Genomic DNA, 72,089 nt, shown 5'->3' with positions numbered 1-72,089 from the left:
GGAGACATCTGCTCGCTGTGCAGCAGCAGTCAGAAGAATGAATGAGATATAATAGGCTGTATTAACTTTGAGAATGGGATAAAGAAGAATGCAGAAAATAATATAGTGCACATAATTTGGCATTGACTATTTCTGTAATTACAATAAAACATTTTAATGATATACATTGATGTTATGACTTTACCTTAAAATCAGAATTCAGCATTGGGTCCTTTCATTTCAAAGAAAACAAGGCATAAATACAAAGGATCCAGAGAAAAACAACAGACAGTCCCAAAGACATAGAAGGGATTTGCCTGTACTGAGAAACTGAAAAGACAAGGACATTTTAATTTGGGTAAAGAAAAAAATGACATTGTATAAATTTATTTAAAAGTAATGAAAGTTTCAGAAAATTGCTAGAGCTAGCTTTGGTTTATCCTTGGTAATGGAGGTCAGAGATAGGCAGGATAATTGAAATCCCTGATAATCTCTAACCTTCATTTTAGCTATTAGTCGCAGCATCCTGTCCTACCAAAAGTTTTAACAAATGAATATAGGCAAGACACAACATCTCAGGGTTTGTGAACAGAACAGCTAATGAGAAAGGCAGTGTCGGGTTTTGGAAAGCACACAGAATTTGGAATCAGGTGACCTCGGTTCTAGTCTCTGCTACCTGTTTATCATCTGTACGACCTTGAATGATGTGCTTAACTTCTGTGAGACCCAGGTCCTACATCTGTAAAAGGGAGATTATGGAAATACTTATTTTACAGGCTTGTTGGGAGAACAGAATGAGCTAACTGGCAGTGGGGGTAGGGGTTGTGCTACATGATGTTGAGTGTTGGTTGTTAAGAGAGACTGCTTTCCCATTCGGCATAGCTCCCAGTGTCTAGGTCTTTCAACCCACCTTCTCTTCTCTTCTATTTCCTATTTTTTTGTTCTTAGCAGGAGATTTTAAAAGAAGTATAAAACATTTCCTTATCTCCAGAATCATCCTCAGCAATCCTATTCCCTTGCTCCCAGAAAGCTTTAAAATAATTTTGCATACATTTTTATTAATGCATGATTAATTAGAGGTCATCTCACATAATCTTCACAGTAGCCCATTGAGATGAGTACTACTATTATCCTCATCTTCTAGATGCAGACACTGAGGCCTAGACGACTTGTTTAAGAACACACAGTAATGGCAGAATAAAGAGTCAAATCTAGGCTATCTTGTCTCTGAGTTAATTTACAAAGTCTAGAAAACTGAGTTATGTGACTATAATTCCTCCTCTGGGAAGTGACTGGCCTTTCCTTGCTTCCCTAGGAACTCCTACTCTATCATTTGGCTCCCAAATCAGGACTCACCTCTCCCCCATGGAGGCTGTCCTAAGCCCTCTCTCTGCCTTAGCACCATGTACTGTAGCTCTTAACATGTTATTTCGTTAACCACAATAGAAACCCTTATACCCAATTCAATTAATAGTTAGTGATTTAGTTGAACAAGTTAGTTAAAGCAGGAATGATATGAAATGATTGGATCTTTCCTTAAGCCTTAATTTTAACTTGAAACATCCCTCAAGTTTTTGATGTAGGGTCAAGGCCTCATCTTTGGAGTTTAGGGCCCCCTGTTAGAATTCTGCATCTTGTTTCTTATAGAAACCACTCCTCTGAAGCTTTCTCAATCATTTTTTGTCTTGATTTCTTTAAAGTGGAGCAAGATCTTAAAGACATTTTTGAGGCAATCAGATTTTGCCAGATTTAATGTTTTATAGTTGACTCTCCCATGCCTAAGTTGACAGCACTTTGTTTTAGTAACTCACTTTTATGCCTTTCCCAAGCGTTCAACTTGGATCTGTAGAAAAGACTTATCTCTTCTGCACTCATATTTCATTATATTAAGTTTAATTAAATCATGTGATTATAATAATAAGAACTAGCATAAATAGGTTTGGGAACAAGCACTCACTCTTGGTGGGCTAACAGCCCCACTGGTGGGAGCAGCAGAGTTCAGGTGTCCTAGAGTAGCCCACTACTAGCAGCAATGGCTCAGCATGTCATGGGCCTTACATCTTCACATTTAAAGAGTGAATGGAGGCCACAGATTAATCAGTTACGGGTCAGTCACTTGCGAAAGCCCCTGTTCAATATGGCTTCTGTTCCATGTCTTTGCCCTAGACGATGAATGCCTTGAAGGTCTTGCTTTTATCCTTCTTAGTTAGTTAGTCCCAGAATGGAGCACAGTGATAGGTATATTGTGGGCCCTCTGTGAACATTGACTCATTAGCTAACTGACCATACTAACAAAAACAAAACTCAGTTTTGCCACCGTACTCCTTCTTGTGGGGTTACCAAGCAGCAATCCACTGGCTAGAAGTTGGACCAGGGAGAAAGAGACAGAGCTAGCAAGTGAATTTCTAATATTGCTGCAAGATAAGATGATATATCCCATTAAATAGTTAAAAATGTAAGGCAGCCATAACGAGGAGGACTTTGTATAATATGTAATTAACCTGGATAACTCACCAACACAAAATAACAGTGAGACAACGTGCTTGATAACATTTTATAAAGGATTAGATATGTTCTTACATGAGGAAAAATCCACACTTACAACCACAGTATCTGACTACAAAAAGCCTCTCTGATGATTATGTTCAGGGCCAGCCAGGTCAAGAAAAAATTTCCCCTACTGATATATCTTGCAGCATCGAGTTTATTATATGCTTCTTGTGACAAAGTAAAACATCTTGAATTGAGCACCGGGAGAGGAAAGAAGTCAGATCTGAAGGATATTAAACTTGACAAAGACATTCTGTGGTAGCTGATTGGTTTGGAAGATGGGGGTAGAGGGTTGGAGATGGCAGGGACACCCTCTTTCCTAAGATAAAACAGGCGAACACTTTTAGCCTTGTGCTCAAGAAATGAATTTCACTTTGAACCAAAATACACTGAGCAAGCAGAGTTGGAAAGTTACAGAATGTTTACATCACCACAGGAAATAGGATGACAAATAATATATATACACACATACGTGTGTGTGTGTGTGTGTGTGTGTGTAGTATAGAAATAATCCTCCATAGGATCTGATGAGTGTGAACTTTCTCATTAATTTTCCATATTGGGAATCTGTAGGCCCATTCCAATTATTAATTCTTGAGGACCTCTCTATTCCTCCAGAGGTTGTGAAGCAGTTGTCTAGAAAAGGAAAAATGGAATTAACATTGTATTTAGTGCTCATCGTGTGCCAACCATTATGCTAAGTGTTTAATACATATTAGCATATTCATTTGAATATAAGTTGTCATTGATTTTTGTAGGATCCGCATTACTTTATATGTCACTATGAAAGAAAAAGAAACCTCTCAGCTGAACTGTATGTATGCCGTACATACCATCAATGTTAAAATGCATCTTGATTTCAGAGCTATTAAAATGTGAAAAAATATGCATCTTAGAATCATTGCGATGTGGTATCTTATTTGATCCTCCCAACAACTCTTAAACTAAGCATTCGTATGGATAGATGAAGAAAGTGAAGCTCAAAGAAGTCAAGTCATTTGTTTAAAATCAAATAATGGGTAAGTGACGGAGCTGGAGTTTGGCCCAAATTTGTCTTTGTCCAAATACAACGTCCTTTCCACAGTATCATACTGTGGATTGAAATCAGCACTTGCCCAGAACTCAGAGATTTTTAAAAAGAAATAAAAGCATTTTATTCCACTAAAGGCATTTATAATACATTTGGGCCTCTTTCCAAAAGACCTTTCCTCAGAGAAAAACTGTGGGTGACGCTGGAGTCGATAGCAGCCATAGATTTCTAAGGGCAGGAGGAAATTTTGAGTTCCTCTGGTCTGGTCTCCTGTCTAGCGTCTGATGATGCTCCCCAAGGGGCCACGCAGACTCTGGAAGTACCAGCGGGGACAGGGTCACTCAGGCAGCGTCCCTTTCATGAGCTTTGCTTTTTCATCGATTCACTGGTCCTGGTTCTGTCTGTGGAGACATACAGAGTCAGCCCTACCCATCTTAACATGACGTGGCCTTACTATATTTGAAAACAGGTATGAGGTCTCCTAAGACTTCTTTTTTCTAGGTGGAATATTCTGAGTTGCTTATAGGATGTGGCACAGAAATCTTTCTCTCTAGCTACTATACTGAACGCACTTCAGTTTGTTTGTATTTCTTTTAGAGAGAGACATCCAAAATTGATCACTTGGCTCCATATGGAGTAGAGAACTATCACCCCCTGGCTTTAGGTACCACGGTTCTTCTGGTGCAGTCTGAGAGTACATTTGATTTTTCCAGCACCTCATCACACAACTGTAAACTCCTGCTCCCCCTGCTCCTTCCTTGCTCCCCTCTTTTCTAAGTCATGCTGCTATGTAGGCAACCTGGACCTTTGAAATTTATATGCTGGACTTAAGTTGTTTCTGCTTTTATTACTTTTGAAATTCATCTTGTTAGAATTGACATTTCGGGGGGTTTGTCTTTTGTTTTTGGTTTTTTTGCATTTGATGGCTGTCTCTCCCAATTTTGTAATATGTTCAAATGAGATTTTTAAAAATGTTTTCTGTAACTTCAACCAAGTCATTGCTCTACAAATTGAGCAGCTCAAAGACAGAACCCTTGGGAGGTCGTACGAAATCTTTCAATTGTTCAGTTACCAATCCACCAGATTCTTCTGTTATCCCCTTGTATTTCTCTATTTTGTCTATAAGAATAGCTTACACATGCCATTCCACTTGATTTGTGCAAAACCTTCACGTATCAGGTATTTTTGTTCCTGTTTTACAGTTAGGGAAACCAAACCTTAGTTGGATGAAGTAGTTTCCCCACAATTACTCTGTTTGTTAAAAGCAGAAGCAGGATTGGCACCCAAATTTTCACGTCCCTCTACTCTACTGTGGCCCCACCCATTGTGTATTACCTTGATGAAATGCAAAGACGGTATTTTTACCTCATTTTCCTGAACTGCCGGGAGAGCACTTTTGACCACAAGGAGCCAAATATCATAATAGAAATGCACTCTCTTCCTTCTTCCCTCAGAGAACCACAGGTGAGAGAGCGGCTACCTCCTTCTTCTTGGAGGATAGGACTCACAGCCTTACCTTCCCATTGACCCCTCTTAGAAACAGATACAAAAATAGTATTTAAAAAAAGAAGATCATTTTCTGGACTATCTGGGCAATGGAACAGTGTTTGGGTCCTGAGAGCCAGGAATTGGACCCAGAGAAAACAGCTTTTAAGAAGCTGGTAGAAAGCTGGTTACCTAAACTCTTGATAATAAAGTCACACACACACACACACACACACACTCACACACTCTAGAAACCAGAGTTAGAAAGTCTGGCTTTTTCCTTCTCTCCCTCTGGGACATGCTAAGAGGACTTCATATTTCAGAATAAATACAGACTGTTGTAAAGTGAAAAGAAAAGAAAAAGAACATAGCGATGCAGGGAACCACCCTGCTGTTCATACACAACTGGTGTCAAGCCTGTTTGCAGGCGAAGGGTATTGGCAGCAGCCAAGGTGGGGTGAGTCGTACACTCAGGACGTATCGACTGCTGTGTTTCTCTCTCACTGACAGACTGATCTTTGGTAGATTCCTTAATCTTCCAGGAAGAGCCTTTTAACTATTAAAAGGGAATGAAAACAAGGCACCCTTGTTTTCATGGGATGTTTATGATTCTCAGATATAATAACAGATGGTTTGCAATGTACTAACAATATGTGCAATTTAAATAACAACAGGGACATCAAGGTACCCTCTTGTTCATAAAGAAAGTCAAGGTCAGTGCGTGAAACAAAGATACTGAGTGGGAAAGGTTGCCTTGTTGCTTCCCAAGCAAATGTTATACCCATTGTCTACATAAATAGAAGTCTTCACTCCATGAGGAAGTTCATTCAGTATCTTTCTTCCAAAGCAAAGTCACTTAAGATAAATGAACTCACCAATGCAATTGATTGAGGTAAACCCCAACACACTAATTTAGTCTTTCTGGAATGCTAATATAGTACAGTGAAGAATTAGGGAATTAGCTGAAACTTTTATCTTTTTTTCTGAAAAGGAACTGCACAACTCAAAATTAATTGCTAAGGGAAATGGTTTTACATTATTTCCCATAAACCTACCATGGGGATTGAAGGACTGTGGGTAGTGGGGAGCCACAGACACGGAATCTATGTCCTAGAGCACTCTAACACAGAGCATAATTTTCAGCAACTCCCAAGTGACTTTTTCTGACATCCATTCCATGTGAAACAATGGAAACCTATTTCCATGCTTATTTGTATTTCCCAGGAGCCCTTAAATGCCATCGTAAAGATTAAAGGGCTAGATCCTTCTTATTCCCTCTTAAGATTATTCATAATTTTCTAAAATCATCTTTTTGAGCAATGCAGCCCAAAGAGGAATTTTAGGGTTTATTTGTCTATTCATTTGTTCATTCATTCATTCAACAAATATTTATCAAGTGCCTCCTGCATGCCATGTTCTCCGCGAGGAACTAATAGGCATAAAAAATGAAGAAGATTAAGTCCTCATCCTCAAGGAGCTACTAATTTAATAGGGGAGTCAGACATGTACACAGATAACTATAATACAAGGAAGACTATAATAAATGCTTTTAAAAGGTTCAGACAAAATCCTGTGGAAGGTTCATATCTAGTCAGAAAAAGGAGAGAAAATGTCATAGAGATGGTATCATTTGACTGCAGGGATTGAATAGGATAGGATCTCAACAGATTCTATTGGGGGAAGTGTCAGTTCAGACGCAGGAAATGGCATAAATAAAAGCAATCCATGTTCCAAGAACAGCAAGTAGACCAGTTGGGCCAGAACATGGATGAATACAGGCAAGTGTAGAGAGAAGAGAAGAGCAGTTCAGGATACATGGTGGAGGATCTTAAACAGTGGGACAAGAATTACAATTTAGTTTCTTGGGCACTGAAACTTGAAAGTTCTTGAGCAGGAACGTGACGTAAGCACTTTGTTTTTGGAAGACATATCTGGTTGTAGTATGTGGAAGGGGTGCAGAAGGGTCAGACAAGAGTCTGGAAGACCAGTTTAAGAGCTACTGAAGTGATTCTGGGGAGAATTGATGAGAACTTGAATTGCAGTGATGACAGTAGAAATACAAAGGCGAGGTGGACAGTTGAGCTTCATAAACTCTACAGAGGCAGACTTGATGGGATTTGGCAATAGATTGAATGGAGGCAGAGAGAGGCACACGACTAGGTAACTGGCAAAATGATGAGGCTCTTAAGAGAAACTGGGTGCATGCACTTGCGCATTTACACTGAAGAGTTTGGGCAGGGGTGGTGGCAGGATTAGTAGTAATCTTTTGAAAAGGCAAATCAGATCTCATTGCTGCCCTGCTTAATATCGAAATGGCTTTCCACTGCATTTAGAATAAAATCCAAACCCCTTACTGTGGCCTAGTGTAAGCCCTACGTGATCTGGCCCCTGCTTTTCTCTGACCTCATGTCTGAACACTCCTCTGCTTCAGCTTCAGCCACACTTGTCTTCTTTCAGGTCCTCAAACGCACTGAGTTCTTTCTGCCGCAGGGTCTTTGCATTTGCTGTACCCTCTGCCTAGAACACTGTACCCCCAGATCTTCACATGGCTGGCCCCATCTTGTCCTTCAGGTCTCGGCTTAAATGCTACCTCTACAGAGAGGATTCCCTAGCCAATCAGTTATCGTGCCCTTGGTCCACAGCCACTCTTTGTCACATCATCCTGCTTTTGATTCTTCACAGCACTTACCAAAATCTGAAATGATCTTATTTGTTTATTTTGTTTGTGTCAGTTCCTCTGCACCAGAAGCAAGCTCCAAGAGTGTGCCTTGGTCATTGCCGTGCCCTGGTTAGTAGAACAGAGCCTAGCATATACGAGGTGCTTCATAAGTAGTTAGCGAATGGATGAATGAATGGGCTTTCTTTAGGAAATATTGGCTTTTCATGCAGGTATAAAATTCAACGAGGCGTGGGCAACAGGGACCTGGATATGTGGGATTAGAACTCAGGAGAAGGCTAGGCTTGGCACCTGCTTACAGGAGATGGAAAGTCAGGAGAAACTATGACAATTCATGGGCCTTTCTGAGCAAAGGCATCACTTCACTGCTTCTGCCTCAGTCACCAATCCTATCAATGACTGTTTTAAAACCTGCTGTACCCATCCAACTTAACCTTCTGTGTCAGGTGAGTATGCTTTGTTCTCCAAAGATCATCTACTTGGTAGACTTTAGCAAAAATGCTACCTCATCTGAAGTCATTTTTGGAATGCCTTTCCACTGCATTTAGAATAAAATTCAGTGCATTTAGAATTGCCTGTAGCATCTGCAGCACTTTAATAATAATGTAAAATATTAACAACTATTGTTCACTACACACTGTGCCAGGCATTGTGCTAAGTGTTTTCACACATTATCTCATTTAATACACCCCATAACCCTAATAAGTAGGTAAAATGATTCTCTAATGTTGCAGTTGAGGAAACTGAGACTCAGAAATGTTAAATCCTTTGAACACTGTCAGGTCTGAGGTTCAAATTCAGTTCTGATGACTCCAAAGCCTGCCTGTTAACCACTTTGCAGCATCCTAGGCAAAGTGGGGGATGCGGAAAGGAACTTTCACTTCCTTTGAACGTGGATGTGACTTTTGGGAACAGCCAGAAGCTATAGATTGGAATCCCAGGTGTGCCACTTACCAGGTGTGTGATCTCAGACTAGTAACTTTTCTCAGCAATAAAATGGTGCTGAGAATGCCCTCTCGTTGGATTGTTCTGTCAACTACAATCTGTAAAACACCCAGCACATTGTGGGAAATTAATTTTTCACTGATTTCCGTTTCTCATAAGTGACACAACTAACTCTTGATTCATTCAGGGTTTGATCATCTACCTGGTGGAGTACTGAGTGCCTTGCATTTCCTCATCTTTCTTATTTTATTTTATTATATTTACAAGTATTTTATAATTTGTTATCATTTCCATGTTGAAGTTAGGCAAGGGGAGGTATTAGAGGTTGTACTGTCTCCGAAAGGAACTGGAAAAATAAAGTCTGAAGTGATTGGCTCAAATTACTGCTTTATTACTGTTTGAAGTCTGTGGCCTTGGGCAAACATCCGGGTCTCAATTTCCTCCTCATTTGTAGAATGAGAAAATATTACTTGTCTTCGACATCACAGAGTTGGTTTGAGGATCAAACTGTAGCCATGAAAGACCTCTGGAGAATATAAAGTTGCATACAACTGTAAGGTACTATTATCACTGCCTGCATTGCAAAATGAGAGTCCATCCCTCTTTTTAGAAGGTGTAAACAATAATTGTGCTCTATTTGTAAATCGTCTAAATTAAACCCATGCCCTCTTTATTCTTCCATTGAAACAGTTTTCAAACCACTCTCTTGTTCTTTTATCTTTCTACCTGAAGTCTGGCTTAAATAAGGTTGATATCTGCCCTGCCCAATATGATAACCACTATCCACATGTGGCCTTTTAAAGGTAAATTAATTAAAATTAAATAAAGTTTAAAATTCAGTTCTTCAGTCACACTAGGCTCATTTCAAGTACTCAGTAGCCACATATAGCTAATGGCTACCATTTTGGACAGGGCAAACAGAGAACATTTCTATCTTTGCCGAAAGTTCTAATGGGCAAACACTGTTCTTGATTTTCTTGAATTACATTTGTCCATGTTTTCTCCCACCCCTTTAGCCATGATAAAACCAAGCTCATGGGATTTTTTTTTTGTTTGTTTGTTTGTTATTTTAGATTTTTGTTGTTGTTGTTTTGTTTTTTGAGACAAGGTTTCAATCTGTCACCCAGGCTGGAGTGCTGTGGTGTGATCATAGATCATAACTTGCTGCAGCCTTGAACTCCTGGGCTTCAGTGATCCTCCGCCTCAGCCTCCCAAGTCGCTAGGATTACAGGTGTGAGCCACCGCACCCAGCTTGTTATTTTTTAGTTGATAACCCAATGTACTTGCCAATGACTAAATCATGGACTATTAAGAGTTGAAGGGATGTTAGCCATCATCTATTCCAACCTCCTAATTTTATACATGAGAAAATTCAAGCCTAAAGAGGTGAAATCACTTGCTCAAGCCCATACAACTGTTCAATGGATTTCTACTGCTATTTTCACAGTGTAACTATAAATACGTGAGTACTAGAGTAGGCTTATATTCTTTTTGGAAGACTGCTAGTACCATCCATCTCAGAAGAAAATATACCTGAGACAGAATTTACAAATTGCTTGCTATTGTCAGTGGGCATTCCTTCTGCCCGGCCAAGTGCCGCTGGTGAGTCCTCACTAGGTCACAGTGAAGACGTGAGGAAAGTTGGATAGCACACCTTTCTACCACTATCTCTGTTAAATTACAAGTGCCCTAGAAAGTTGGCTGCTTTGGAAACTAGAGTATTCTGTGATTCAGAATTCCCCAGACTTAGTTCAAATCCCCTGGGATAGACCTTACTTCCTTTTTACACATTCATTTAAATCAATGAAATATTGCATCTGTAAGTAAACTGCTAGAGAATTTGGAATGGGGATGGTTGTCTCCCAGGATTACATGCAACACAGATGTAACGTGCTCTTGTTCATAGCTCTTGCTTGGCACATAGTAGGTACCTGGTAAACGTTTAATTCCCTTCCCTCTAGATCCAACCATTTCAGCTCCTATCCTCTCACCAGTGGCTAGCCCTTTTCTAGATAACCAACATAATACTTGCAATTCCCATCTTCTAGTCTGTAGAATCCCAAACCAGTTTCTTAAAACTCTTATCCCTTTGATTAATCTTCATTGAGAGCCCACAATCAAGGGCACAGTGCACTCACAGTTGTAAAGATATGGGAGGGGGTGTATATTTTAAAAATTTATCTTCGAGTGCGATGCGTACTGCCTGGGGAATGGACACGCTTGAAGTTCTGACTGGGGGGCATGGGGTGGGGAGAGGGGATGGGTGCACACCTACATGATGAGTGCGATGTGCACTGTCTAGGGAATGGACACAATTGAAGCTCAGACTCGGGGGGATGGGGAGGCATGGGCAATATATATAGCCTGAACTTTTGTACCCCCAAAATGAGCTGAAAAACAAAAAAAAAATTATCTTCAAGACATTTAGCATCAAGACAAAGGATCTGGTTGGCATAAAAACATTTCTTAAGATAGCAGGGCACAACAGTTGAATAGGAGTATGCCAGAAACTTCACTGTGTGGTCGCTCTATCCCTCCAATATATGTTGGTATGTGTCAGGTGAAATGATGTTGGGGCCTTACTGGGAAAGAGGTTAGAACAAAATATATGTGTAGGCAGGGGTGGCTGTAGGGTTTGGGTCTGACGCTTATTCAATTTGGGGGACCCTCCTGAAAAAAGAATATTCAAAATTACTTAGGTGCAAGGCCTTCAAAGGAGACTATGAAAGTGATGTGCCCTAAAGCTAAGGTTTCATTGGCTTTTTGGCTTTTATGTATAGGCCAAACTGCGAGTGTTTCTTATGTTTAAGATACCCCATATTTATTTAGGACGAAGGGAATGCTAAGAGGAAGCTAATCATAGCAGGATTCTGGATATGTGAGTTATTACACCAAGCACCTTTTATTAACTAATCTCATATAGAAGCTGGGGGGGGAAAAGGGTTAAATTGGGCCCTGTGGGAAATAGAGTCTGAGTAGTCAGGAAGCCTAAGAGGAGGACAAGAACCTCTTCCAGTGTGCAGTAGGGACATCACTCCAGTACTGATATTATCTGTTTGCAGTTTTATTTTTCTTAATGAAGGGATATTGTATTCTTTTATTCCTTTCTTGTTTTTTAAAAAAAATCCAATCCTTTCCCAACCCTCCCTCTCCTGACATATATGCACATACAATTCCAACAAGTGGACTTTAAAAAACCCATTGGCTTTGGTAATGACTTCTTGTAAGGATGAATTCATAGATTGTACAGAATTAGGGAAATCAAGTGAAGTTTTTCAGAAGAGAGTTTTGGTTTTTTTAATCTCCTTAATAGAGATTATTGATACTATTGCAATAGTAATATCATCAGTAAGTTTAGGAAGAGAATTCTGCTCTGGCTTGCTTTTCACAATCATAGATAAATTATTTCCAAAATATCCTATTTGAGTTGACATTTCATACATACCTGGTATATGCCTAAGGGAAATTTAGGAGGAAAAGACAAAATGGAACCCATTCATTTTTTTAATTTTATTTTTTATTTTTAATTATTATGGGTACATAATAGTTGTCTATCTTTATAGGGTACAGGTGATGTTTTGATACAGGCATACAATGTGAATTAATCAAATCAGGGTAACTGGGGCATCCATCACCTTAGGCATTTAACACTTGTGTTAGGAACGTTCCTAAAATGACTTCTAGTTATTTTAAAGTATACCTTATTGTTGATTATAGTTACTTTGTTGTGCTATCAAATATTGTTCATTCTCTCTAACTATCTGACTATATTTTTCACCCATTAATCATCCCCACTTTATCGCCCCCTCCCCACTACCCTTCCAAGCCTCTGGTAACTGTCATTCCACTGTCTCCATGATATCAATTATTTTTAATATTTTGCTCCCACATATGAGTGAGAACATGTGAGATTTGTCTTTCTGTGCTTGGCTTATTTCACTTACCGTAATATTCTCCAATTCATCCATGTTGTTGCAAATGGCAGGATTTTATTCTCTTTTTGTGGCTATGTAATATTCCATTGTGTATATGTACCACAATTTCTTTATCTATTCATCCTTTATAGACACTTACGTTGATTCCATATCTTGGCTATGTGAATAATGCTGCAATAAACATGGGAGTGCAGATATCTTTTCGATATACTGAATTCCCATCGTTTGGATATATACCCAGCAGTGGGATTGCTGGGTCATCTGGTGGTTCTATTTTCAGTTTTGTCAGGAACCATCATACTGTTCTCCATAGTGGTTGCACTAATTTACATCCGCACCAGCAGGGTACAAGTTTTCCCTTTCTCACCTCGCCAGCATTTGTTATTGCCTGTCTTTTTGATAAAAACTGTTTTAACTGGGGTGAGGTGATACCTCGTAATTTTGATTTTCATTTCTCTGATGACTAGTGATGTTCAGCATTTTTTCATATACCTGTTGGCCATTTGTGTGTCTTCTTTTGAGAAATGTCTACTCAGATCCTTTTCCCATTTTTTAATTGTATTATTTGATTTTTTCTATCAAGTTGTTTGATCTCCTTAAATATTCTAGTTATTAATCTCTTGTAGTTTGCAAATATTTTCTCCCATTCTGTGGGTTGTCTCTTCACTTTGTTGATTGTTTCTTTTGCTGCACAGAAGCTTTTTAGCTTGATGTGATCCGATTTGTCCAATTTCGCTTTGGTTACCTGTGCTTTGGGGGTGTTACTCAAGAAATCCTTGCCCAGATCAATGTCCTGAAGCATTTCCCCAATGTTTTCTTTTAGTAGTTTCATAGTTTCAGGTCTTAGATTTAAGTCTTTAATCCATTTTGATTTGAGTTTTGTATATGATGAGAGATAAGGGTCTAGTTTCATTCTTTTGCATATGGATATCCAGTTTTCCCCGCACCATTTATTGAAGAGACTGTCCTTTCCCCACTGTATATTCTTGGCACCTTTATTGAAGATAAGTTCACTAAAGATGTGTGGATTTATTTCTTGGTTCTCTATTCTGTGGAACCCATTTATTTATTTTTGATTCAGCAAAAGCAAGGAGAAATATAAAAGATATGCTCAACAATTAATGGCACAAAAATCAATACTCTTTAAAATATAACATTTCGCAGGTAACTGACCCTCAATAGGAGTAATGCCTGACTCTGTTGAAGGAAAATATGTAGGGAAATAACGAGACCATGCAACGTGAAAGCAAATAGTGTCCCTGCACAGTGAAGCTTAAATCCGTTCTTGTCCTAGGAACCCTCCCCCACCTTCCAATCTCAGGAACCAATCTATCCCTCCTTCTAATGAGGAGACCCCCTTATCTACTTCCAGGGTGGCATTGCTAGTGACCCAGCAGGTCTGACTGCCTTTCTGCTCAAGTTTTATATTCCATTGCAGCTCCAACAATTCAGACTTTCAAATTGCATGCCATACCTCTGCAACTCACATGCACGCACAAACATTAGCAAACCTCATACAACAGCACTCTATCTGTGACAAAGCATGCTACCTCCTTTCTTATGGAAGCCCTTGCATATCAAGTATCTCTGTAATCAATGCCTCATCTTTTTAGAAACGTCCAGGATACTCTCTTATTCTCAGGAAGGCCCTAGTCTTGTTACTTCTCCCAATAGGGTTCTGTCATAGGACTGAAGTACTTTAGGGTGAAGCACTGTGGTCAAATCATTTCCTAAGACATGTAGTTCCACAGCCTTGAGGGGCTTTAAAACCTCACAGAGCAAATCCTTCCTAACAAATGCCCTGTTGACTGATAAAACCTAGAATGTTTCACTTCATGGAATCCCAAAGTTTCTGAGTTAGAAGGAATCACAATGTACCATTTGGTCCAACTTCTACTTGAATGCTTAAATCCCTCCTATCATTAAAGTTCATACTTGGGCAATGCCTAAATACAAAAGTTGCTAGAAGAAAAAGCAAAAAGAAACCAGTTTCTTAATTTCACTTGGATCTAGACAGAACAAGAATTAATAGCCCATGATTTCTGTACACCTACCTGGGTGGAATCTTTTGCTCTTTTTCAAATATAGGAAGGGATTAATTGAAATAGAAGGGCTTATTCAAGAGGACTATTAGCAATCTCCTTCTCTTACCTGCTTCCTTCTGTCCCCACAGATATTCCTAAAGACATAGTGAGTGAAATAACAAGATGTGAGGATATTTTGGAAGAATGGCCAGATTCTGTCTAGGCCCAGATCATTGGGCATTCTAGGAGAAGGTGCATTTCTTTAAGTGCATCATTGTATACATTCTTACATTTTTCCCATGACTTTCTTTTGTCTATCCTATTTCTCCTACTATTCTTATTCATTCATTCATTTCCTGAGTACCTACCACTGTGCTAGATATCATAAGATAAATTTCTTCCTTTCAGGGAGCATACTGCGTAGTATAGTGATGAATAAATAGTCCTATATAAAGCAACAAAAATTATTAATGGAAGCCTAGAGGAAGGAGGTTCTAACCAACAGGTAGCTGGGGGAAGCAAGAGAGGGAGAAAAGTGTTAAACTGAGCTTTAGCAGAGTCTTCTGGGTGAACAAATGGGCACAGGAGGCAAGTAAAGGAAGCACACCCAGTAAGAGAGAACAGAATGTGTAAGGTCATGGAGCTATCAAAGAACTAAAGGCCTTTTTAGTAAATAACTGTTTTCTTGAAAATAATTCTTTTTGGAGAGAGTAGGAGGAAATGAGCAAGGAGCCAGGAAGAGGAAGGGTCTACCCCATGATAAGGAATTTAAACTGTATCCTGTAAGGTCATCCTGACCATACTTTGGAATAGAGCAAGACTGAAGACAGAGATATCAACTAGCAGTGTGTCAAGGTGAAAGGTGGAGAGGACCTGTGGCAGTGAAAAAAAGGAGGAGGAGACATGTTTAAAACACTTGGGAGGGCCGGGCGTGGTGACTCACACCTGTAATCCTAGTACTCTGGGAGGCCGAGGCGGATGGATTGTTTGAGCTCAGGAGTTCGAGACCAGCCTGAGCAGGAGTGAGACCCTGTCTCTACTAAAAATAGAAAGAAATTAGCTGGACAACTAAAAACATATAGAAAAAATTAGCCAGGCATTATGGCACATGCCTATTGTCCCAGCTACTCGGGAGGCTGAGGCAGAAGGATCACTTGAACCCAGGAGTTTGAGGTTGCTGTGAGCTAGGCTGATGCCACAGCACTCTAGCCCAGGCAACAGAGTGAGACTCTGTCTCAAAAAAAAAAAACAAAAAAACAACACTTGGGAGGTAGACTCTGCAAGACAGTGTGAGAGTGAGGGAGTGGAAAGAGTCTAAGTCATGACTCAGGTTTCTGGCTTAGGCACCTGGATATTAAAGAGGCCATTTTCTGAAGGAAAAAGGAGTTAAATAAGAAGGATCAGGCAAATGAGAAGATTAGTTTTTATGTTGAATCTGAAGACTCTATGGGACATCCTGATGGTGATGCCTAACAGAGCTTATAGTTGGAAAAATCCAGCTAGAATTCCAGTTAGTTGCATCAGACCTTTATTGCTTACTTTCTGTATGTCAAATATTATGTTCAACAGGATGTCTGGGCTAGAGATATTGGTTTGAGAGCCATCTGTTTGTTAGCAGCCATTGAAACTCACCTAGAAAGAGCACGTTGAATAAAAAGAGGAAGTGTTGGGATGGAACTCTGGGATCCCAGATATTTCATGAAAAGGTAGAAGAAAAAGCTGAGAAAAAGTAAGAAGTGAGAAGAGTTGAAAGATAGTGTCACAGAAGCCATGTTAGGGAGAGAACTTCAGGAGGCATTAGAGGACTCAACAGTGCAAATCCTGCAAAGAAGTCAGGTAACATGTAGACCGGAAAGTGCCTTTTGGATTTGACGTTTTGAAGCCATTTGTGACCTTGGTGAAAGCAGTTTCTATAAAGGAGGGTGGGTGGAAGCTTTGCAGTATCATCTTAGGAGCAGGAATCATGTTTCCTCATTCTTATTAATATATGTTTATACTCTCTACCTTTTGCTCCTGTTCCTCATCCTAGTCCTTTGCCCCCCGCCCCACAACATTGTTGACTGATTTTGCAATCACTGTTCCCTTTATTTTCCCTAGGATTTCCCACAGCTTCAACAACTATTTCAAAAGTATTTCTTTTTTACTTCTCTCCTGAGTTTCAGACACACTTTTCGGTTACTCATGGACACCTCCACCCTGATCTTTCATGGGCACCTTGAGCAAAACAAAACACATTCACTTTCATCCAAAAAGCCTGAATCTTCTGTATGCCCTTTCCTAGTTAAATAATATCTAACCTTTCATCCAGTCCCCTAAGGTAGAAACCTTGGACTCATCAAATTATTTCTCCTTCTTAATCTCTACGTAGAAATATTCCTGCAGATCATTTGGCTTTACCTTAAAAATGTCTCAAAACTTAGCATTTTCTTTCTTCATCTAACACTGTGTACATACTTCTTTTAGACTTATTTCATTTCATCATAACTTTGCATATGTGCATGTCTTCTCTAAATCCTGAGATCCTTGAGAATAAGGTTGTTGCCTTATTTAATCTTATAACCGTGTGTCTAGTACAATGCCTAGCACCAGGCAGGTGCTCAACACATATTTGTTGAATGAATGAATGAATGAATGAGCCAGACTTCTTGATAGCTGACATTTGCTTTACCATCTAGAAGATTATGGAACCATTTCTCCACCTGTGGTTCCACTATTTCTGCCCTCTGATTTGCCTGCCAACCCAGCTCCTTCATCTAGTTGGATGACATCTGACCTTTGCCTAAAGAAAATGAGATGCATTAAACCAACTAGTTAGGATTTTTCCCCTCCTTAACCCTCCCACAGAGGAAAACACTTCTCAGATACAAAGAGTGACAGGTAACCTAGTCTGCAGGGGTGAAGCTAGGAGGTAATTAGGAGAGATCAATTACTCCTTCTTGCAGGGATACTATCTTCTCAAGGCCTACCCTAATGTAACTCAGAATGGGAGCCTCATAAGTGCCAGCTGAACAAGTAAATCAATGAATGAGCAAAAGCCCCAATGTGGAGGACAACCGTGAATTAGATCCCTAGCTTCAAAGAAGAACCACTTTCAAACCACCAGGGAAGACTAGCTTTAAAGACTTTTCAGGGCTGGAAACAGTGGCTCATGCCTGTAATCCTAGCACTGTGGGAGGCTGAGGGGGGAGAATCACTTGAGGTCAGGAGTTTAAAACCAGCCTGAGGAAGAGTGAGACCCTGTCTCTACCAAAAATAGAAAAATTAGCTGGGTGTTGTGGTGCATGCCTGTAGTCCCAGCTACTTGGGAGGCTAGGGCAGGAGGATCACTTGATCCCAGGAGTTTGAGGTTGCAGTGAGCTATGATGATGCCACTGCACTCTAGCCCAGTGACAGAGTGACACTGTCTCACAAAAAAAAAAAAAAAAAAAATTAGGAAGACCAATTTTAAAGTTTGGCCTTTAGGTGAGGTTCTTACTAGGAAGATTCTAGCCCTTCAGCCCCCAAAATGTGTAGTCATATGTATTTTTTTTAAAAAATAACATTGGATGATATTTTCAGGGATGACCATATTCCTTTAAGGGGACTGACTGGACATACACAGTCCTAAAGAAATCAACCCCATTTGTGGATAATTCTGTCCAAATGGGGGAAAAGAATAAACAGGACATAGGCTCCCTAAATCCTCTGCCTCAGGTGACTTCCTAGCACCTCTGTCCTTTGTAGAAGTCAGTCTTAGATTGCTGAGAGTCCCATATTCACTGGGGGATTTCTCTGATGCCATTAAATGGAATTGCTTTTTGGCAACTTTATGGACTTTTTTCCCCCTATAGCAATGGATGTAAAGCACTTTTGTGTTTCCTTTGCCTCAGATTAGGAAAGCTGGTGCGTTTTCTCAGGCAGGAATCCCACCATCCTTTCTTCAAAGGGGCATAGTTGTATGGACTTGGGCACAGCATGTAAACTTTTTGGGCCATGACTTTTTCATCTGTTAAGTGGAGGAGTTGGTTGACTTATCCAAATTCTCCCTTAGACATGCTCTGCTGTGGTTTGGGGGTTCAGACTATTTCTCTCAACACCCTAGTCACTGAGGCTCTCATCTCTCTGTCTGGCGTATCTTAGCAGCACAGGAAGTTGAGGATCTCAGCTGTATTAAGGAAATAAAAGTGATATATTAAAACTCTTTATACAAAAGACAAAATGAGAATCAGGAGAATTGCATGATGAATCCCCTTATAAAAGGTTTCTTAATTTTGCCAAAGCATTTATTTATTCACTTTTTCATCCTCTTAAATTAATTACCTATTATGTTTTAAGACCTGTTCTAAGAGGCCATTTCCTGCCCTCTTTTAGGATTTCTTAAAAGTGTGCTCTGCTAATATGTCAAACTGGGGTTTCCTGTGACCAAGGGCCTTTCCCTAAGTCCCTCACTTGCCAGGGCTGCTCATGCTCTTGGGAATGGTAAGGAACCAACCAATCCTGTGGCCAGTAGAAAATGAGGAAGGAATCGTTGGCTCCATTGGTCTTCATCCGTATAAATCCACCCCCAAAGTAAGGTATGGAGGCCAGGATGACCATAAGCGTGTTATCCACTGCCCAGGTCTAAGGCTCTTGAGCCATCCTGCTAGACAAGCAGCCAGAACCAATCTTTTGGTTATCAGGGTACCTGTGTGCATCTCCCATCCACTAGGCTATATACCTTGGGAGCCATTAGGTGTCCCTGAGGACATAATGGGTCACAAACATTCCTAGGCCCGTCCCATCATAATTAGAGACAATCAGTGGTCAAGATGTAATAAATCACTATTATATGACATTTGCAATGTGCAATTGGTTGTGGCATTTGTTTTTTGGTTCTTACAACTCTGAGGTAGATAGGATTGCTCTTATTATCCCCATTTTATATAGAAAGAAAGTGAGGCTGCCTGGTCATAGACTTGAGTCTTCTGCTTCCAAATCCTTCCTTCCTTTTCCCTGAGCTTTCTGCCCAACCATCACTGATGTTTCCACCTTGCAGGTGAGCGACCCATCTGACACCACCACTGGGCAATATATTTCAGACAGAGACAAGGGTGGTTCAGTGTTTTGCAATCTCCAAAGAGTTAGCTGCAGACAGAGACCCTCCTTTGCAATGAAGCAAAGCTCCTAGGTTGGGAGGAACTTAGAAATCCAGGCATTTGGGGTAGAGTTTACCACCACCCCTCCCCAGGTTATGTGGAGGACCCTGAGTTCTTCTTCAAGAGGTGAAAAAGCATCCTTTCCCCTGCATCCCATCTTCCTACACAGTCTCCAGGGTGATGGAAATCAGAGACATGAACACGGTGTGCCTATAGGCAGCCTTCAGACATAAGAGTTAAAGAAAAGCCCAAACTACTAAAGGTTGCCTTCTGAGGAGATAACACAGGAAGCGGAGGGAAGATGCAACTTCCCAGACTTCCACATGTCTGAAGTGGTATACGTGTTTCCTTGGTTTTGCCCCAAACTCCTGCACTGGGACCCAGAACTCTATCATTTTCTCTATTTGTTTGTTCCACATATATTTACTGAGCATCTCCTATATGCCATGCTGTGTTCTGGGTATAGGAGATAAAACACCTTACAAAACAACTGTGTCCTCCTAGACTTTACATTCTAGTGGGGTATATAAGATTAGGGGCCAGATTTAGAGCAATCTCCTTTGCAGAGAAAGCCTAGTGACCAATGTGTTTCCATCCCAGCATCAATAGAAATCACTTCAAGGACAAGAGGCAGCCCCGGTGGTAGAGGAAACTCTTGACCTGAGGTGACTATAGGTGGCCCACTCACCTATGGTCACCTTAACATCTCTTTAGAAGGAAAAGTTCACAGGTTGAAAATTTCAATCCTCTGTAATATTTAAGAACAGAAGCTGGGGCTTTGTTTATTGGTTTTGGTTTCCGCCGATGGAACAATCCAGCAAAGAATATGTATGTGCGTTTGTGTGTGTGCATGTGTGTGTATGTGTATGTGTGTATGTGCCTGTGTTTGTGTACCCAGGTATTTTTGGAGTGTCTTATTAGATTAATTTGTCAGGGTGTTTGTGTTGCGGGGAGTATCTTACTCTCCATGGGATGGAGCTTGTATTAGACACACAAGGCAGACTTCACAGTAAATGAATTTTGCTGGCTGCGAATACAGCTGAGAGGCTCACCCTATAAGACAGAACCAGAGGCTCAGAGGCAGAAGGGACTTTGGAGATGTTATTTCCAGTTCCTTCAGGTACAAATGGTTTGGGGGAGGGGTTGGTATTCAGTGTGACAGTGATTAAGAAGTTAGGCTTTGGAGTGATACTTGGGTTCAATTCCTGACCTGTCATTGAATAGAGGTAAGGATTTGTTTTTTTCTTGTTTTGTTTTGAAATTATTAATTGTTGAGGTCTCAATTTCCTTCTCTCTAAAACGAGGAGTATTGCTGTACAGGTTAAGTCAGAAAATCCATGTAATACATTCAACACCGTGCCTGGCTCATTATATGCAGTGAATGTCGTCATTTTTCAGGAAGGAGGAGTGACTTCCTCAAGTCACAGGGCCGGTTAGAGATGCCCTGAAAGTGCTAGGTTCCCTAACTCCCTGTCCCGAGCTTCTCTCCACTCCCCTGCACTAGGGCAGAAGAGAGTAGCAGGACGGGTAAGACATGGAGCTTAGTTCAGGGGTAGGTATTACGGTGTCTTGAAGGAAAAGAAATCCTATTACTTATCGAAGGCTGCTGTGTGCCAAGTACTGTCTTGCCTTCTGCATGTGTTACCCGTTTCGCCCTCACAGAAATGCCACGAGGCATCATTGTTTTCCCTGCCCTAGAGATGGAAAACTGAGGCTTAGGTACAATAAGTCATTCACGCAAACCTAGGTCTGCCTGACAAGTCACCCCAACCCCGTGCCACACTCTATGCTGTGATGACGTGGTAAGAATGCTGACGTCTGTTAAATGTAACTGCAGAGCAAAAGCGACTTTGAGCAAGGCTGTGGGTGGGTTCCCTTTGCCACTGTCACCACTCTCAGTGGCTGCCCCTTCCTGAGACTGTGACTGTCATTTGTGGGAGAGCATAGTGTGATTGCGTGGATAGTGTTTTTACAGTATCCGTTTTGCTGTATAGGAGAATCTGTGTAGACAAATGAAGAGCCTACTGCCATTTAGGGCCAGAATTCCAGAGGAACAAACCATCTGTGCACCTTGATGTCAGGGGAAGGTGTTTTATTTCCAGTGTGAAATGCCAAATAGTCCAGGAATGATAAAATCACCCTAGTTTTTCTTATGAACTCCTAGAAGTCATCTTTGTTGGTATAAATGAGATCATTTAGCCTAATTAGTTCCAAGCTTAATTAGCAGTAATTATCCCAACATGGGAGTAATATCCGAGCAGGAAGTGCCGAGTCCTCGATTAGATAGATCTCTAATTGGTGTTACAATATTGTAATTAAAGCGTGTTTGTACGCCTCTGCCACAGCACGCGATTTGTTTCATGTCTGATTAAACAGGGAGACCCAGCAGCCTTTGAGGGGGCCAGAATTTTAGATCTGACTTATCTAACATGTTAACCCTGTGACAGAAAAGACTTGGAGACATGCCTTCGTGGTCAAGGTGAGCGTACAGCCCTGAGCCAAGAGCCAAAGGCATTTTTGCCAAGAGAATGTGCACTTGGTCTACTCACCGCTCTCACTCCCATGTAGCATGCGCAAGAAAACATAAGAATTTGGTTGAAGGGCCACTTTGTAAATTTTATACTTTTGAGGGCTGACTCATATACAACCCAGAGAAGACTATACAAGAACACATAACAATAGCTATCATTTACTGAGCATTTACTATGTGCTAGATGCTGTACTAAATGCTTTAAGTACCAAAACTTATCAAAACTCCAGAGAAATTCTCTGAGATAACTAGCATAATCCCCATTTTACAAATGAGGACCTGAAGAGGAAGGAACTGCTTCATCAGGCTAAGTCTGTGTTATCCCTCAGGTCTCATCCTAAACACCACTCCTCTACGAAGCTGCCTCTGACCCCTAGACCAGGTTAGCACCCCAACATAGTTCCTCCTAATTTTCCTTCACACACTTAATTATAATTTAATTGTCCATCTTCCCCACCAAACCATAAGTTCATTTATGCCTCGTTGACTGTGCCATGCTCAGTGTCCAGCACCAAGCGAAGTGACAGCAATGTAGCAGGCGTTTAGCCAATAGGAGCCAAATAACTTGTCAGAAGTCACCTAACTTATCAGTTTGCAGAGCTGGGATTCAAACCCAGCTCTGTGTGGTTCTGCAGTCTGTGTGTTTTCCATTACGTCATGCCTCCTTTCTTTAATGTTAAAAAATTCAAAGTTTTGGTCGGGCGCGGTGGCTCACGCCTGTAATCCTAGCACTCTGGGAGGCCGAGGTGGGCGGATCGTTTGAGCTCAGGAGTTCGAGACCAGCCTGAGCAAGAGCGAGACCCCATCTCTACTAAAAATAGAAAGAAATTATATGGACAGCTAAAAATATATATAGAAAAAATTAGCCGGGCATGGTGGCGCATGCCTGTAGTCCCAGCTACTCGGGAGGCTGAGACAGGAGGATCGCTTGAGCTCAGGAGTTTGAGGTTGCTGTGAGCTAGGCTGACGCCACGGCACTCACTCTAGCCTGGGCAACAAAGTGAGACTCTGTCTCAAAAAAAAAAAAAAAAAAAAAAAATTCAAAGTTTCCAGGTACTACAATATTAATAAATATGTTCTTGAAGAGGGATGGGGAAATAGAGGTTTGCTTTCCTCTCATTTCAAAATACTATCTTAAAATTTTTACAATAAATCCCTTAACCATTCACTGTATTTATCTACTTAATGTTTCAACCTTATGTTACAACTTAGAGATTTTTGCCAATAATCAAGTAACTGGTAATTGAATTTAATAAACCCAGGAAAAGAATTGGAGTAAACCAGACAGAATTTATGTGCATTTACACATCACTGGTCTCTGCAATTGTTTTTAAATGTACCTAACACTCTCAGAATCTGTATTTCAGTGATTCCCAGCTGTGGTTTTGCACACCTCAAGAATGTCCAGTTATTTTGAAGTGACACAAAATTCTCAGGATTTTTTTTTTCAAATTAACTTTGCTGAATATTTGAAAGAAAACATGCCACATGATACATTGTGGGAAAATAAGAGGCAGGCTAGATCAGAATGGAGCCAACGCCTTTGAAAGTTTTGCAATCATTGCTGTTTAATCTTTTTTTTTTTTTTTTTCCTGAGACAGGGTCTCACTTTGTCTCCCTGGCTAGAGTGCTGTGGTGTGATCATAGCTCACTGCAACCTCAAACTTCTGGACACTCCTACCTTAGCCTCCCAAGTAGCTAGGACTACAAGCACGTGGACCACCAAGCCCAGCTAGCTTTTTTTTTTATTATTATTTTGAGTAGAGACAGGGTCTCAATTTTGCTCAGGCTGATCTTAAACTCCTGAGCCCAAGTGATCCTCCTCCCAGAGTGCTAGGATTACAGGCGTGAGCCACAGCGTCTGGCCTGCTGTTTAATCTTGGTCACTGCTGAAACATATTCAGAGATTAACAAGCTCAACAAGAATTTTTGCTTATTCATTAAAAAAAAATTTTAAATGTATTTTTTAAATGAGTAGATGATACTTGAACAAAATATAAAATTCACAAAAACGTCTAAGTGAAAAAGCCCCTTCCACCTTTCCTCCATCCCCCAGCCACTCCAGAAATAACCAGTTTTGCATATATCTTTCTGGAATATTCTATGCATATGCAAATGTATACATTTTAAAAGGTATTATTTCTTGATAAAGCACCATAGTACACACTGGATCATAAAGGTAAATTAGCTCACCTTCTAGGCTGGGCAAAGACAGGAAATGAGAAGCACAAATTCACCATGTAGAAAGCAAAAGCACAAAGCTTTGTAAATCTATTTTCTTACAAACTGTTACTAACCATTTTGGTGATATGTTGAAATTTGAAATATCGCACTAATGAAGCAGAAATGCTGCTTGACTTACGACAATAATGATATCAGCAAGTGTGGGTCCTGAATCTTCTTGGGTTCTCGGTTCTAACTCTTAGGATGATGTTTCTATGCAGCTATTTATCTCAAAAATCAGCAATAATGAGGCCAAGGTGATAGGTTCCAGCCACTGTTAGCAACTTAGGTTACTGCTGGGCTCTTGTTACTAGAGGAGCTAGGTGAGAAAGTGAAGATGAATTCATGCAAATCTACTACCATCAAAAGAAATGTCTATTTACATACCAGACATCATCATTATGTTATTTTGTGTAGACAGGGCTTGATGAATTACTTGGATGACTATTTTAGTGCAAAAAGATCCACAAAGCTTCCTGCAGTTATTATACTAAAATTTGAGATTGTTTTTGGCTTTTGAACAATCAGAAATGGTCTAACCATGATATTAAAATAATTGTATTGCATTTGGACAAGTAACAGATAAACTAAGTTAAAATTGTTGCAGTATGAGTATCTTATGCTACCTAAAGAGCACACTAGCCAAGATCATTATCAGCTTATTATAGTTTATATTTAGAATGTATTGAGCCCTGCATATGCAAGGCTCTGTAGAAAACTTGCTGGCCTGTGAACTGAGAGTCTAAAGTTATTTACCATCTCATTTTTGTTTATCAAAGATTTGCCTATAGTCTCTGTGGCTTTTCTTTTTGCCAAGGGCTTGCCTTGGATAGAGGTAGACTCTCACACTTCACTTATGACTGTGGAAGGCTCTCATGACTGAGTAGAATTTGATTCTCTTCCGGTATGTATTTTGCCAAACAAAGGGACTAATGTAGTGAAATATTCTGGAAGCATCACCTAGGACCACAGTAACATTTTGTCTTTATTTTAAATATTCTGTTCCATTGTGTCCATAAGTGCACTTGTATTTTGTGTCCCAATTTTTGGCTTAGAAGATGTAACCACTAGAGCTGGAACAAAGCATCTCTAGAGTTGGGCCCAATCCATTTCGCTTTCCTCAGGGGAAAGTAAGTTTTCGCTTTGTTTCTCTGGACCTTGATCTTTCCATTTATGATGATATGTTGAACCCATTGATCTCTAAGGCCCCTTTTGTCTTCGGCGTTCTCTGAGTCTACACATGAGCTTTAGAGCGGTACTTCTAAAGTTTTTCTGCCAGTGCCTTTGTGTGAGTGTACATGTTTAAATGTCTTCATGATATCAAGCTCTGAACGAATGTGGCTAGAATCACCATGACGAATCAACACATTATGTCTGCAAGGACAAACTCCAAATATTTTTGAACTATAAATTAGTTGATTATTTTCCCTTTTATCCAGTTTAAATTTAGAAAACCTTCCCCTCTGAAACCTTAATATAATTGGAGTTCTCCCTCTCAAGGTGTGTCCTCTCACAGGCTAGCTTGTTTGGCATCACAGGATTTCCCAGAGTCTGCGTTTCTCCTCCTTCTGTCCAACGACTGACTGTGCAACTGACTTCAGTCATTCCCCTTTCGCCATTACTAAATGTAGTTAGTGCTGCTATCTTTCAGGGCAGGAACCATGTGATGATCATCTTATTGGCTCCTCTCCTGCTGTCGGCTGCTTTGCATATACAGGTTGAGCATCCCTAATCCAAAAATCCAAAATGCTCCAAAATCCAAAAAGTTTTGAACAATGATATGATGCTACAAGTGGAAAATTCCACACCTGACCTCATATGACAGGTTGCAGTCAAAACACGGTTTCTTCAGGGTCCCCAAGGGAAAGATAATCATAGGCTATGTGTGCAAGGCGTATATGAAACAAACGAATGCTGTGTTTCCACTTGGATTTTATCGCCAAGATACCTCATTATGTATATGCAACTATCCCACAATCCAAAAAATTCTGAACTCTGAAACACTTCTGGTCCCAAGAATTTCACATAAGGGATACTTGTCTGTATTAGGCATTCAGAAAATAGTTGTTGAATGGAATAGAATTTCTGACAATTTCCTACCCATCACATCGTTCAGATTTTCCTCCAAAGAAACCTTTCCAGACTAACTAATTTCAATTTTATTCCTTTAACTTAGATTCTATAATACTTCTGAGCATATGGTTTGTATCATGTTAACTTGTGTAGTTATCTGTTCTTGTTATTCCCTCTGAGGTATAAATGAAGTCTAAGGGAAAAGTACCCAGATACGGAGTTGGGAAAGTTGGGTTTTTTGTCTGCTTATTAACTAGTTGAGTGACTAAGGATAGTCCATTCAACCTCCCTAGATTTCAATTTTTTTTTAATCTAAAAGATCAAAGGAAAGGTGAGGTTGGGATGGATCATATGATTCATTCCTAGGGTTCTTTCTAGCCTTAGAATTCTGATTTTAGGCATATTGGTTCCCTAACAAGATCATAAACTTCTCAAAGGCAGAGAAATTTCCTTTTTCTACTATAGGGAATAGATACACTGCTTGACATAGATGGTGCTTAATAAATTCTTCCTTAGAAATAACTACCATTCTACCCCTGCTAGCAAGAAAGTGAAGCTGGAGAGTGCCCCTCTTACAGCCCATGTCCTGACGGGGCTCTCAGAGCCACTCTGGGAAATGCTCTTCTGGACTTGGACGTCAGCAGCTGAGACTGGCACACTGTATTTGTCATGAATAGGGGTACACCTCAGAGCTTTGCCTTTTTAAGTAAATGTGTTTATGGTTTGTGCTGCTTTCCTCAGTAAGATCATTTCCTTGCAAGTAATGAGAGCTGTGTGTGATATGGTTGAAATCCTGTCCCTCGGCTGAGATGGAGAGCTCACGTGATGCTGAGTGGGGCCCATTATCCCAATGGCACTCCCAGGAATGCTAAGTCTGGCAAATATTAACTCAGGAACCACAGCAGCAGTTAGGAGACAGCAGTCTGCCCACCTTCCTGAACCTACCACTTTTGGGGTATTTTCTGATTTTCCTTTCCTTGGCTTGAGCACTACACTTATTTCCCCTTTCATTCATTCTTCCTCTTCTCTTAAAAAGCAAAAACAGAACATTTTACTTCCTCCATTTGTCTCTAACTGGAAACCCTGATATTCTCATTCATTTCAGAGCAGAAGGCTTTTCCTCTTTTGCCCAGGTGACATACAGTGTGTTTATTCATCCTTCCTGCCTCCATACCACTGGCCTGGGCATTGGAAGAATTCTGGAGTCTTCCAGGGGTCTCTGGGAACAGGCTGTCATGCAGGCAGCTATGGATAGAATAGAGGGGTTGTGAGAGCAGCTCAAAACCAAGCCTGTGTGCTGGAGAAGCTTTCCTTGCAGGAAGAGAAGCACATGATATTTTTCCATATGGCAGGGGAAGAAAGTGACAGATCTGATGAACGTATGCAAAGGAAAGACTTATAACTGAAAGGGAGGAGTTGTGGTTTAGATTAAAACCACAAAGGAAGTGAAGGACGTTACCACTTTCCTCTTTGTGGGTAGAAGATTCTCCTTTGGCTCATCTAATGGGCTCTGTGAGACTGAGTCTTCCTATAGGAATATGTTTATTACTCCTACCCTTCTAGAAAAACACCATGCATAGTGGTTTGTGGTCTTGAAGAGTTTAGACTTGATTTTTAAAACATAAACATACCATAAAGCACCTCCATTTCCAAACCTGTTATCCCAAACATGCTTCCCTAATCTTAAATAGAAAAGCAAACAATTAAAGCTCTCTGGGAAATGAAGGGAAGGAAAAGCCCTTTTCCCAAGTTAGCTAAGCAATTTCTCTACTTCACCTTAATTATCTTTTGTTTTCCTGGTAGAAACCTTGTGACTGCTTTGGCTTAGCAAAGGAAATTATTAATAGTAGTTCTGTTCCCTTAACAGCCATCATTTATTGAGAGCCTACTATGTGCTGGATATTTTTCTTATATTATCTCTGAACTTCTAAAACTTCTGAGAGATAGGTTCTGTTGGTTCCATTTTTATAGGTGGGAAAACTGAGGCCAAGAAAAATCAGTTGCCCAAAGTCATACTATGACCTTGAACTTTGTATCAGGTGTGTTTGATAACACTGGTGTTCTACCCTGCCTCTCCTTAAAATCTGGTTTTAGAGGTAATTTGGCCATCGGCATCACAAACTTGGAAGGTTTAAAACCTGGCTCTGCTTCTAATTACCAAGATGACTCTGGGCAAATTATTTGACCCCCTAAAGTCTTATCTGGTATGTCTTGTCTGGTATGACATTTGCTTAGATAGCATTGGGAAAAGGCCACCTTATTGGCTTCTTATTAGAATTAAATGAAGCAGCAAATATAAAGACATGGCACATTAGAATGACATACAGTAACCTCCCCCAAATGATAGCCACTACTTGTACATAGGTCAGGTTCTAGACCAAACTGTGAAATGGTTGAACTTTGAGTAAGAGAACTCTCCATTTTCTTAAACTGCCCTCCCTAATTCCTGTCACTCTCACTTTCTAGAAAAAGATACATCAAGGTCTATCTAAGTGGATGTGAACGCTTGGAAGAGAGAAGTCATACTTCTACAATAAAACAAAGGAAGCAAGCATTACTTGTAGAATTCCATCCTTCATAAGTTTGAACCAAGGGTTTTTTTTTTTTTTTTTTTTTTCCCTGGTTTATTGTTTGGGAGATGGTGGGTTTGGGGGAGGGTAGGAAAGAGGAAGCCCTGTGAGCCCCCCAGCCACACTGCTCAAGGACTGATGGCTGCTCTTTAATCTCGTGCTTCTTTTTCTGGATACGTTGTTCAGTGTAGGGTCAGTTGTAGATTCCAGGTCTCAGCTGCTTTTGATCAGAACTTTTTTTTTTCGTCCTGTGGTGATTTTGCATGAATCTTAGACCCTGGCGACTTTCAGTTGCCTGGGTCTGTTTTTCATTGCAGATTTTGTCAGAATTTTACATCTAGGTTGCATTTGAAAAACTTTTCTTTTTTCTTCTCTCACTATTCTGTGTGAACTTCTGATTCTGGATTTTTTTCCACTTTATTTTGAACATAATATTTGTATATTTTCCTGATTACAAAAGTAATAACTGTTCATTGTGGAGAATTAGAACAAAAGAATAATGAAAAAATTTAATCACCCATACACCCAGCATTTAAAGCACCATTCAAATTTTATTACATTTCCTTCCATCTTTTCTCTATGCATATATGTTTCTATCTATATAAATTGTAGGTATATATATGTTTTGCAAAATTGGGATGGGACAATATACACACTATATATCCTGTTTTCACAGAACTTTATATTATGAACATTTTGGCATGTCATAAAGTATTTTTTACAAAAGATTTATGACTGCATAATATATCATCAAATGAATGTACCAAGATTTATTTAACCATTTCCATTCTACTCTCTGTTTAGATGCTTCTTTGTATAAATTTCTGTCCAAGTTTCCTCATTTCCTTTGCCTTATAAATTATTCCTAGAAAGGGAATTATTAGGGCAAGTAAGACAAAGAGTATGAACATATAATTTTTTATTTAAAAAAGTATTTGTGCCTGATTATTTTAATACTGACAGCCTGTGTATGGCCTTTTTAAAGCCTCTTGATATATAGCGCCAAATTGATTTCCAGAAATGTTGCTCTAGTACAGGGGTTGACAAACTAAGACCCAAAGGCTAAATTTGTCCCATGGCCTGTTTTTTACAGCCCAGGAGCTAAGAATGGTTTTCACATGTTTAAATGCTTAGGAAAAAAGTTCAAAGAATAATATTTCATGACACATGAAAATTATATGAAATTCACATTTCAGTGTCCATAAATATTTCTGGAGCACAGCCATGCTCATTTGTTTACATATTGTCTATGGCTTTCACCCTACAACAACAGAGCTGAGTAGTTGCAACAGAGACTGTATGGCCTGCAAACCCCAAAATATTGACCATCTGCCATTTACAGAAATGGTTTACTAATCTCTGTTTTAGTGTTGCAATCCTACAAGTTGTGTATGAGAATGTTCATATGACCACACACACAATGACATCAAACATTGGAATTTTCTTATGTTTTGTTAATTTGAGCACATTGACAAATATTTACCAAGTGTTTACCATGTGCCAGGCCCTCATGGAAAATACAATTGGCTTAGTATTTCTTTGATTACTAGTTAGGATGTTTTTTTTCATAAGTTCAAGTGGATTTTTCCTATTAATTTTCTGTGTGTATTAAGCTTTAACTCAGGCATTTATATTTTTCATATTGCTTTGTATGAGCTCTTCATGTACTAAGAATATTCATTTCTTTTTAGTTATACTTATTGAAATCATATTTGTTGGAAATAATTTGTTTCCATTAGGCTGCTTGCCTTTTAATTTTATGATTTTTTTAATATACAGAATTTTACATTTATATATAGTCAAATCTATTCAATTTTTAATTTTTTTCCCTTTGAGTTTATTCTAAAAACACCTTTTCCTGTTCCCAAGTTCAGGTAAATATTCATCTATATTTTCTTCCATTCTTTTAAACTGATTCGTCTTCATATTTATCTCTTTAACCCCATTGGAATTTTTTATTGTATGGTCGGAGACAACGATCTTAAATTTTCTTTCAAACAGTAGAATAATTATTCCAGTATTATTTGTTGAGTAATCCTTCTTTTCTCCACTTACCTGTGATGTCGCTTTCACTAAATTCTTACATATCCTGGGATGTGTTCCTGGCCCACATTCCAGTTGTCTTCAGGGGTATGTGTGTCTTTTTTTCATTGCTGATTCCTGTGGATGTCTACCTTATTGTTCCTGATTATGCCTACACAGGATACTACAGACCCTGGCTGGATTTTTGGATGTATATTTTTTCTGTGCCTCCCATGTATTACTCCTTTGTGATTGTAAATTTCAGCACCTTCTCCTGGTCAGTTTGTCAGGGAAGCAGTAGACACTTATCTCCTAAAAGTAAACAAATGGTAAAGAACCTTCCTACCAAACAAGAGATAAAGGCCAGGGCCTGGTCTTGCACGTATGTGAACCATGAACCGTAATGCTCATTCATAACCACTTTAAGTGACAAAGGCTTTAGCTTTGTTACCTGGGAGGTTGGAGGTTTTCTGGCCAAATAGCATCTACTGGCATAAAAAGAGCAAATCTCTGGAAGGGGTTCCCAGAAGAGCTGTTACATGATGCACAGCCCCTAACCTTCTGTTAACGGCTCACCCCAACCCGACCTTGGTTCACAGTGGAGTTATTTCATTTACCAGGTGTGAAAATTGGATTTTACCACAGAGGAGGGGAGTTATTACCTATCAGGTCTGCTCTTTAGGGGAGCTGAGACTGTAGTGGGATTTATTAAAAGAGATTTGCTATGCATGGAACATATAATTAGAGATGTGTTCCTTTAAAACTGGATTTGCAATCTTTGTCATTTTAAGAGTGCAGTTTTTTTTCCATTCAGTTTTTCTGACAGCCTTCTTTCCCATGTAGGTTGCACACATCCTACCTAGGATCTGAATATTTTATACGGCACCATTCTGCCAAGAGACGGACCTCAGGGGTGTAACATGTGACAAAGAACACAGCTTAGGGGGATGGTGGGGACTGTCTGTAGTTTGGATACTGGTATTAGTCACACATATAGATACAAAGAATGAGGAGGGGATGATAAAGTAATTTTCATATTCATTGATTGCAATATAGTCCAGGCCTCAGTTTGATGGAGGTATTAGGGCCACTCTGAGACCCTCTAATGAGGGAATTCTTGAAAATGAAGAGTTTAGATATAATTACCTGTTGTTAGAGGCTAATAGACAGCCCCAAAGTTAGTACCTGGTTAACTACATCTGCTTTTAAAAAAAGACACCTTGTTTACTATCACCGTGAAGGGGGTGGCTGAATTTATTATTGTTTAGCATTTCTAGCACACTTTGTTCTTGCTGAGTGCTTTAGACTTATTTATGTATGTATATTGGTTGCTGTTCACAGCACTCCCAAGAGATGAGTGGGTGATAGTTTTATTATCACCTGCTTTTCCAATAAGGAAGAGGGAGCTCCTGAGAAGAGAAGGGACCTGCCTGGGTTTATAGCAGAGAGCTTCTGCCACCTTGTTAGGTGATCTTCAACAAAATGGTGATCAATTCATCCCTTACACAGCCTTCCTCTGCCCCTCCCAGCCCTGGTGTGCCACCTGTGCCTCATCCTGTATCCCACTAACCACAGTGGGATGTTCACTCGTGATAAAAATCATCAGGATCATTGGCCTCTCTGTGCGTGGCACTTTACATCTCTACAGATCACCTTCCTCACAAAGTCTCCTTAACCTCCCTGCTTTTCTCTTAAGGGCCCTGCCGTTTTCCCCATTGTCCAGCCCAAATCTCTGAAGCCATCCAAGAAGATTCTGCCACCCAAATGTCTTTTACTTTGTCCCCCCCCTCCTCTTCCCCCTGCCACCACCGTTATTCAGTCCTCATTAACTCCCTACCTGGACCACTGCAACAGCCCTTGACTGGGTCCCCACACTTCCACCCTAAATTCTGTCTCGAAAGTCTTCCTCAAGCACGGCTGTCATAAATAACCGCTCCCACCGGGTTCATTCTCAGGAGCCTTCCTACTCAAGTTCAGATTCTTACCCTGCACTCAAAGCTCACCTTCCTTCTCAGCCGTCTCTTCCACTAAGCCACTAAACAACTTCATTGCGCATCGAGATGGCCTGTGGGGCTTGGCAAGCGGGGGTCCTGATCTGGAGAAGTTCTGATCTGGCGGGTCTGCTCTGGGGCCCGGGATCTGAGCGGGGACCTGCGCGGCGGACACGCCTCCAGGTGACCCACTTGCTCGGCTCCCTGTGGCCCGCACTCTGCTTTAGCGGGGCTCCTACCACTGCGGGAGTTTTCAGCCGCTGTGCCTGTCCATGCTGCTCTTTCACTCTGAAATGCTCTCTCCCCGCCCCGTCTCCACCTGTTGAAATTTTTTTCATGCTTTAAGGCCCAGCTCAAATATCTCCTCCTTCGTGAAGCCTTTTTTGATTGTTCCAAAGGGACAGGACGCAAACTTCTTCACCTTCAATTTAAAGCCCTTTCACAATACAGCCCCCTTTTACAATTCCTGCCCCATCTCCTGCCTGGTTCCTCCACTCTCCCTAAGCTCCCACCACACCAAAAGGCATTCTCAGAATAGGCCCCCTACACATACCTCCGCCAGGAATGCGGCGCCCCTCCCCCATTTCCCTCTCCCCTCCCCCTCCCCCTTCCCCCACCTCTCCCTCTCCTCCTTCCCCCACCCACCGTGTCTGTCTGTCTGTCTCTGTACTCTCTCAACTTACCCTACTAGACTCAGCTCATATGTCACTTCCTCTGTGCCACATTTCATCACAACCGACAATCTCTCCAGACTCTCCCCCGCCCCCCACAGGCACTAAGTCACTCCCTCCTCTGTGCTTTCCCCAGACCTTTATAGGCCTGAGAGAGAACCCAACGACAGTTATCTTGCTTGTGGTTTACCTGTTTTAACTTCAATTTGGCTCAGGTTGCATTCCGAGGACCTCGAAAAGGCCTGGCACGGAGTCCATGCCCAGTCAGGCCTTCTAGAATGCACGCATGAATGAATCTCTTTGCTTCCCAGCCGCCCTGCACCAGAATACTCTTTATGCTGCACTTCTCCGGCAGCATTTCTCTGTCTGTTCCGTACTTGTTTTATCCCACCTACTGGAGTGCAAACACCCTTGAGGGGAGAAACCTCGGAGGATTTTGTTCCCTATCCCCACGCCTGGGTCCTTACCCTTAGCAGGAGGTCAATAAACGTTTGTTTAATTGAATTGTCGGATGCTGTGCTCAGCTTACTGCTGAACAACCCCATTTAAGGGGTTAACTAATAACACTCTGAGAAGTTCTTCTCCTTTGGGGGTATTTGCATTTTAATGGGAATGTTAAAAACCCAAAGGAAATATTCTCTAATGGTGGGATTTCAGGCCTGGTAGGGAGGCTTTTTTTTTTTTTTTTTTTTTTTTTTGGTGATGGTGCTAGATGAAGACTAGGAAAAATTCTTCTAGCCCAGGGGTCCTTAAACTTTTTTGTGCCAAGGGCCCCCTAGGGCAGTCTGGTGAAGCCTATGGACAGTAATGATTTTAATCACATAAAAATGACATAGGATTACAAAAATAGTTATAATGATCTAAATATTAAAAACATCAAATTTGTGATATAGTGCTTCTTTATCAGAGCATTAATATAAAAGTCTACTGGCAGGTCTAATAACTACTGTAATTTTGTCATAGTGATGACTACAAGGGATCTTTGGGATATCTGTGATTCTACTGGTGAAAAAGTCATGAACTGCTCATACTATCTGTTGCCTGTAGTCATAATGGAAGGAAATGATAAATTTCAGTTAGAAGTCAGTGAAAGTAAAGATATATTTTTTTCTCCATCCAAGTTCTAGTCTTAGTCTCCATTGTGGACCCAGGGTTAAGAGGTTCCGCCTAGCTGAACTCCCTGAAATGATGTGGGTGCTTCTGAAAGCTGTGTTGTTCCAGACCTAGCTTCTTTTTCTACACTTCACTGCCTCTACCTTGAGCTCTCATATTCTTATTTTTTACTCTCCATTTTACAACTAAGTACAGTAGTCCAAATTTACTTCATTTACACCAAAAATACGAAAGAAGGAGAAACAAAAAACATTGTTTGGATTCATCCTCCCCCCATCAACCAAGGCACCAAGATGTTAGGCCTTGTGGGAAAGAGGGGATCTCTAGCTTCCTAGCCTGGAAGGTCCCCTCCCTGAAGTTGTAACTGTAGAGCGGGGTGGGACGGGACTGGGAGAAGGAAGGTTTGCCCAAGTTCAGAAGAAGAAAGCAGTGGCAGAGTTTACCTGGGAGGCTCTGCTGGCTCTTTCTAAATTCAGAAGTCAATATCCAGGCCAAACAGCTGTAATCCAGGGTGGGCCAGCATGGTATCCATCCTGGTGACAAGTAACTAAATGAAATAGCGTTGCTGTTGAAACCCTGCACTCCCTCATGCTGATGTTATTTCTAATTTGGGTCAAAGTGTTTGTGCAGTTCTCTTTTGAGCCCCCAAATACAGGGAACATATTCAGTCTATTCCCAGCTATCCTTGTGTATTTGAGTCACTCAGAGGCAATTTCCCCCCCAGACTGATTTACCCTACTGTTTGCCATACCTTGAGGCATATACCCCTGCTCTCAGTGGTGCGCATTTAGAGGATACAAGTGAATTTTAATATTAGCCAGCCATGTTGCTACTAGGGTGAGCCCCATATTAGCCCGGGCAAACCATCGTCCCTGCCCCTACTGGTAGTGAGGACGAAAGTTTTGCCGGTGACACCGTCCTTTTCTCTTGTGTACCTTTTCCTTTGGTGAGTCCCATTCCTCTTCCTGGTTTCAGTTCACACCTCTGCACCTTCAGCCTGCCCTCTCACCTGGCAGGACATCTCCACTTCGGTGTTCCGTGGTCACCCATAATTTAAAAACTTAACTGTCTTTCTTCTTTCACGAATCAGCTCCTACTTTTCTAAAAAAAAAAAAACAGCTTTTTTGAGATGTAATTTACCCATTTTGAAATTCACCCATTTTAAGTGTATGATTCAATGATTTTTTGTAAGTTTACAATGTTGTACAACCATTGCCAAAATGCAGTTTTACAATATTTACTTTACCCCTAAAAGATCCCTGTACCCATTTGCAGTCAGTCTCCATCCCCACTCCCCCTAATCTGCTTTCTGTCTCTATAGATTTACCTTTTCTGGACATTTCATGTAATTGAAATCATACAGTTTGTGTCTTCTGCATCTGGCTTCTTTCAGGCTTCTTTTACTTAGCATAGTGATTTTGAGGTACATCATGTTGTAGTGTGTATCAGTGGTTCATTTCTTATTGCTGAATAATATTTCATTGTGTGGATATACCACATTTTATATATCCATTCATCAGTTGATGGACACTTAGATTGTTTTGGCTATTAGGAATAATGCTGCTATGAACACTCACATACAAGTCTTTGTGTAGGTATATGTTTTTATTTCTCTTATGCAGACACCTAGAAGTAGAATTGCTGGCTCACATGGTAAACTTATGTTGAACTTTTTAAGAAGTGGCTAAACTGTTTCTGAAGGTGGCTGCACCATTTTACATTCCCATCACCAAAGTATGAGAGTTACAGTTTCTCCCCACTCTCACCAACACTTGGTAGCATCTGTCTTTTTTATTATAGCCATTCCTAGCTGGTGTGTAGTGGTATCTCACTATGGGCCAGTGTCATTTTTGAACCCTCTCTCATTTCTGACCAATGTCCCCTTTCTACCAATTTTATGGCTAGAAACGAAACTTACACTATTCTTCATTTTTCTTACATTTATGTGCTGCAGAAGAAATGAGCTGCTACAGCCTTTCTCAGGTGGCATCTGGATTTGGCACGCCTTCATTCCCCTTTACACTACCCTACCTGGATCTGCATCATTTTACACCTGAATTTCTGCAGTCTTTTAGCTGCTCTCCTTGTCTGTTGTATAATAACTCTTGCTTCAAATCTTCCTTCCTGTAGCTGCAGATTGTTAGAATAGTAACATGAAAAGAGCATGCATAAATGTGGAATCATCTGTGCTCTACTTCAGGAATCACCACTCACTGTCACATGACCTGGAACTGGTCTTGTCCTTCATTAAGTTACTTAACCTCTCTGAGCTCCAGTTTCTTCACATGCAAAGTAAGAATAATAATAGAACTTATCTCATAGAGTTGTTATACAATGCATGTAAAGCCCTTAGCACAGTGCTGAGTATATGGAGAACACTCAATCAGTGCTGGCTAATATTGTTGTTGTTATTATTATTTATGATGGAGTTATCTACCAAGCCCATCACATGGTTAACATATATAAGGGTCAGATGTGGCTGTGACTATAAAAGTGCTTTGAAGAATACCATGTAAATTGCATTGGTGTTATTTTTACATGATTTTTCACCTGCTAAAGGAAAGAGGCAGTGTAGGATAGCAGCAAGAACACAGGCTTTGCCGTTAGCCTGCCATTCAAATCTGGACTGTGGTATTTATTAATACAATTGTGGGGCTTGGACAAGTTATTTTTCCTCTCCATTTTGGTCTTCTCATCTGTAAAATGGGTATAATTATAAGTGATATTCAGGATGATGCTATAAGGAAGGTGCCTGTTCCATAGACAGTGCTCAGTAAACTGTAGCTTTTTTTAAAAAAAAAAACCAAAACCCTCACAGTGTATCCTTCTTGTATACTTTTCCTACATTATTAATATTTTCTTTGTAATTAATTCTCACCTTATTTATCCATCTGTATTTCCCACTGATCCCAACGCATGCATTGAAGAGAAGCTGTAATATGGAAAGATTAAGTGCTTTCACCTCAGACTGACTTTGGTTCTAATCACAGCTCTACCACTCTCCAGCTTCATGACTTAAAGCAGTTACTTACCTTTCTAAGTATCTGCCCCCTCAACTGCAAAATAGTTGAAGAGTAACAGTTCGTACCTCATGGGGTTATTGTGTGTATTAAATAAGATAATATATTTAGAGCAGAGCTTGGCACATGAGCATACTAAATACTCAATGAACGGCAGCTGTCATGATTGTCTCTAATCATCTTTACCATTGTCATTTTCTGACCACTGCCCACACATATGCTGTGCTCCTCTCAGTCTCTGGGGTGGTGCCTTGTCTGTCTCCCTGCTAGGTCATCCTCCCCTCCTGGAACTGCCCAAATCCTACTCTTCAAGGCCAGTTTGAGTTCTGAACCTTCCAGGAGGAAGTCCATAGTTTGTGTCATGTCTATAATTCAATTTAGGAATTAATTGTTATTAAATATTTTTTGTTGTTGTAGTTGTTTCCTCAACTGGACTGTAAGGTTCCTGAGAGGGAATCTTTCTTAAACTTCTAATGAAACTCTCACTCTACTTAATTTGGGATTAAACACATAGTAGGTGATTATTAATTCTAGGTTGATAAACAATAACTAAGAAAGCAAACATGTAAAAGTCATTATGAAATTTTAAGAACAGGGGTTCCTTGGTTACCTGCGTAGTATCCTCAATGACTATAAATCAAAAATAATCCTGAACAAAATTATTTATTCCAAAACACAGCACAGAGTGGAGAAAGGGGTGGTGGTTGTAGAATCCCCAAATCAAGGTCAGGACTGTTTTAAGTTAGCAAAGCCTGTCTTTACTGGCACAAATGACCTTGTTTTTGTTTTCCTCATCACTTCTTGGCATCTCTCTCCAATCTCAATCCCTTCCTCCAATCCCAGAGGATTTACTGCCCTCAGAAAGCCCTCTGAGTATCTCTCCTTCTAGCTTGAATTTCTGGGGAAAATTCTCCAAGCTTCAGAATTAGACTTCCTTCTTCCCCACGATATTCCCTCCGTGCAGTTAGCAGTTAAGGAAGATAGGGATCTGGCCAGACAACTTATTAAAATAAAACAAGGCTAACCCTTTATTGTATTACTCTCCCAAGGGCTTGGAGAAGTGACATTTTAAATCCAAAGGTATGAATTTCTAATGGCAGAATTTAAAGGAGTGTGTCAGGAAAGTTAAGGAGAAATCAGTAAGTGAGAATGGGTGTGAGAATGAGTGAAGTATTGGGAAGATGGCCTTTTCAATGCCCCTAAAATCTCCCTAAGGCTGATTCCATTTTGGACAATCCAGAGTGACCAAGTGCAATAGTAATAACCAACATTTATTGGGTAATTGCTATGTGCTAGGCACTATTCCTGTGTGTATTCATGCAGTCACCCATTTCTTTCCACACTACTTTGGGAAGAAAATATATACTATCATTACTACACTTTATGGAAGTAAAAACTTGGACCCTGGAGAGGTTAAGTAATTTTTCTAAGGTCACACAGCCCACTAATGGCAGAGCTGGGATTCAAAATCAGGTAGTCTTATCAAAAGCCCCTCCACTCAAAAATGGCTCTGTTGAATCCTAAGTCTCCCCTTGTAAACACTCTGGGAAAACAGAGGAATAAATTTCATGAGAAAAACCCAGATATTACCACCATCATCATCAATCAGACAGGGTACTGTGCAAGGTACTGCAATGAAGTGCTGAGAAGACAGAGAGGCATCTGGCCCTACTGCATGTCTGACGCAACCTGACCTTCCTCAAACACCTCCATCTCCATGAAGCAGTTTTTGCTCATCTCCTCTCCTTCAAATAATGTATCTCCTCTGGTTGCCATTTTACTTTTGCTTCTGCTCTGCCATTTATTTATTACCTTCTAACTTGCATTGTGGTTATTGATACACATTGTCATACAGCTGAGCCTTTGCATGTTTCTGAGTCCTTTGCCTGGCTGACTCCTACTCATTCTTTAAGATTCTGCTCAGATCTTATTGCATTCCCTGACTTTCCTGTCTGGATTACATACCTCTATTCTATATGCCCCACACACTTGATATTTATCCACAACATAGCACTTATTATAATTGATTATAAATGTTTACTTGTCAGTATTCCTAACAAGATAGATCCCAGATCTCAACATCAGGAATCATGTCTTACACTTATTTGCATCTTCAGTACTTTGTACAATACCTGACACATAGTAGGCACTTACTAAACTTTTTTTTTTTTTTTTTTTTTTAAAGAATGAACCCTCCATACAAGTCTGATTATATCTTGAAAACAGAATTGGATGTCTGATTCATTTTTTGTTTCCCCCAAGATGCCCTGCACTTAGTAGATGCTCAATAAATATAGCAATGGGCCAGGCGCAGTGCTCACACCTGTAAAGCACTCTGGGAGGCTGAGGTAGGTGGATTGTTTGAGCTCAGGAGTTCGAGACCAGCCTGAGCAAGAACGAGATCCCGTCTCTACTAGAAATAGAAAGAAATTAGCTGGACAACTAAAAATATACATATAAAAAATTAGCCGGGCATGGTGGCACATGCCTGCAGTCCCAGCTACTTGGGAGGCTGAGGCAGGAGGATGGCTTGAGCCCAGGAGTTTGAAGTTGCTGTGAGCTAGGCTGATGCCACGGCACTCTAGCCCGGGCAACAGAGTGAGACTCTGTCTCAAAAAATAAATAAATAAATAAATATAGCAATGATTAAAAAACAAAAGAGGTATAAGATTCTGCTCTTGGGATATAGGGTGAAACTGGGGCCTACAATAAAAAGTAGGTGATATTAAAAGTTTGCATATCTAGGCTATGTTTTAAAATTGGTGATATAAACATCTACTAGTGAAACGGATGATATAGAAATCACTGTTATTGCCTGAAGTTACTTGGCTAAAAAAAATGTAGTTCAATATTCAAACCCAGGTCCATATGACTCTAAAGCCAATACTGTTTCTATTATACTATATTGTTGAGATCTTAGCGTAGAGGGGTCCTAGTTGGGCCCGGGGGAACCATTAGGGCTTAAATAATCAGGGAGGAATAGGGACTGCATGAACTGTAATATATGAAGGTAGGTCTTTTAGGAAGATCCATCTGGGATGAGCATGTGGAATTGACTGATGAGGGGAGAAACTGGAGACAGGAATGTCTATTGCAACAGCCCTATCTTGGAGACAGAAAACAAGAAATTGGTTTTAGAAGGAATTTGTGGACACTGGTGACTGAGGAGAGACATAGACTGGAGATGTGGAGCCAGAATTACCCCCAAAGTTTTGAGCCTAAGAGAAAGACATAGTGAATTCAGAGGTGAGACTTAATTTTGACAGATAATGAGTTTGTTTTTTGCCATGTTAAGTCCCTCTAGATGAGCAAACTGAGTAGATAGATATGAAGAATTAAGTTCAAGAGAGGCCTAAGCTAGACCTGTAGATATGTTGGTCATCAGCAAAGAGGTGATAGCTGAAGTTAGGAGAGTCAAAGACACACCCTAGGGAAAACCAAGGACTTTAAAGAACATCCATAATTAGGAGACAAAGGGAAGAATTTAAATCAATAAAGAAGTCAAAACCATAATATTATCACATCTTAGAATTAAAAACTAAAGAAATTCAAGGAGGAGAGGATATTCATTACATGGATTTGGCAATTAGGTTTGGCTATATTGGAGAGAAAATTTTGGTAGAATGGTTAGGTTAATTACAGAGGAAGAAACAGAATTGTGGTGGCAAAGAATGTATTAAGAATATATTAAGAATGTTACCCTTTGGATAAATTGGGAATACAAAAAAAGGGTAAAAAGGAGTATTAGTGTAAGAAAGATTTTAATGAGGATAGTAAAATAAAGGGTAAGAAGCCAATGGAAAGGAGACAGTTGTCTCCTAATTGTAGATGTTCTTTAAAGTCCTTTGTTCTTTGGTCTCACCTCTCTCCAAGGTCCTTCAGAGGTGAGATGAGATGACAAGGTTGGTCTTGGAGTATAGGAGAAGTGTGGATAAAATCTGGAATAATTGTTGTGGGATATGATAGAGGCAACAATGAGGACACATAAAAGGATTACCAAGTAATAAGTCATGAAGTTAAGTTTAAGTTTCATCACCTGAATTTTGGTTGGGATCCATTTTCTTGGTTTCATGTTTTTTTCTAGTAATGTCTGGTAGCCCAGCTATGGAAAACCAAGGAGGTGTGGGTACATCTCAGCATTGGGGATTTCCATTGCTGGAATGGTGGTGGGTGGTCAAGGATTCCATAAAGGCAATGTGGCGATGAGAGCAACCTGGATGCAAACCATGAAGGTGAAGTCAAAGCTGAAATGGTTTGGTAGTAATTCCAGAGAAATTGGGAAGAGGTTGATTGTGTGAAGTGGGAAGAGTCTAGCAGAAAAGACAGAGCTCAGGAAAAATAAAATAGGTGTATCCGAAGGGCAAAATTCCCAGGGAAATGTCTAGGAGAAGGAAATGAAATGAAGTAGTAGAGACACTTGCAGAATTATTGTTGGGAAGAGGTGAAGAATAAGAAATGAAATAATAAATTAGTTGAAATTCAGGAGGAAGAGGAAAGTGAGACTCTTAAGGATGGATGTGAAGAGCTGGTATGAAGATTGAGAGTCTTGGGGAGAAAATGACTAGAGCACATGGAACACTTAGGTTGTCCCTAGTTAAGCCACGATGAACTATGGTTAAATTGGAAAAGTGGGAAAGGGGATCAGCATCAATATGTCAATCATTTAGGGCTCAGGATATGGCAAGCAGTGTCACAAAGCTTGAATTTTAGAAGGCTAAAACAATGAGGATAGGAGGCACAACTATACAGGTTTGAATGTGAAAATAAAGGGGTAACATTGGTGATGTCTTCTTAAGGGATCTGAGTGTCACATCACAGATTCATCAGAGCTTCACAGATAGGGTGCCTCTCATCCCAGAGTGTGGAAAGCAGACATGTGGTGACACAGAACAAGACCCAAGCGCTCATCAGAGTGCCAGTGGCCCCAGGTGAAGCTGTAGGAGGAAAGGAGGTGGAATATTGATTTCTGCCTTACACAAGAGACAATTCTTTTTTTTTTTTTTTTTTTTGAGACAGAGTCTCACTCTGTTGCCCAGGCTAGAGTGAGTGCCGTGGCGTCAGCCTAGCTCACAGCAACCTCAAACTCCTGAGCTCAAGCGATCCTCCTGTCTCAGCCTCCCAAGTAGCTGGGACTACAGGCATGCGCCACCATGCCCGGCTAATTTTTTCTATATATATTTTTAGCTGTCCATATAATTTCTTTCTATTTTTAGTAGAGGTGGGGTCTCACTCTTGCTCAGGCTGGTCTCGAACTCCTGAGCTCAAACGATCCGCCCACCTCGGCCTCCCAGAGTGCTAGGATTACAGGCGTGAGCCACCGCGCCCGGCCCACAAGAGACAATTCGTCCTAAATTTTCCAGGCAGGAATGAAGCACCGGGACCCCTCCATTGACTTCAATGGACTGGTGAAAGCTAGGATAGGGAGATTTGTTTCACCTCCATAGGCAAGAAGAAATAGAAGAAATAGTTTCCTGGCTACGTTATTACAGCATTGGGGCAGCAGCACTATGAAAGCCAAGAGATGCCATTCCATTCTAACCCTCCATTTTCAGTCATTAATGACTGTCTTGATAGTATTACTTTCGAGTTGAAATTCTCCAGGTTTGGTTTGGACAATGAGGTAGATGAATTTGTCATAATAGTACAAACAGCAGGAACCCATGGACAAGCTGAGGGCTTTGACCAAGGCAAGAATTTGTGAGGGCCTCTTACAACGCTAACACCCACTGGCTGAGTGGGCTCAACCTTTCTTAGTCTTAATTTCATCATTCCTAAGGTAGAACTTCATGTTCTCTCCTACAATAATAAATATTGTCAAGAATGGACAATCCTTAGAAGTTAGACCTTGTGGAGTGTTGGACTCAAATTCTAGTCCCTAAAAATGAGCATAATCTTGGGAAATCATAAACTTCTATGCCTTAGAATTCTCATCTGTAAAACAGAATGGGGTCCCTTCCAACCCTAAAATTTAGCTATATATTTATTAGGAGCTGAAGAAACAAAAGCACTTGTTCTCTCAACTTGAAAGTGGAGTTTACAGGTAGAGAAGACTGGAGGCAAACTTTAACACAAATGCTGTGATTAGCTGAAGAACTGAGAAGCCAAACTTCTATCATCCATGTTTGCAACACAGTGAGTGCTCATCATCATTATGGGAAGCAAATTTCAGTAAGTGAGAAAATCGAAACCAGGTCTCTTTAGCCTCAAAAGCCTTCGTTTTTAGCAATTTTACCATTTGGGTAAAAAAATGACTTTTTATCTTAAAATTTTTAGGGTAGCAGTAACAGTTTGAAGCTTTTATTTATAGGATGCTTTTAAAAATGATTTCATCATTATCCATTAGTGTTTATGTATATACAATGTGTTAAATCCATATATACCAAAATAGAATTCTTTTTCAAGTGAGATGGAAATACATGAAGTTAGAAAATTCAGAGGGCAAAAATTCTAGTAAAATAAACCATGTAGTAGAATAAATAATATTTTAAAACACAGTTTGATCCCATGTGCAATGTAGCTAAATTAACATTACTATGGAGACTCTAACCTTTAGATTTCATGACTGTTAGCGTGCTTAAATTCTCAATATCATTGTGCCTTTACCCTAGTACTGTACAGTTAATATTCATTTGCATTTTTCTTCTGATTCAGTAATAATTTTGAACTTTTACATATATGATGTATGAGACCTTAATGCCTAGTAAAGGGTTAATCCTTTTTTTTTAACATGTCTATCATTGTTATAATGAGTTTGTTTTTGAGCTTGCTGAGCTGAGGTGACAGGGTCTGGAACACAGCAGCCCAGAGCTTATTTTGGCAGTGGTTTTCTCTTATTGATACAATCTGTGAGTACCTTCTTTCCACCTACGCAGGCAATCCCAAACGTTTCTTGCATATTCCTGGTTTGGTTGTCTTTTTCTTATGTCCATACCTGACTTTTTGCTCCTGCCTTCTTTTACAGACGTTCTTAGCTATGTTACATCAAATATTCTATGGCCAAAACTCGACAAAAAGCGTTTTATTTTAATTATTTCCTATATGGAACTCTTAATTAGCCTTAGCTTTATATTGTTTATACCCACTATTGCCTTTTTTCTTTATTTAATTTATATCCTCAGTCCTAACAGAAGACAAAGAGAAAATATCTTGCTACGGATTTTCATAGGATCTAAGTAGGGGAGATACGGTATAGAAACTTAACATGACTAGTTAAGAGTTTGAAATGATTTCCAAAGCAGCGAATCAGCTTTATCACTTAGGGCTCTCTTGTACCAGTCTTTACAACCAGCACCATTCCTTAAAAGGTTGCCCCAAGTAGGTTTCCTATTTTATAGACAGGGAAACTAACACAGAAATTAGTATCCTGGTCAAAACCATGGTAAATAGAAACAAGAACGGAAGAAAATTCATCTAGTTTTCTTGGCCATGTTGCTTCTAGCCATCTTCAGGGAGAATACACAGTGCATCGTAACCTGGGCAGTCTTTCCTTAACTGACGTAGAAAAGCGTGAGGCCAGCGCACATAGTTGCAGGAGCATCTTAGATCAAGACTCCACGAAGCACAAGCACAGAGACGTAACAATGGTTTATTTTGGGGAGAGCTGCGGAGCAGACAAGTCTGCAATAACGGGTGGTCAAGGCAGGAACAAGGGCCACACAGATAAAACAGGAGTACCCCGAATCTGAGCTTTGATTCAGCAGCAAACGCCTACCATGATGCTGTCATTTTTCCTTCTGAGAAAAAGTGCAATCTAATGGGCTACTCTCTCACTTCACCAGGGGCAGTGCCGGGATCCCGGGGCTTTCAGCCCTCCAGAGCAGAGGGCTTCCAAAAAGTCAGGGGAGCTATACCGGTCGTGAAGCGACTTGGGGACCTGGAAGGTCTCTCCTGTGGGCACCAGGTAGCGATGCGTTAGCCGGGCCGGGCTGGCCGGACATGGAAGGAGAGCCCCTGCACCAGCCACCGCGTCTGCAGGACCCCTGCGAGAACGAGAGGGTGGAGGGGAGCGCAGTGCCGAGAGGGGCCTGCTCCCTTGGGAGGGGAGAAAGCCGGCAATGGCAAAGGCGTGCAGACACTGAGCGGTGAAGAGAAGGGACCGGAAAGGGGACCGGGCAGGGTGGAACTGCATCCTGGAGGTGTGAGGAGGTGGCCTTGAAGACTGGGGTCTAGGCCGGGGCCAGGGCGGCAGGGAACAGAGAGGGAAAGACCGGTTCCTTCAGCAGTCCCAATTCGTTTCTGTCAAAGATGGCCAAATTCCACGCTTCCCTTCCCCCCTCCACGCCTTTTGCAGTCCCCTTTGGTTGCTCCCTGTGCTGCGGGAGGCGGAGGGGCGGTCCGGGAGAGTGTGTGCGTGAGGAGGAGGGTGCGGGAAAGACGAGACCCTCCCTGGCCGCACCTCCCTCCCCGCGGCTCTTCGGGAGGTAGAGTTGGGAAAGAACGCTCTGCCGCTTTAAGGTGGGGAGTGGGCGTCACCTCTGGCCGGGTGACGATCTGTGAAAAGGGACGTGGTGGGCGTGTCCATGCAAACCAGGAGGTGGTGCCGGCGGTGGGCGGCCCCATAGTAAAATGTTGGGGGGGCGGGGTCGAGGAGGGGAGCCACCTGGTGGGCGGGGCTCGGGGGCGGGGCCTCTACGGGAAGGCGGGGGAGGGGGAGGAGGAAGCGGCCGGCTGGTACCACTGCGCGCGTTCCGGGAGGGGGAAGAGTGACATTCCCAAGGAGGGGGGCGGGCCCTTCCCGGCGGCGGGGCTGGGCGCTGGGGCGGGGAGGGGCAGTCCCCACTCCCCCGCCGGGCGGGCCGTCGGGCCCGGGGAGGGGGCTCTTCTCTGCTCGCGTCAGAGGCGGGGCCGGCTGTACCTTTCGTGGCGCGGTGCGGCTGGGGGAGGGCCGTGGGGGAGGGAGAAGGGGCGGTACCGGGAAGGGGGAGCCGGAAAGGGGGAGGCGCCGGCGGACAATGGAGCCTATGTGTGCTTGCGGGAGTGGGACGGCGCCGCCGCCGCCGCTGCCGCCGCCGGGGGGAGACGCTGCGCCGCCGCTGCCGCTGGCCCCGGCCCCGGCCCCCCGGGGCTGAGAGCCGCCCCGGACCGAAGCCCCCTCCCCTACTCCGCTCCTCCTCTCCCCTCCCCCACTCCTGCCTCCGGGGTAAGTGGCACCTGGGAGGGGGGAGGGGAAGGACCAGAGCCGGGGGGCAGCGGGGGCCGGGTCCGCGTCCGCGTGTTTTGAGCTGGTTTGGGGGCAGGGGCAGCCCCAGCCGCGGAGAGCCGTGGTTGGGGGAAGGGTCGGGGGTCGAGGTTGCGGATTTAGTGAGTTGAGTCTGGAGGAACCTGTGGGAGGAGGCGGGGGTGCCCCACGAGCGGTGGGGAGAGACAGGGGCATCTCAAATTTTTTAGAGGTTGCGTCCCAAGCAGTGCTTGGAGAGGTTAAACGAGGAGATGGGACCGTCTCATGGTCCTGGGATGAAGGGGCTTTGGAGGGGCGAGATGGAGAGCTAAATAAGGGAATTCAGATTGAGTTCGGTGGGGTCTGTAAGACCCCTGAATGGTTAGAGAGGTAAAGGGGACTTTGCAGGCCAGTGACTTGTTGAAGGGTGGGGGGAGATGAAAGCTAAGAAGAATGTATGAGTAAAGGGCTCAAGCAGGTGAGTTGGTGATGTCTAGGTCACTGAGTCATTGTGGGGGTCGTGGGACACACCAGTGACTTCCAAAGTGGAGCCTTAGTCACTGGCCTTTGAAAGTTGCAGACTATTAAGATGTCACTGATTAGTGTTGGGTGAGCCTGGTGAAATGGAGATATCCTAAGGAAAACAACAGGAGGGTTGGTTATTATGTCCAGAGGGAAGGGCCAGAGGCCTGTAATAGTATTGCTAGGGGCCTTATGTGAAGGCTATCAAGCATGAAGGAGGCCTGAAATCTGTCCTCCAAGAGTCCTAGTCTGCAAGAAAGTAAGGAAGAATGGGTTTTAAGTAATAGAGAGCAGAGACTTAGAGTGTAAATTGGAGTCCAGTGGGGATTAATATAATTACTAGACAAGGTAGAGAAATGGACATAACTATCTCTTAGTGGAGAAAGTCTCTAAGGTGGGATAGAATAGATACAAAGTTAGACTTTGGTTACGGCAAACACAGGCACTGACTTCAGTGGGAAAATGATTGTCTATGTAAGGAGTTACATTTTGGTCAAAGATGTGTAATGGAGTTATTTGTTAGCACTTGATATATTCAGGAATTAAATGTTCATTCTCGGGCAGAGATTTGGGTTCTTGTGCACTGAACACAAAGCGAAGAATCAGAACTAGCAGGGAGTAAGGATAAACAGTAAAATAGTTGAGAGAGGGGAGGAGGGCAAAAGGCAAAACGATGTTGGAAGGTAAGATTCATGGATTAAGAACCTTTGTGGAAACTGTTTAACATGATTGTCCTGTTGGTTTTGTTTTTTTTACTGAATACTAGTGATGGGAAAGTTTTAGCAAGGAAGAAATGTTTGTGTGAATCATGTAATGGTCCTAAGTAAAAATTTTAGAAAGGCCTCCTTATTCACTGTTGAAAAAGACCCAAACTGTCAAAGACAGAGATGGGTTTATAAAAGGAGCTGTTAGTTAAATGGCATAAGCATGCTTTGAAGAATGAGGGTTTCATTAATTGTTTGAGGGTTTGGACAACAAGAGAAAATTTAATGTAAAGTTGAGAAAGGTTGAGATGGGGGAGAGGAGTATGATACTTGGTAGCTTAATGACCTAGAGCTTTGGTATTGAAACATTAAAATATTATTTTATAACATAGTATTGAATATAAGATGATAATGGTTTCCGAAGACGTGGTATACAAATAAGGAGGTCATTGGCTAAAAGATGAAAGAACAATTTCCATACAAGTTCTCTTTTTATAAGGCAAGTAGTATGTATTATAACTTTGCTCTTCAGCAAAAGATTCTTCGCCTGGATTCTTAGATGACTAGCACAAGCAAAAAAGTACTTATATACTTGGAATTTACTCTATGGAATATTTTCACCGTAGCCTTCAGAAGTTATCTACTGTGAATCAAAAGAAAATGTTCCCTCGCTTGTAGGGAAAAAAATACAGAGGTTTCACAGCATTATAATCGACTATATATTTGATCATGGTGACTTGGTACAGTGGTTAGAGCCTTGAACTTAGAATCAGGAAGTTAGCTCTCTTTTTGACTTTTGTGTGACTTTGAACAAATCTTTCATATCTATTCTCCAGTTCTTCCATCTACAGAGTGGTGAGACCACCTGCTCTATAACCCCTCATAACTGCATTTCAACCTAACCAGTTAATGCCCATCTGCAAAGTGCTTTGAACATCTTTGAGAATGAGAGTTTATGTAGTCCAACTTGTTTCTCACTTCTAACAAAGTGCTATCTCACTAACAGACCATATTCAGCCTTTGTAACGTTATAGTAACATGTTCAATCAAGGAACAAAAAGGAGTATCTTGTACATCTGTCTTGTTCTGTTGTTTGGTTTTTTTTTTATATTAGTTTTGAAAGGTAATAAATACCTCTCTCAATTTAGTGGCAAGATAGTAATAGTGATGACAGTTGTAGAAATGTAAGCAAAGGTCTCCGTGGGAGAATGGGAAGATAGATGCTGTATATACCAACCCCAAACGTTTGTGGCCTTAGACATGTTTCTTGGCTTCCTGGCAGCTTAATTTCCTTCACCTATGACATAGTGTTGGTGGAATGACTGACTTCTCTGTCTGCCTTGGTGACTATGATGATTGAGTCTATTGAAACTTTACTTGCTCCAGATCAGGAGTTCTTGACCTTTTATGTCCCATGTACCCCTTTGGCAATCTAGTGAAGCCTAGGACCCCTTCTGGGAATTTTTTTGTAAATACACAAAATCAAATACATAGAATTACAAATGAAATGGAAATAGTTATCAAAATGTTAATTGTGATATAGTAATACATGTGTTTCTTTATAACATGTTAAATAATAAAATGTAGCCATAAGTCTAATGATCCTGTAATTTTGTAGTAACAAGTATGCATATTATGCCAAGATATCTACAACAACTATAATGTGATGTAAAAATGTCTTGTGGTCACCAAGTGTCTGTTGGTGACATGGTCACAGGATTACTAATTACTGTCACGGGTTGCTACTAACACTACATTCACAATTGAAGGTCTTGCTAACTTTTACTTAGAGGTTAGTCAAAGTGAAGATCTAAGTTTTTCTCAGCAAGTTCACAGACATTACCCCCTCCTCCAAGTCTATCCACAGACCCCTGGGGAGTCGGTGGATCCCATGTTAAGAACTCTGCTCTAGACCAGCTGATTTTTGAAAGTTAAATTATCTTATGGCCACTTGGATTTTAGGTTTTGTAATATTTTTCAGCATCTCCATCATGCTAAGAACGGGGTCATACAGAAGACATGAAACAAAAGTCCATTTTGCAATCTGTGGTGACTGTTCTTGGTTGTGGAGAAAGTTAAAAACAATGATTAAAATGAGGCTTTGTGTCTGGTGGATTTTGCTTTTCTAAACTCCCAGTCATCCCTTAACATGGCTAGTCCTCAATGGGATGAATTTGGGCTGCAGTGTCCCTATCTTCAATTTCTTGCATTTTGAGTTTTAGTGATTTTGCCTTCCTTCCTTATTTTTGACCTAATTGTTTTCTTACTGTTCTGTCTCCAAATATTGCTTTAGCCCCAGAGCACTGGGGAATGGGTGGTTTTCTTTGGAATCAATGTGAATTTGGGGTATGAACCTTTCCTTTCTTCTTATCCCTGTAGGACTGAATGATTCCACTTTGACCTAAAAATTCCCTTCTGTTTGGGTGGCAGAGTTTGTTCTTGGAAAGCTCTTCTGTGTCCCGATGTAGAAGAAAGAGCAAATTGGACATCTTAAAAGGTAAAGAACATGATGATAAGACCATTACTTTTGTGATTCAATCTGAGTATGTTGAATTTTTCTTTCTGTTTCTGTAGGGTCTCTTGTAAGTTAAAACTACATTTGTTTTGCGACTACTTCAGTGGACTAAAAATTATAAAAGAAAAAAATTGCATTTGTTTATTATTCTATTAGTTTCCAAGGCAAAAAGTCATCAAATTAAATGCAAGTCAAAACTATTATATAAGCGCAGTTACCTTAAACCTTTTCGTGAGCAGAGACTTGTGCAATAATTCATCTCATAAGGCTGAGGAGAAAAGCAGGTAGTGAGAAGTTAAACAAATATTTATCATGTCATCATTGGTTTGGGTGACTGCAAGGTAAGGGTAGCAATATGCAAGCCCCAAGCTCATTATAATACATGGATCAACTAACATTTATTGAGTTTCTACCAAGTGTCAGGTGCTAAAATGATGAATGATAACTGCCCTCAGGGAGTTTCCTGTCTATACCTAACAGGAGGGTGCTTTTGTAAGTGTTACAATAGTGTCATGAATATAATGCTAGGGAGCCAAGGAAGATGTACAGGGGATAGTTGGTAGTCAAGGAGAATTTTACAGAGAAGGGACATTTGTGCTGAAATATTACTTCGGGTAGCCATTATTCTAAATGATGATAGTTGAAATTCATTTTCAGATGCTTGAATTCTGTCAAAGCTTGATACAAATTTTTGTTTGAGGTTTGTTAGCTACTGAAGGACAATAGATGTATTTTTACCCCATGAGTACTAAAATAAACATTAATACTTTATTTGGACCAAGGTTTTCTATACCCGATCATTTGTATAGTTTGTTTTTCCACATATGTTGGGGAAAGATTGGTTCTTCCTATTGTGTGCTTTTTCTGAAGGAAGCTTTTTAGTAGTTGGCATGCCAGAAGTTAAGAATGAGCTAGGAATGGAATCCTGAGGCCTTTTAGTTCCACATTCTAAGTTTGATACTATGCCTTTTATGGAGTAGTGGTCATAGCATAAAAATGAAATTTGTTAAACATGACATAGTTCTAATAAACTTGACTTTTTAGAGCAGAGAAGTGGGAAAGCATCATTGGAAGAGTTGAAATTGGAATTGTAGAGGTGATTCTGAGCTTGGTCAGATTAATTTGTAGATTTACTTACAACGTATGGCAACCCTATTTAGAAATTCTTTTAAATATTCTTAAGTAATTTAGCCCTAAGACAGTCTGGAACTTGGTTCTCCTTTGCAATTTCAAAACTATACTTTTGGCCAAAGTGGGAGGCTCAGTGTCATAATTCTGGTTTATAAGGACTAATGTTAGAAATTGTTCTGCTTGACCAGTAACTGAGTGTTTTATTGACTTAATCTAGCTCAATTCAGTACAGTGCTTTGCACACAGTAGGCACTGAATAAAAAGAAATCATCTGGCCAGGTGGTTCAGCTCTGAGTTCTCCCAAAAGTGTATGAAAATAAGTTTTCTTGCTGGATGCTTGCCATGTAGAGTTACACTTGAGAGTAGGGAGGAACTGTGAGTGATCTTCACTTTGTAAATTCAAAAGTACATCTAAAATTTTACCTCTTTGCACCTTAACAGTCCTCAATTCTCTATGCTAATAAGGAATGGGCAGAAGCAAAATGTACTGGCTTTTTTCCTACTAAATGCCCAGAAATTTAAGTAGAAAAATTGATTTTATTTGTACTTAATATTTCTCCAGCGTGTGAAAATAAAATGTACAGTTGGGAAGAGAGGAAAGCCAAAGAGCCTTGAAATATCTACAGACCAGATATATACCCTGTAATAACTGGGAGTTGATTCTGTTTATGTGAGCGATGACAACTTCCCCATGAACTAATATTCTAGAATAAACAAGAAACCTGTTTTTCTCTTTAGATATTCAGTGACAAATTTATATTGTTGTGTTTTTTTAATCCACTTAGGAATTTTTTTCCTTTACTTTATTGTCTTCCAGGTGAGGGTCATCTTTGAGCAAGGGTTCCTGGACTGCTCACCTCCAGGATGAACACTGCTGTGTCGTGACCCTTGGGGTTTTGGTGAGTAGACTGAGGGGCGATAGCACCGGGGCACAGGCATGTCACAGAAGGATGATCTTGGGGAAAAGTTCAGCTTTTATTCAACAAATGTTTTTTCTTTACTTTACCCAAGCTCATTGCCGCCCTGTTCCCCCCGAGTCCCCAACCCCTGGTCACCACCATTTTACTGTCTGCTTTAGTGAGTTCAACTCTTTTAGCTTCCACATATAAGGGAGATCATGTGGTGTATTTGTCTTTCAGTGTCTGGCTTATTTCACTTAACATAACGTCCCCCAGGTTCATCCATGTGGCTGCCAATGACAGAATTTCCTTCTTTTGAAAGGCTGAATAGTATTCCATTGTGTGTATATACCACATTTTCTTTACCCATTTATCTGTTGATGGACACTTAGGTTGATTCTATATCTTAGTTATTGTAAATAATGGGGCAGTGAACAAGGGAGTATAGCTACCTCTTCAACATACTAATTTCATTTCCTTTGGATAACAATAAATTTTTTTGAGCAAATACCATGGGCTGGTCATTATAGTAAGTGCTGGGTATACAGAGATGAAAATTCAGTCATGGTTCCTGCCTTCATGAAGCTTATGGTCTAGTAGGAGAGATGAATGTTATACAAATGATTACATAATTAACACATGTAATTACAAAACATGAAAAATTTTATGAAGGAAAAACCCAGGATGCTATGAAAAGAAGGTACTAGAGAATTTCATGTAGATTGGTGGCATTAAGGAAATCGTCCTTTGGAGAAGAAACCCTTAAGCTGAGACTACATTCATTCAACAAAACTATTCAAACTTGATATGGGAGGGTTGAAGGTAAGGAGGAGGTGTTGAGAATGACTTCCAAATTTTTGGCATAAACAACTGGGTGGATAAAGGAGCCATTTATTAAGATGTGGAAAACTGAAGGAAAAATAGTTTTGGGAGGAAGGCTATACAGAGATGAAGAATTTATGTTTGCGCCTGGCAAGTTTGAGACATCTAGGGAGATGTCAAGCAGGCAGTTGTGTATACAGGTCTGCAGAGCCAAGCTGAGCTGGACATACCAATTTTGGAGTTGTTGGCTTGGAGAGACCTTACAAAGTGAGAGGAGAAGAGTCCAGAGGAACTCTAAATTTTAGAGATTGGATAGAGAAGGGGCCCAGAAAGGAAGCAGATAAAGCATGACTGGAGAGATAGAAGGAAAGCCAGGAAAGTGTGGTGTTAGGGAAACCAAGAGAAGACAGTTTCAAGAAGCGAGTGAGCAACTGGCAAAATTTAAGAGATGGAGTAAGATAAGGTTAGAAAAGTAGCCAGTGATGACCTTAACAAAAATAGTGGTTTCTGTGATCTAGAAGTTGGTTTAAAATGGTTAAAGGGTGAATGGCAAGTGAGGAAGTGAACACTGTATGTCTTGTGTACTCTGTAGAGGAATTTGGTTCTGAAGGGGAATAGAATGCTGGAGGTGGGCTTTGGTTTTAATTTTTCTTTTTTTTTAATTTTACACTGGAAGATAGATGCTACAGTAATCTGAATGCTGATTGGAAAGGTACGGTAGACACAGGAGGTAGAAGGGAACGGTCAAATGAGAGGGTGAGAGCTCTCAGAAGCTAGAAGAGAGGGGCCTAGTACTCTTTAGTGGGACTGACCTTTGGGAAATAGTGGGCTATATATTTTTTGTTTCAACAATAGAGAGGAAAGAGGGGATAGGTACTAATGAAAATAGGTTTGCCTAGTTAGTGAGCAAGGCTTTCTGCCCAGTGACATCTCTTCCTATTAAGTACTGGGCAAGACCACACTGGGAGTGGGAAGTGGGGGAGGGAAGGTAGACAGGGCATCAGGCAGAATAGGCCAGTGAGCTTGCTAGAGAGTGGTCATAGTCATAGTAATAGTTATTGGGGTGCTGATGTTACACTGCTGAGTACTTTCTGCTCACATAGACTAGCTCACCTGGCCCACAAGTGATGAAGAACACAGACTTTGGGGCCACTTACTAGGATGTGACCGTGGGCAAGTTATGTGACATTTCAGAGCCTCAGTTTTCTCATCTCTAAAATAAGGATAGTAGTAGTACCTGCCTTACAGTGTTGTGAGTGAGTTAACATGTGTACAGGGCTTAGAACAATGCCTGACACGTAGTAAAGATTTTAAGTATTATTTAAGAAGTGAAGAGACAAACATAAGTAAATCTAAAGAGTTAGGAGATTTAGTTATTTGGGGGGAAAAAGATCTCTGACTATAATGATTCTGTGGAAAATCTTTTCCAGTCCTTTTAGGTAAACAATTGAGCACTAACCTGCTGAAGAGCCTAATTTTATTCTTTGGAACTACGTGATAAGATACTTGGCAGATTTTTTGCTCGGTTGTTTTTATCGTCAGAAAAGCCAAAGCTAAGGATGATTTATTTCAACAACTTCCTAGGATTAGGGATTGGAAAACCTGGATTTTATTCCCAGTCACTGGGTGAGCTCACATGCTTGTTTCAATCTCTGCTGTCTCTCCATCCATGAAGCAGCAGTAAGGGGGTGGCTTGCAGGAAAGAGCCAGGGTCTGAGAGCACTGATTGGAAACCTAGGAGACGTCGTTCGTACCCCATGTGCTCCGTTCGTTCATCTGTAAAATGCCTGTCGATCAAGGTCGGGGGAATCGTGTGGCTAAGAAACTATCTGTAGAAATACTTTGAAAATAAAAGTGTTTATGTTCACAGCATTATTAGAAATGATCTTTGCTACCAGCTCATCATAAACGCCTGGCAGATTAATAAGGTGATTTGATATTTGTAATATGTTTTGAGTTTCTTTGGAAGAAAAGTACAACACAAATGCCAGTTGTTTCTGTTCTGTGAGACACTGAATAAGTCACACAGGATCTAAGTACATTCTTAGTACATCATGCTGAGTATTACAGAAAAACCAAAGAACTTGAAACAAGGTTCTTGTCTTCAAAGAACGTAGTCTTCACAGGGAGATAAAATACACACCTAGGATTATTCAGTGCAGCATGTGATTGAGTGCTAGAATGTGTGATGCAGACAGAAAGTACCAGCAGAAGTTGCAGAAGGGGACCATATAGGTGGTAACTGCTTTTCTTTTCCTGAGGTAAATGTTTTCTGATGGCTTTGTCCATGCAAGATTAATTTGCTACTTCTGTTTTACCAGTGACTTCTAACATTTAGTGAGAGGTTACAAAAAGGTTTATGATTATATATGTCAAACTTGACAACCACAATCCATTTTCTTAGTCTAAACCAATCAAACAAACAAACAAACAAAAAAAAAAAAAAAACTGGGAGTTGGTAGGGGATAAAAATATAACCTTAAATATAATCAAGACCAAAATATGTTTTAGCATGCTTTTTCCTGAGGTTCTTTATTCTAGTTTTTTTCTGACTTTTTTATTAAAAAGGAAAAAATTTAATTGAGTATACTCAGACCTTCCATAAATTCCTTTAAACGTTCCAGGTAAAATAGCTGGGACCGTTGCAAATATCTGTATGAAGAAGTAGACATTTAACACTTGACAGTGATCATAGCACCAAAACCTGGAATATAACCGATCCTCCCAGTTTCAGTTCAGTTCTCTAGTCTCTCTCATAGGCTATATAAGCTGTAACACCTGAGCTAATTTTTACTCCATTTGGTTCTTTAGTCACTAATCCTGCTTCTAATATCCTCCTCCTTCCTTTCCATACTTTGTCAGTAAGCTACCAGAAGCTGGAGGTGGGGAAGGTGAGGGGACAGTAGTTACAAGGAAACCATATTGGAACTGCCCTGGGAGGGAGCAGTGACTTAAAGTATGTCTTGGTTTTGCCTGAACTAGTCTAGGCTTTCCTAAATAAAAGACTCTCATTTGTTCTGTAGCTAGGTTTGGGAATATTTTCTTGACCTTTATGCTTCAAATTAGCCTTGCAAATTGGCTTAAAAATTATCTTAGCCTTCAAAGATGTTCTTTTACCTTCAAAATTATGGATCATTCCCATGCTTAGCCATGCCTGCAGTCCCTGTCATTAAGCAGTGAGAACACGAGACACATACTCGGCATAATTTAATAGAAAGATCATGGAAATCAGGGGGCAGAACTGATTGTATTTGGTGTTGGCTCAATATTTGATTTCAGAAGTACCTCCTTTCATGTACCCCCATCCCTGAGGCCCTGAAAATATAAACATAGATCAATTTGCTTCATGGTTTGAAATGGGTGGGTTTGTTACATTTCAGTGCCATTGTTGGCCATCAGAGCTAAAATACCAAATAGTCCCTATGGATCTGCATTACCCAGAGCTCTCAAAGCATTGTTTTTAAAAAAGAATAACACAAGTTTTTGAAGGTTTTGTATTTAGAAGTAGAGAAAATGTAAGGGGGAATATACGGCTAAAGATAAAATTGTCTTTCTCCCCTGCTCACATACGTCTGCTCCGTGCTGCTCGGGTGGGAGGCCTGCCTGCCTGGCAGAAGTCTTAGTCACCCTTCAGCTGCTCTAGCACCAGAGCCTTTGGCCGGAATAGGAACATCTCCCTTTCCTTTAACCCTGGTGGAAGCTGGGGAATGATCAAGCTGCTGCTTTATTGACTTGGCTAGTGCTTTCACCTTGATCCTGTTGTAAGGGTGTTTTATGTCTCTGTGTTTTCACTCCCAACTTTTTTTGCATGGCCTTTTCCCATAGTGTGCCCTGGAGATGCGAGATTTTCCTTTGGCAGCAGGAGGCACACACCCAGAGAATGCTGGAGCTGCAAGGGGAAAGGACCCACTTCCACAGCAGAGAAAAACAAAGAGGAAAAAGGCATACAGGTGGCCAGCGCTAAGGGACGCACCCAGCAAGCAGTGGGCCACTGCCACTGCCCCCAGCAGCTGTTTCTGCTGCAGCCCGAGAGGAACTTGGTGAGCCCGTCCCTGTTTGTGACTGCAAGCTCAGGATTTCAATCAATGCATTCCAGTAACCCTAAAGTGAGGAACTCTCCATCAGGAAACACACAGAGGTAAGGGCTAGGGCCTCCACCGAGGCCTCTTGAGGATGACATAGGTGCACCACAAACACTCATTGGTGGAACAGTGTGTTGAATTAAAAGTAAATGAAACTCAAATGGGAAAGGAAGAGAAAATAGATTAGTAAATAGTAATAGAATAGTAAACAGGCTACAGTATAATCAAAGCGTATGTTAGAGTTTTCCTTTGTTATTCTTTTGTCCATCATTCCCTTTACTCTCCTCCCTGTCCCTGACAAAACACAGACAAAAGGACCTTAGGGGCCATCCAGTACAATCTGCCAAACTTGGCAAACAAGGAAACTGAGACCTGGAATGGTGAGGCGGCCTGACATTTTAGAACTAAAACACCAGCCCCAGGACTCCCACTGTGAAGCTTTTTCCTCTATTCCACAGTACTTAAATTGTTACTTTAAAAGACATTGTTTTCTCACCCCTTGAGGGCAGTGGTGGCTTCACTGCTTTGGTGGAATACTGCTTGTTGGGAGGGATTAGGATCCTGGATGATTTCCCTAACCTGACACTCACCAGCTCCCGTGCTCTCCTGGACCTGCTTGTGTTTTCCAGTAGGGAAGCCAGGCTCTTGTTACAGCTCCCGCTTGTCATCAGCCTGGGCTGGGCAGTATTTTGATCTTAACGATGCCTGTTTGTTTACTCTGAGCTAGTCTTAGTGTAAGAGTCACTTCTCTATGTACATAGAAACCGTTGTCCTTTATTGACAAAAGCCCTAGAGATGGGTCCCCATGTGACTCCCGGGTTCCGAGACCTGGCAGGCCACTCTGCTTGATCTTCCTCTCTGTTGATAGCTCTGACATAGGAGCAGGGGAGGAGAGAACAAACAAGTGGCCGAGGTGAAACATGGGGTGGTTACTTAGTCCTGAGGGTCTCTTTGCCCCACGATAGAAGCTGCTTCTCCCTAATCTGTGCTAACCAGCTGTATCTGGTGTCTGATCTCCCTTTGTTATTTGTTTCTTTTAGTAGCCCTAAGTCAAAGCAGGAGGTGATGGTCCGTCCCCCTACAGTGATGTCCCCATCTGGAAACCCCCAGCTGGATTCCAAATTCTCCAATCAGGGTAAACAGGGGGGCTCAGCCAGCCAATCCCAGCCATCCCCCTGTGACTCCAAGAGTGGGGGCCATACCCCTAAAGCACTCCCTGGCCCAGGTGGGAGCATGGGGCTGAAGAATGGGGCTGGAAATGGTGCCAAGGGCAAGGGGAAAAGGGAGCGAAGTATTTCCGCCGACTCCTTTGATCAGAGAGATCCTGGGACTCCAAACGATGACTCTGACATGAAAGGTATGTCTATAAGATCTTTGAGACTCAGAGGGAAGTAGGTATTCCTGAGGGAAAGCCTCTGACATTTGGTGGAGGCCAGGGGGCCTAAACTCAGCCTAGTGGGGAGAGTGTGTCTCAGATTCAGAAGTTCTCAGGTTTATGATGAAACTAATTCTTCTCATTTTACTACTAACTGAAGAATAGTTTGGAACCACCTTGCTGAGCTGTGGTGGGATGTTTCACGGGCCTAACCATGTTCTCATGCATGTTTCTGGCCTCCATACTGTTTGTACTTCAGTTTCAAGCTCCGGTTTGTTGTGCCAGTGGCCCACACTGGAGCAGTTTTTCTGGCATCCCCTCCTCTTCTCCATCAGAGTAATCCTCCAAGGCTTGAGTTTTGTGCTCTCTGGTTGCCACTTTGCCAGACGTGTAGACACAGAGGAAGTCTTAATGGCCCTGGCACTAGGCCGGGTTTGTCACAGCTGATTCCAGTGTGGCAGGAATGAGCGGCTACCAGATGTGTTATAGATTTGGCAGGCACCAGAGTGGAGCGAGCCAGAAGGGGTATGGAACCAATGGCTGTGGTTTTAGGCTTTTTTCCTCTTAGTGTAAGACCAGAAATCTTAACTGTAGGCCAGAACACCAAGTTAGTATTCAAGAATGGAAGTGTGATTCCCCAACCCAAATCAGAATGGAAACCTGGTAGTTGCTCCTCCTTCCTCCCTGCTGCCTTCCTCCCCCAGGGTTCTGAGTGACAGCACTGTGCTGGGCACTTGCTGTCCTCAAGGATTTGAGTGCACCTTGGAAGCTGATCATTAAACAAACAATTAGAATGACATTTGATAAATGCTGAAATAAGAGAAGTAGGTGGGCTATGAGATCCATTAGCAGGGGCATCCAGTCAAGTCCAAGAGGTTTCAAAAAGGTTTCCAGGAAGGAGGGATGTTAACGCTAGTATCTGAAGGATGTGTAATAGTTAGAGAAGTAAGGAGGTGGGGGAAAAGTGCTTTATAATTGGTCATTTAGGGAGAAGAGTATTTGAAATTTTATGAGTAGAAGAGAAGACTTCCTCTTAGCGAGGTACTTCCTTCTTAAAAGTCTCAAGGTGGGTTTGTGTTGTGATGCTATAAATGCTGGCAGAAGAAAGGGAGTCATATTCTTTCTATGATGATGAGTCTTTTCATTCTTTTAGAATGTAATTCTGCTGACCACATAAAGTCCCAGGAATCCCAGCACACACCACACTCGATGACCCCTTCAAATGCTACAGCCCCCAGGTCTTCCACCCCCTCCCATGGCCAAACTACTGCCCCAGAGCCCACACCTGTTCAGAAGACTCCAGCCAAAGTGGTGTATGTGTTTTCTACTGAGATGGCCAATAAGTAAGTTGATGCTATGCCTTGCTGTTGGGCATGGCTTGTGTGTTCTTATTCCAATTGCACGTTGAGCCTTTTTTTTTTTAACCCCCTCAGTGTTACCACTTAAAGTTAGCAGTACAGAAAGAGCTGAAATAAAACATAAAACCTACCCAACCCAACTTTCCAGAGGCAACCAATGATAATACTTTCTTGGCTTTCCTTTCAGAAATTTTTTGAGCTTATACAAATATACATATATATCTTTTCTAAACACAGAAGAGATTGATCACACAATGCACACTTTTCTGCAGTCCACTTACTATTATTTTTTAAATGACACAAGTAATAAATACACATTCTAGAATAAGTAGAAAATATAACTAAAAATTAAAACCTCTGGAATTCACAGAGATAATCACTGTGAACATTTTGGTATATATGTTTCTTGTGAATGGATGAATCAATGGATTTTTACTTATTTATCAAAATTGTGATTATATCCCACATTGAATTTTCTGAACTTTTTCGCTGTTGTTTTTTCTTTTCTTTTCTTTTCTTTTTTTTTCTGAGACAGCGTCTTGCTCTGTTACCCCGGGTAGAGTGCAGTGGCATCATCATGGCTTGCTGCAACCTCAAAGTCCTGGGCTCAAGCCATCCTCCTGCTTCAGCCTCCCAAGTAGCTGGGACTACAGGCGTGCACCACCACACCCAGCTAATTTTTTCTATTTTTAGTAGAGATGGGGTTTCACTCTTGCTCAGGCTGGTCTCGAACTCCTGAGCTCAAACGATCCTCCCGCCTCAGCCTCCCAGAGTGCTATGATAACAGGCGTGTACCACCGTGCCTGGCTGCTTTCTGACTTTTTTAACCCAATTCTGACAAAAAGTGAATATTGACAGCCTTAGACCATCATTAGGTGTTTGTGAGATTTTGTGTTGCCCCTTTTCGGGTTGGGATTTTGAACTAGAGTTGTTTATAAAACACCTACCACAATGGATTGGTTTGAGGAGGAAATCTTGGTTTTTGTTTTTTGTTCTTTAATGCCTCTTTGGGGATTTGCTAACGGCTTTTACTTTCAGAAGTTTGATGGTAAGAGATAAACATAAATAGTGAAGCATGTTTGTCTTGATTTCTTCTCATTCAACATTTCTGATGGTTCTTTATACTGCTTTATACTCCTTCCTCTCCTTTACAAATTCAGTCTGTGCTTTAGAATTAGTTAGTGAAATAGAAACAAGGTCTAGTGTATGCAATCTCTTCTGTCTTTGCAGAGCTGCAGAAGCTGTATTGAAGGGCCAGGTTGAAACTATCGTCTCTTTTCACATCCAGAACATTTCTAACAGCAAGGCAGAGAGAAGCACAGCCCCTCTGGTATGTTGTTTCAGAAATGGAATAATGGTTTAATGGTTCTGCAGTGACTACACAGGAGTGGAGGTGGTGAATTTAATTGATAGGGAGGTAGTCTTGATCGTATGAGCTGCATTCTGGGCATTTAACCTAATTTTGGCATTGTGGAATGTGGGGCATATCACACTATACTATTTGCTGCTAGAATGCTGGTAGATTAATTACTAGGGGGAAGAAGATGCAGAATACAAGAGGATATCTTAGGGTTTCCTCCATGAGACCATCTTTGGGAAAATCTGAATTCAAACCCTATGTACAGAGCAAGTTTTTAAAAAATAACACTCTTGAGTTAGTCAAAGAACAAAGAGAAAAAGCAACAACTAAAACTACAGTGCTGGAGTACGGGATGATAGAACCATAATCAAAGTCTCAGTGACTTTCAAAATTATTTCTGTTTATTTCAAAGTGAGAGGACTATTGAATGCTTTTAATTGCTTAATGTTTCTAAAATTATAATAAATGTTAGTCTGTTTTCTGTCTGGATCTTAAGCACCTACTATAAACTCCATTAGAAAAAGCATACAGTGGATGTTTTAATGCATGTAGTTTACCAAATTGAACCAAAAGATAATTCTTGTGTCTAGCATCATCAACGTATTGAACCGAATGCTATGGGGAATACTAAGAGGTTCAAGACACAGTCCCTGCTTTCAGAGAGCATAAAACCTAATACTGGGATGATACTTAAACATGGGAAAAGTTAAATGACAATAAATGATCAAAGTAACAATTCAAGATAAAAATAGATGCCATCTTTCCTATTTTGTGTAGCAGAGGTCTCCATCTCTATAGACATAAGCAGAGCTTGGGCTTTGCTAAACTTAGAAAAGGAATTTCACGTTCCCTGTGAATCTCCACTACTCAAGGGTAGAGGATACATATAATTATACTTAAAATGCTTATTGTGTTGGAATGCACAGGGTACATGCAACTCAAACCAACATTTTATTGACTTAATGACAGTTTTCAAATGTAGTTATCACCTCTATCTTCTCTGGCACTAAAATGAAATCAGAAAAGGAGTTAAGGAGGGAATTGGGAATAATCCGTTACTCCAAATCGAAAATGACAAGGGTGAAACTAAAGGATTTCTACTGTCATAGTCACTCTATATGTAATCAGCACCCACACACAACTAACAAACAAAGCCTGACCAATAAAACCAAACTTAAAATGACACTAGAAGGGAAGTTCATGTGACCTCCACACTACAGTTAGAAAGTTGTGGACACAGAATACACTTTTGACTATGCAGAGTCACACAGATTCAGCCAATCTTATCTAAATGTGCATGGGCACCTCCAAGTGAAACATTCGTATATATATTCACAGAATGTAAACACTCAAAGATATGTCTTTGTGTATGTACAACACAAACTGTTCATATGCGGAGATACACATAATGATTCATTTACATATTTGCACACAGGTAGACACATTCCAGAGAGGAGGTGGGAAGTTAAGTAAAAGCCTTAAGGGTTTGGAAATACAGACTGGATTAAGTGAACAAGTAGGGGCAGATGAACACCAAAAAAGGGATCTGGAGGCTGGCGAAAGATTTCTGAGACTGAGTCTGTAGACCAGGCCCTGCTGGTCTTCAGTATCCCCTTAGTCTCCGCAGCCCTATGGTTTAGACCCAAACATACACATCCCTCTTCCAAACACTCACGATGTCCGTGTTACCTCTTGTGAGTGCTTTTACCCAGAACGTTGTGTAGCATTGGTATGTAATAAATAATAAGGCAATCATCCAACCTATTAAAAGGGCAGTATGCTGTCTATTAGAAAGAACAGATCAAGAGACACCATGAGCTAGATAGCCTCAGATTTCTCCTCAGACACTTCCTGCCTGCAGATTATCTTACTACAGTTAATATGCAAATTCTTATATGAAATACGAATCAGTGATCACAAACCAAAAACAGAAACCAGAGATGTCAGGCCCCCTGGAGACTCATGGAGGGGAGTGCCTCAGTAGTCGCCCTTCGAGGAGACGTTGAAATGGAGCAGACTTCCTCGCTGCCTCCAGCTGATAGAGCATAACGCTGCAAGTGACTTACTTTCTCTTTCAGATGGAAGCATCAGACCTTTTGATTGACAGTGAGAAGTCTGCATACCCAGTGTACTTTCAGGGAAAAGAAAAAAATATTAGGTATAGCCTCCCACATACCAAGAAACTAATCTCTCTCAGAATCAGAAACACGTAGTAGACATATGATATCAAACCTGTTCCTCGAAATAGATACTCAAATGTATTCACTTCGGCAGAGTGGCTCTCCCCTGGCATGCTTATAAAGTTATTGAAATCTAATCTTCAGCCAGGGAAAGAGGATGACAATTGACAGTAAGTTTTAAGAAAAGTAAAAATAAAAAGGTCTCCATGTCCAAAGTGGGGTCGTACATGAACAATTTCTACAGCAAGTGTCAGTGTAGATTTATGTGACTGGAACAAGTCCTTTGTAACATATCTTGCTCTTTTAATTGCTCTACTGTTCAGTTTACCAATGATTTTAAAAATCTCGTTTATCTTCAGAATACACAGATATCTGTCCTTCGGAATGATCCGAAACCTCTCCCACAACAGCCCCCAGCTCCAGCGAACCAGGACCAGAACTCTTCCCAGAACACCAGACTGCAGCCAACTCCACCCATTCCGGCACCAGCACCCAAGCCTGCCGCACCCCCACGTCCCCTGGACCGGGATAGTCCTGGGGTAGAAAACAAACTGATTCCTTCTGTAGGCAGTCCTGCCAGCTCCACTCCACTGCCCCCAGATGGTACCGGGCCAAACTCGACACCCAACAATCGAGCAGTGACCCCCGTCTCCCAGGGGAGCACTAGCTCCTCAGCAGATCCCAAAGCCCCCCCTCCTCCACCAGTGTCCAGTGGTGAGCCCCCCACGCTGGGAGAGAACCCCGATGGCCTATCTCAGGAGCAGCTGGAGCACCGAGAGCGCTCCTTACAAACTCTTAGAGATATCCAGCGTATGCTTTTCCCTGATGAGAAGGAATTCACAGGAGCACAAAGTGGGGGACCCCAGCAGAATACTGGGGTATTAGATGGGCCTCAGAAAAAGCCAGAAGGGCCAATACAGGCCATGATGGCTCAATCCCAAAGCCTAGGTAAGGGACCTGGGCCCCGGACAGATGTGGGAGCTCCATTTGGCCCTCAAGGACATAGAGATGTGCCCTTTGCTCCCGATGAAATGGTTCCACCATCTATGAACTCCCAGTCTGGGCCCATAGGACCCGACCACCTGGACCATATGACTCCTGAGCAGATAGCGTGGCTGAAACTGCAGCAGGAGTTTTATGAAGAGAAGAGGAGGAAGCAGGAGCAAGTGGTGGTCCAGCAGTGCTCCCTCCAGGATATGATGGTCCATCAGCATGGGCCTCGGGGAGTGGTCCGAGGGCCTCCCCCGCCATACCAGATGGCCCCTAGTGAAGGCTGGGCACCTGGGGGTGCAGAGCCATTTTCTGATGGTATCAACATGCCACATTCTCTGCCTCCGAGGGGCATGGCTCCCCACCCCAACATGCCAGGGAGCCAGATGCGCCTCCCTGGATTTGCAGGAATGATTAACTCTGAAATGGAGGGGCCAAATGTGCCCAACCCCGCATCTAGAGCAGGTCTTTCTGGAGTGAGTTGGCCAGATGATGTGCCAAAAATCCCAGATGGTCGGAATTTTCCTCCTGGTCAGGGCGTCTTCAGTGGTCCTGGCCGAGGGGAACGCTTCCCAAACCCCCAAGGACTGTCCGAAGAGATGTTTCAACAGCAGCTGGCAGAGAAACAGCTGGGTCTGCCCCCAGGGATGAGCATGGAAGGCATCAGGCCCAGCATGGAGATGAATAGGATGATCCCTGGCGCCCAACGCCACATGGAGCCTGGGAATAACCCCATTTTCCCTCGAATACCAGTTGAGGGCCCTCTGAGTCCTTCTAGGGGTGACTTTCCAAAAGGAATGCCTCCACAGATAGGCCCTGCTCGGGAACTTGAGTTTGGGATGGTTCCTAGTGGGATGAAGGGAGATGTCAACCTAAATGTCAGCATGGGATCCAACTCTCAGATGATACCTCAGAAGATGAGAGAGGCTGGGGCGGGCCCTGAGGAAATGATGAAATTGCGCCCAGGTGGCTCAGACGTGCTGCCTGCTCAGCAGAAGATGGTGCCCCTGCCATTCGGCGAGCACCCTCAGCAGGAGTATGGTGTGGGCCCTCGGCCCTTCCTTCCCATGTCTCAGGGTCCAGGCAGCAGCAGTGGCTTGCGGAATCTCAGAGAACCAATTGGGCCCGACCAAAGGACTAACAGCCGGCTCAGTCATATGCCACCACTACCTCTCAACCCTTCCAGCAACCCCAGCAGCCTCAACACAGCTCCTCCCGTTCAGCGTGGCCTGGGGCGGAAGCCCTTGGATATATCTGTGGCAAGCGGCCAGGTGCATTCCCCAGGCATTAACCCTCTGAAATCTCCCACGATGCACCAAGTCCAGTCCCCAATGCTGGGCTCGCCCTCGGGGAACCTCAAGTCCCCCCAGACTCCATCGCAGCTGGCAGGCATGCTGGCGGGCCCAGCTGCTGCTGCTTCCATTAAGTCCCCCCCTGTCTTGGGGTCTGCTGCTGCTTCACCTGTCCACCTCAAGTCTCCATCACTTCCTGCCCCATCACCTGGATGGACCTCTTCTCCAAAACCTCCCCTTCAGAGTCCTGGGATCCCTCCAAACCATAAAGCACCCCTCACCATGGCCTCCCCAGCCATGCTGGGAAGCGTAGAGTCAGGTCAGTATGCTTGCATCCTCACGGTTGCACCTTGTAGCTGGAGATGGCTAGAACAGGTTACTTTAAGAAAGTAAGTTACTTTAAGAAAACTGGTGTCTTGATTATACAACCAGAGGAGGCAGTTTTTGCCGAAATGGACGTATTTGCGGCAAGGTGCATAATCAGTACTTTTGTGGGATTATGCAAAAGTGTCTAATCCTGGCAAAAAATATGTATGTCAGATGGAACTGTTGAAAGGAAGAGGGGAAATGGGAAATATTTGTCGGTTCACAGAGTAATTTACATTTGCACAGTGAACATATGCTGGTGAAATAAAATGTCTTAACAGTGGATGAATGTGGCTTCTTTAAATACTGGACCCACCCACTTCCAGGGGCTGCCCTCAGGTCAAGAGATTCTGAGTCTAATCCTAAGCAAAGAGGAGGGAGGCTGCTGTTAAGACTTGCGTGGTTCTCATAAATACGTGTTGACCACAGAAACAATGACCAAAGCCTTCTCCTTGGTGGACTGCTGTTCTCAAAGATCAGCTACAATTTCTTAGTATTTTCTTCCTAGGAGAGGCTCTTGCTGATGATGGTGGTTTTGTGAGTGGGACGAGAGGTGGTCAGTGGAAGTAGCGCCGAGGTGTAAATACTAGGTTGGTGTCGTCTCCACTTGAGAAAGGCTAGAATCAAAGTAAGAGAGGAGATTTATCCTACCATGCTAAAGTGTCTCTCTCTGTGGGGTAGCGGCTCACTCAAGCAGTATAGTGGAACTCAGACCTTTTTAGTTCAGGCATCTTGGTTGTGGAAATTAATTAAGAATGTGTTTAGGGTGATGTGGTTAGTACCTAGGATTGGATCACTAGTCTGGCTTCGTGGCATACTAATACCCGAGTTGAATTCTAAATTGTGATTGGCAAGGGAAAGAGATCCACTTATTTCACATTCTATTCAGTGAAATCGTTGTCTGTAAACCATATTTTCCCCAAGCTTGAGCTAATATTTCTAACATTCCTGGCGTGTTTGTCTTCGCATCTGCTGATCCGTCACCTCCATGTCACGCCACAGTCTCCCCCTGCACACACACAGAGCTTGACTAGAAGATTGATGATTTGTGTCTCGGGTCTAATAACACTGTCCTGTTCATCTGTCTCATTGCTGGCCTTGCTAGTTCATAATCATAGGGCCCAATAGCCTTCAAAAGGAATCTAATTCCCTGCCCATTTTTGTTCTATTTTGCTTTCTTCTCTTAGGTGGCCCCCCGCCTCCTACAGCCAGCCAGCCTGCCTCTGTGAATATCCCTGGAAGTCTTCCCGCTAGCACACCTTACACCATGCCTCCAGAGCCAACCCTTTCCCAGAACCCACTCTCTATTATGATGTCTCGAATGTCCAAGTTTGCAATGCCCAGTTCTACCCCGTTATACCACGATGCCATCAAGACTGTGGCCAGCTCAGATGATGACTCCCCTCCAGCTCGTTCTCCCAACTTGCCATCAATGAATAATATGCCAGGTAAGAAACCAGAAAAAGAGGCCATGGAGCTAGTGCTAAACAAAAGAAACCTCTTGAAGTGTTTTCTTAATGGCTGGAGGCCTGAATCGGTAGAAGTTCAACAAGTTAAAAAAATGTACCACCTAAGTTAGTTTCAGTAGAATTAAAGTGTCTTGACTAGAGGAAGATAACAATTTTTAATTAGCTTGAATCAGTGTTTGTAAGAAAGCAGGTTTCCTTGTAGTTCTGATGTGTCTATGTACGTGGATGGGTTTTGCAAATTTGTTTTTTATTTTGTTTTGTTTTTTCTCTTTTGGTCCTCTTGTGGCAATACTGAAAGCAGTTTCTTTTTAACATGCTGATGGGAATGCCCTTAGTTCTCAAATATTTTCCTGGAAGGGCAGCCTCAAACCACAAGCAGCCACAGGATTTCAGACAGTGGAAAGCCCCTATTTCCTAGAGAAGCCCTTTCTTTAGGACTAGGGAGATAATCAAATTCTTCCCTTCCCTATTCGTTCTGTGTGCCTTCATTCCTGTACCCAGCCCACCCGACCCCTGCCAACCTCATTAACAGGAAATAATCTGGGATGGTGAGGGGGATCCGCAAAGAGACCAAGACTTTTCAGCCATGGGTTTCAGATTGTTCCCGATTCTGTTCTGATTGTTAGGAATGCTGTTTGTCCTAACTAACCAGGTTAGGACATGCTCCGTGGACAGCATAAGCACCATCCCTACCATACTCAGCGGTAATTCCACAGAGAGGCCAAATATTTAAACGTCCCAGAGACTGTAGTAGAATGTGTGTGCTTTCCTTTTCCCTTAAGTGTTATTGTTTCTTTAACAGTTCATGTAACCTAGAGTTTTAAATGCTTTCTCTATAAGGCAGTACAAAATAATGCCAATTGAAAAAAGGCCTGTTTGGGTTTTGTTATTATTTCTGTTAATTAGAATTGTAGATCTGATTAATCCTTTTTCTCCAAAAGGGCCATACTTCAGTCATGCAGGCAAATTGTTTTCTTCTGTATTAAATATCTCCAATAAAGAGGACTACGCTCATTTGTGTATTAATTTATAACTTTTCACACAGGAGAATTTCCTCCTTGCTATCATCTGCACACTCCTTTATCATACAGGATAAGACTCAGTAATATATTGTCTTGTGGAGCTGTTGGTTTGTATGTCCCTAAATGTATTATAATCTTATTGTGGGTAGGGATTGTATATTGTATGTTTTCCCAGCATACTCTACTGTGCATATTAGATGCACAATAATTTTTTTGTTAATTTGATTTATTATAGTTTTTCTGAGTTGCTTTTGGTTAAGTTGATTCCTTTGATATCTTTATTTTTCTAGGAATGGGCATTAATACACAGAATCCTCGAATTTCAGGTCCAAACCCCGTGGTTCCGATGCCAACCCTCAGCCCAATGGGAATGACTCAGCCACTTTCTCACTCCAATCAGATGCCCTCTCCGAATGCCATGGGACCCAACATACCTCCTCATGGGGTCCCAATGGGGCCTGGCTTGATGTCACACAATCCTATCATGGGGCATGGGTCCCAGGAACCACCAATGGTACCTCAAGGACGGATGGGCTTCCCCCAAGGCTTCCCTCCAGTACAGTCTCCCCCACAGCAGGTTCCATTCCCTCACAATGGCCCCAGCGGGGGACAGGGCAGCTTCCCAGGAGGGATGGGTTTTCCAGGAGAAGGCCCCCTTGGCCGCCCCAGCAACCTGCCCCAAAGTTCAGCAGATGCAGCACTTTGCAAGCCTGGAGGCCCCGGGGGTCCTGACTCCTTCACTGTCCTGGGGAACAGCATGCCTTCGGTGTTTACAGACCCAGATCTGCAGGAGGTCATCCGACCTGGAGCCACCGGAATACCTGAGTTTGATCTGTCCCGCATTATTCCATCGGAGAAACCTAGCCAGACATTGCAATATTTCCCTCGAGGGGAAGTCCCAGGCCGGAAACAGCCCCAGGGTCCTGGACCTGGGTTTTCGCACATGCAGGGGATGATGGGCGAACAAGCCCCCAGAATGGGACTAGCGTTACCTGGCATGGGCGGTCCAGGGCCAGTGGGAACTCCGGACATCCCTCTTGGTACAGCTCCATCCATGCCAGGCCACAACCCCATGAGACCACCAGCCTTTCTCCAGCAAGGCATGATGGGACCTCACCATCGGATGATGTCACCAGCACAATCTACAATGCCGGGCCAGCCCACCCTGATGAGCAATCCAGCTGCTGCTGTGGGCATGATTCCTGGCAAGGATCGGGGGCCTGCCGGGCTCTACACCCACCCTGGGCCTGTGGGCTCTCCAGGCATGATGATGTCCATGCAGGGCATGATGGGACCCCAACAGAACATCATGATCCCCCCACAGATGAGGCCCCGGGGCATGGCTGCTGACGTGGGCATGGGTGGATTTAGCCAAGGACCTGGCAACCCAGGAAACATGATGTTTTAAGCTGCTAAGATTGGATGTGCCGATCCTTGTCAAGATGAGATTCCAGGTCCTGAGAGCTGCTTTGAGGGAGTTCCAGGAGTACTTGCTATTGGTCATGCAATAGGAGATCAGAGACCCGAGGGCTGCTTTGGGGGAGGGGGGAACTCGAGAATGTATGGATTTACCTGAAAACAAATTATTCATTTAATCAACAGGTGTGTTTTTTTTAAGATTTATTTTTTAAAAATTATTTTTGTGGACTTGGGTATCCCATGATGGCACCTCCTTTTGGGAATCTGTAGCCGTGCTTTGAGAATTGCCATCGGTCACGTGTTGCACCGTTCTCTGTATGTTTACGTCCTTTGGACTGGCTTCTCCCAGGATTCTTTTCTGTTTTTGTTGTTTTGATTTGGGCTTTATTTTTTTTTTTTGTGTACTGTACTATATTGTAAAAGGGATTTTAGCAGAGACTTTAGTCTTTGGGGCAAGAGGAGAACAGGAATGCTGGGCTGTTTACTTTAGGTGGAGAATCCATCTTCAGACCTTTGGACTATTTTCTTTCGACTCCAGTGTATAGAAAAACCAAACTACGACCTCAGAGCAGAGTATTAATGAAAAGCACAAAAAAAGGAACTAAGTTCAGCGAGGGGTGGGGGGAGGGGGGAATTTTTCTTTTTAAAAATAACAAAGCTTAGGACATTTGTTTTTCAGTTCAAGTGCTCTTCAGCACTGTGTGTCTCTCCCAATATACCAACCCACCGTCACTTTTTTCTCTTGTTTCTCTCTCCCATTTTGCCCTGTCTCCTCGGTTAAGTGTGTTTCCTTCCCTTGTGCCCCCACTGGCGACCCTCTGCTTCCCTCTTCTCTTTTTCCCTTTGGCAGCTGCAATACACGGTGTTGGGGAAATAAATCTAGCGAAGCCTCACCTTCCGTGCCGGGCGTCCTCCTGGCTCCGGGAGGGAAAGGTCTGTCCTCGGGATGCTCTCTGGTCTTTTTTCCCCTTAGTCTTTCTCTTCCCCAACGTACCCTTCCTTCCCTGCCCACCTTGTTTTCTGTTCTCCTTTTATTAGGAATTCCCAAGTGACTTTTATTAATGTGGGGGTGGAACAGATGCTAAAAGCTATCCAGGATTTTGTTTTTGTTTTTGTTTTCAATTTTGTGGTTCCTTCCCTTTCCTCCCCCTCCCATGCGTAAAACGTTCTGTGTAACCTCCATTAAATTTGGTACAAAACCACTCGCCAGAGCTGTGGTGTCAGAAAAATAAAATATATTGTTTCTTACAAAACTGAACTGCCTTTTTTTGTTTATTTGGATTCCTGTTTGTTTAGTGTTGGGCATGCTGGCTGCCGTGTGACCCAGAAGTATAGAATCTTTGTGTTGGGGTTGATCATAGGGTCATGGGTAGGGAGAGTGTACAAAAGTGCCTCCTCGAATAGAGCGTTTGCCTTGCTATTGAGGGAGAGCGACTCATGTAGGTTCATCCTATGCTGTTCCCTTCTCAGTCAT

At 41.9% G+C, this 72,089-nt stretch overlaps 2 protein-coding genes across 3 annotated transcripts; both read left to right on the top strand.

Annotated features, from left to right (window-relative positions):
• Positions 1 to 47,051: 47,051 nt before the first annotated feature.
• Positions 47,052 to 57,746, top strand: LOC138390868 (uncharacterized). Its single transcript, XM_069480734.1, has 4 exons — positions 47,052 to 47,091; positions 50,715 to 50,832; positions 52,799 to 52,880; positions 57,528 to 57,746. Exon 4 carries the CDS (start codon positions 57,540 to 57,542, stop codon positions 57,744 to 57,746), a length of 207 nt encoding a protein of 68 aa, XP_069336835.1. The 5' UTR covers positions 47,052 to 47,091; positions 50,715 to 50,832; positions 52,799 to 52,880; positions 57,528 to 57,539.
• A 41-nt stretch (positions 57,747 to 57,787) lies between these two features.
• Positions 57,788 to 70,831, top strand: BCL9 (BCL9 transcription coactivator). Of its 2 annotated transcripts, none has more exons than XM_069480733.1 (7): positions 57,788 to 57,840; positions 58,825 to 59,141; positions 60,313 to 60,502; positions 61,748 to 61,847; positions 64,417 to 66,658; positions 67,893 to 68,153; positions 69,523 to 70,831. In XM_069480733.1, exons 1-7 carry the CDS (start codon positions 57,788 to 57,790, stop codon positions 70,602 to 70,604), a joined length of 4,245 nt encoding a protein of 1,414 aa, XP_069336834.1. In that variant the 3' UTR covers positions 70,605 to 70,831. The 2 variants fall into 2 exon arrangements, with proteins under 2 accessions (XP_069336834.1, XP_069336833.1); XM_069480732.1 differs by having other exon boundaries at positions 69,487 to 70,831.
• Positions 70,832 to 72,089: the final 1,258 nt, after the last annotated feature.

The sequence above is a fragment of the Eulemur rufifrons genome, chromosome 8, assembly GCF_041146395.1.
Source record: "Eulemur rufifrons isolate Redbay chromosome 8, OSU_ERuf_1, whole genome shotgun sequence".
Lineage (NCBI taxonomy): Eukaryota > Metazoa > Chordata > Mammalia > Primates > Lemuridae > Eulemur > Eulemur rufifrons.
The sequence above is the reverse complement of the archived record's forward strand: the minus strand, read 5'-3'. Positions and strand labels throughout refer to the sequence as shown.

Excerpts from the sequence above, each read along its gene's own strand:
- LOC138390868 (XM_069480734.1), top strand. The coding sequence starts at position 57,540 with ATGCGAGATTTTCCTTTGGCAGCAGGAGGCACACACCCAGAGAATGCT.
- BCL9 (XM_069480732.1), top strand. The coding sequence starts at position 57,788 with ATGCATTCCAGTAACCCTAAAGTGAGGAACTCTCCATCAGGAAACACA. Across the intron at positions 61,848-64,416 it reads AGAGAAGCACAGCCCCTCTG|AATACACAGATATCTGTCCT; the intron begins GTATGTTGTTTC and ends GTTTATCTTCAG. Across the intron at positions 66,659-67,892 it reads GCTGGGAAGCGTAGAGTCAG|GTGGCCCCCCGCCTCCTACA; the intron begins GTCAGTATGCTT and ends TTCTTCTCTTAG.